Raw genomic sequence first — 70,759 nt, forward strand, 5'->3', positions numbered from 1 at the left:
GGGAGATGGTATGATCACCCCCCACCTAACCTATGGGTATAAGGCAGCCTGATCAAAAACAAGCACCACTTCTGTTTTGACCTGGGGCTGGGCTCTAGATTCCTGTTCCAAAACCACATAAGTGTACTTGCCAGGGTCCCCTGACTACAGGCACCCCCAGGCTCTAGAGAAATTATGTGGAGAACACCCACCCCCCAATAAAGCATGGCTTAAACTAAACTGATGCTGTACTCCCCAAATGATAAGACTCTGCTGTCTCCCTCCCTTCCCTCCCTCATCCCTGTGCAAGCTTCTTGCAGAACCCAGATCCCCGGCCTACAGTGGAAGGCAGGTTTAGTGAACCCTGCAGACAATGTCTGGCCTCTGTGGAGTGGCTCTGAGGCAGGAGGGAGCACCCCCTCCCTCTGCTACCACATCAGTGCAAAACTAGAACTAACTGGAAGAAGAGCTAATCACTTCTCCAAGGAACTGGAAGAATCCAACTGGATCCAAGATGGCAACTAAAATGTCCCCTACTTGACCCTGAGCCTCATTACACCCTCCTTAGAATAAATCTCCATCCCTGTTGGGATGGGCCCCATCATATACCTGAAGCTATGACAGTTCTAAAAGAGACAAATACAGTCAGAAAAGAAAAGGACCCCGAAATCTGAGAATATGCCACCCCTTCTAGGAAATCCGTTCCTATACCAGTCCCCTAACAATACATATATGAATAATAATTAGCCCACCTTTGCCATATAGTCTGGAACCCCCAACCTGATTTTCAACCTGGCATCTGCCCATACTCCCTCTGAGCATGCCCCCTCACTGTCTCCCTTTCAATGACTTTTTGTTCTCCTCCCCACCCTCCACTCCTGCTTTCCAATAAATCTGACCAGTGAAATCCACTCCCAAATCTGCCTAAACCATCCTCTGAATGTCTGTGTTCACCTTTATCCCCCACCATCTCCATCTGTTGCTTACTGATGTCTTTGTCCCTAAATTCTTTCTGGACTCTGAAAAGAGGCTGCTCCTAGGTTTGAGATACACTTACTCTCAACTCCCCATGCCCCACCCCCATCATCTCTTACTGCAAGCCTACCTGAAACCCTACCCCTCTACCAACAGCTTTGCTGGAGGAGGGGGCAGCAGAGGGAGGAGATTGGATCCTTAGCCCCTCATGTGTTATTTCAGAACAAGAAAATATCCTCACATTCAATGTTATTAATAAATAATAATAGATGATCAGGTGGTGGTGCACCTGGCAGAGACACATGTGACCATGCTTGATTATGCAGGTTCACTGCCCCCTCCCCCTGCATCCTTACCTCCTTCCTCTCCATCTATAGGGGGGAAGCTTCATGAGCTATAAGGTAGTGCTGCCAGTGTGTTTCCCTCTTTCTCTCTCTATCATTCCTCTGTAATTATATCACACACATACACACACACACATACACACACACACACACACACACACGTATGGGTAAAAGAGGGGAAGGAGAAGCAGGCGAAGGGGGGTTGGGGGCAGGTGGGACTGGCCACCAGGAGCAGTGGATTCCTCATGTAGGCACTGAACCCCAACAATAATCGTGGTGGCAGCAAATAAATAAGTAAATATGGGGACTGAGCAGTGGCACACTGGGTTAAGCACACATAGTACAAAGTACAAGGATCCACACAAGGATCTCAAATCAAGCCCTGAGCTCCCCACCTGCAGGAGGGTCGCTTCACAAGCAGTGAAGCAGGCCTTCAGGCATCTATCTTTCTCTCTCCCTCTCTATCTGCCCCTCTTCTCTCAATTTCTGTCTGTCTTATCAAAAGAGAGAGAGAGAGAAGATGGCCACAGGAGCAGTGGATTTGTAGTGCAGGCCCTGAGCTCCAGCGATAACCCTGGAGGCAATACAATAAAATAAGTAAATGTTACCTTTTAATTAAGCACTTAACCACTGTTAGGAATCACCAATTCCTTATACCAAATTTATGAAACCAGTATTATTATAACCACTTTTTACTAACATTCAAAAAGATTAAATAACATTGCCCAGACCTCACAACCAGTCAGATGGATTTGCATCTGCATCTGTCAGATTCCAGAGCAGGGACTTGAAAATCAACAGCAGGCTGTAGGACTCACAGCTCTGGAGGAAGGGATGCAGGAGCTGTTGCTCTTCTCCAGCAGGAAAACCAAAGCAAAAAGGGGGTGCTGAACTCTCTCTTAGCCCACAGATCTGGGCCAGGGGAGGGGAAGGAGCAGTTAGTAAACAGAGGAGCCCACAGAACTAGTGTAGGCTGAAAGGGGCTGATCCTGTCTGTAGGAGCTGCGTGACCAGTGATTAAGAGTTAGTGAGAGCCAAGGAGGTATCATGGGGTAGAGTTCAAACCTACCTGCATTAAAACAAGAAAAAGAAGAAATACATAGAATATTATAAAAGGCCTTCACAAAGATTTCACCACTTTCTGGAGTTGGTTTGCTCCTCTGGGAGATACTTATTAGGGTGCAGGTGCTAGCCAAAGTCCTTGCCAAATAAATTGTTGCAGGAGTCACTGGTGTCATGATGGTGTCACTGAAAAAGACTGTCTTAAATTTTAGGTGAGTCTATGTAAAAATCAGACTGAGAACCTAAACCCTGAAGGGACTCAAAACATGGTTTCTCTGAGGGAACTAACTGGTCCAAAAATTGGATCCTGAGATAGAGATTTTATACTCAGTATATACATGACGGGAGGTTACAATGACTTTTATTTATTTTTTTTAAATTCTACAAAGTTTGGGGGTAGATAGCATAATGCTTATGCAAAGAGACTCTAATTCCTGAGGCTCCAAAGTCCTAGGTTCAATTCCCTGCATTACCATAAGCCAGAGTTGAAGAGTTGAGCAGTGCTCTGGTTAAAAGAAAGAAAGAGAGAAAGAAAGAAAGAAAGAAAGAAAGAAAGTCCTACAAAGCAAACAATAATTATCTTTTATCTCAGCAGCAGCAGCAACAACAACAATGGAAAAAAGATGGCCACCAGGAGCAGGGGATTCATAGTGCTGGCACCAAGCCCCAGCAATAGCCTTAGAGGCAAAAAAAAAAGTCAGTAGCTTGAAGTCAAATAAGAGCACTTTAACACCAGTCATTTAAATGTCATTTAATCCTCAAAACAATTCTGAAGATCTAAATTCCCACATTCCTATTTTACAGAAAAGAAAAATGAAGACTCAGAGAAGTTGTAGCATTTCCCCCAAGGTCGCAAAGCTCATTCTGGACTCTGGTAGTGGGCACAGTGTGGAGTTTTACCCTTGTAATCTTATAATATTGTAAGCCATTATGATATGTATCTATTTGCCTCCAGACTTATCACTGGGGCTCGGTGCCTGCACTATGAATCCACTGCTCCTGGCCGCCATCTTTTTTCCATTGTTGTTGGATAGGACAGAAAAAAATTGAGAGAGGAGGAGAAGACAGAGTAGGAGAGAGAAAGATAGACACATGCGAAGCAATCCCTGGGCAGATGGGGAGCCAAGGGCTTGAACTGAAATCCTTGTGCTTCACACTATGTGTGCTTAACCTGGTGCACTACCACCCAGCTCCCACTAATAATATATTTTTAAGTTTTTTTCTGGTATCCAATCCAAACAGCAATATTCTAGAGTGTGTGCTCTTAGTTCCACCTGACTGTCCTGCTTTCCTGAAGAAGCACACACAACACAGACCCAGACACTTTGGTGAACTCAGCCTAGGCCTCTCGTTTGATAGGAAAAAAAAATAATAATAATGGGGATTGTGCACAGGTCTGAAAGCTGGTATTCTGTGACTTCTATATACTTGTCTGTTCTTGCAATTCAAAATACATTTGCTGGGTGGGCAGGGGTGGAGGGGGCTGGTGAAACTACTGGTTGGAAGTCCATTTCAAGCACACTCTGAATGTGTTCCTTTAAAGAATACATACCCCAACCACCACCACCACCACCCCCACTACCACCAGCTTTCCTCTTTCCTTGGCGACCTTCTTTAGATTCTCACCTCCTTCCCTTTTGCTCTCCCTTTAGAAGGCTGCTCAGCTCACATTCATTAGCACATGTTAATGAACATCAATTCATTTCTCAGTCACTCAGTGGGGTGGGGGAGCTGGGAGGGACTTAGCTGTCACCCAGGGGGTAACAGGTATAGAGCCAGAGCAGTCCCTAGACACACACACACACAGTAGGATTCAAGACACTGGAGAGAAAGGGGAAGGAGCTCAGTTGATGGCTGAGCGAGTCTTGTCTGTGGTTAGTATGGTTCTCAGTAGCTGCTTTCACTATCTGGAGGACCAGTGATCAGCAGCCTCAAGTCAGAGCAGAACCTTCTTGGCCCACTGAGCCAGGCATATTCCCATGCATATACCAAGGAGGGTGTGGTTAAGATTCAGTCCCAGGGAGAGATAGCATAATAGTTAAGACTCTCATGCCTGAGACTCCAAAGTCCCAGGTTCAGTCCCCAATGCAGTATTCTTGGGGGTATGGGTGGGGTGGATCCAGTACAAAAGGATCTAGTTCTCTTCCTCCCTGGACATCCATACACACACACACACACACACACACACACACACACACACACACACACACTCAGCACCAGTTCAGGTACTGGTGAGGCAGGGACCAAGGGTGGAGGCCAGATACAAACCCCAGGGCACAAAAGAAGTCCCTCCTCCAATCTTTCTGCATCCAACATGGGTGCCCCTGGTTCCAGAGCCTCTTGAGATGCCTGGCTTCTTCCCAAAACTAGACCCAAGAACGAACTAAGAGGCTGTGAAAAACAGAACTGGGTTCATGTTTTCCTTTGTCTCCTTATTTGCTAAGAAAATCATTAACTCATTTCAACAGTCCTCTCAAACAAAAATGTGGTCCCTGGAAGCCCATGAAGTGGCACAGTGGATAAAACATGGGATTCATAAGCTTGAGGCCCCAGTTTGATTCCCGGCATGGCATGTGTCTAAGTGATGCTCTGGCTCTCGTCCACACCCTCGATCACTCAATAAATTAAAAAATATTGAAAGAAAAAGAAAAGTGGTCCCTTCCTTTTCCTGCCATAGGAGGGTCTGTCGACAGCCAACATGAGAAGGGGCTAGTGAAACCCAAAGCCCAGGAGCTATCAATAAATACTTGTCAAACTTCTATTATTATTACTATTGGTGGATGTTGTCGTTTCATCTGCTCTTATCTTCACTGAAAGCCAGTGTATCTGGTGGTTAGCGAGAGAGGGAAGGTAAGGGCAGCGTCTCTAGCTTTTGCACTAAGGAGCCACAGGTATCTCAAATCGCGTGGTCTCAGCACCTGGCCTGGACCCTTAGCAGAGCTCAGTCAGGGGCGGCCGCCGCCCCTCCGCGGCCCGCCGATTCTCTGAGCGCGCGCGCCCTCTGCTGGCTAAAAGGCGCAGGCGCAGCCTCCGCCCACTATAAAAGCAGAGTGGCGCTCAAGACCCGCACAGTCCGGGAGCAGCAGAGCCCGCGCGTGGGGACTGAGCTGTGCCGCCTGAAGTCTTCTTGCCGCTCGCCATGGCTGGCCCGCAGCAACAGCCCCCTTACCTGCACTTGGCTGAGCTGACAGCAAGCCAGTTCCTGGAAATCTGGAAGCACTTTGATGCAGACGGTCAGTACATCTCCCAACTTCTGTGTCCTTGCCCATTCTCTCCCCAGGGTCTCGCAGAGGGTGGGAAGGGGCACGCTCTGTGTTCACTCCCCCGGAATGCTTTGGCTGCAGAGCCTGCAGAGCCCAGGGTCTATAGCTTGGGAGACAGCTAGCTGCTTTGGTGACACCTGTCAGTAACTTTTCTTCCCTGAAATTTGCAGCAGATAACCCACCATCATTTGTAGCCCCCTCATTCCAGGCAAGCTGGTGCTTTCTCAAAGACAAGGCCTGCGCTGACTAGGCACCGCATCCCTGTCCTGCTTTCTTCCCCACCTTTGTCTCCAGGGCAAATTCCTGCCTTTCAGCTGATGCAGCCACAGGTCTCAGAAACCCACTGAGTTTTCTCCCCCAAGTTCCCCTATGTTGAATATCATAGATCACTGCCCTGGAGTTGGAACACATTGGGGTATTGGAAAAGGGAGCTCCTGCACATACACACACACACACACACACACACACACACACCAGTTGGCTGGGAGCAGGAGTGGGGAGTGGAAAATAGCATCTGGAGGGGCTCAGAGTACCCCTGCCCTCCTGCTCATTTCCACTTCCCCTCCACCACACACACACTCCCCTGAGCATGCAGATTTCATTCACATTAGCTGTGGGTGTGTGGGAGTGGGGTTGGGGTGCAACCTGACATAACCCCCATGGTGGTAATCCTGGGTGTTTGGGGTGACACCATCTCAGGGTGAGGGAGGCACAACCATAAATACTTCGGTGGCCAGCCCTCTGCTCTGTGTAGTGTTAAGCCTAATTCACCTCAAAAGTTAGAACTGCACTGAATGACCTTTAGAGATGGCCCTGAGTCTCTGGTGGTCTGAGGCAGACATAAAGGAACCACCACCACCCCTAACTCACAACACACACATGCACACGCACACACACACACACACACACACACACACACACACCCCTCCTTGAGAAACTTCTGATATGGTTAGATACTTATTCTCAACCATTCCAATAATAATAAGTGGTTTGATATTTGTATGTTGGGCTGGGCATCCAAAGTGGGCTGGCAGCTCAGGCCCATGGCAGCACAGCACGGTGGTGCTTGCTGTTTACCCCCAAGACTGAAAGGGGGGGATGGGGTCCAGGGGAGTGTCCTGTAGCATAGTGGTTTATCAGTTCTCCCCTCCTCCCTTTCTGACACCAGCAGGGCTGAAGGTAAGTAATCTGGGGTCCTGTGCCTTCTCTGGTGCTGGAGGAGACAGCAGTTAACACCTGGAGAACCTAATAAATGAAGTTTAGATCCCTTGGAATTGGAGAGTTGCAGGTAGCAAAGGACTGTGGTACCCAGGTTAGAACCCAGATTAGTGTATGGGATTGAGGGCAGTGGGTAGTTTATTGAATCTGTGTGAAATTGGGTGAAGAAGGGGTTGTAGTCCCAATCTCCTGCTCAGTGCCATAAATCTCTCTTGGTGCAAGGGTTGTAAGGAGACCGCAGCCTCTCTGTATTCCACTGATATGCACATTACCTAAGGATGCTCCTGCCAGTTTATCTGCTCCATAGACTTGCACAGTTCAAGGAAAGTTACCAAGTGGCCAAGGTTATACCTCCAGTCTCCTGCCAGATGAGTCAGCTATAAACAGAAGACTCTGCAGCCTTGCTTTCCTGGTTCTAGCAGGAATGACCAATCAAGATCTAGATAATTGTATGGATCCTTACACTTATCTGAGACTTTTGCACCTTTCATGAGTCCCACACTGTGAGGCTGCTGGGCATATTGTGGTTTTCCTTATACACATAAAAAAACAGACCACCACCACCCCCAGAGTAACTTCTAGAACAGTTTTCCTGAGTGGTTCTAATTTCCTACTAAGGTTTCTAGACACCTGCTTAGGTCGAAAGAGGGGACTTTTCACAATGAAAAGTCTGGGGCAGGAGCCAGGCATTGGCACATCTGGTTGAGTGCTCACATTACAGTGCACAAGGGTTCAAGTCCCTGATACCCACCTGCAGATGAAAAGCTTCACAAGTGATGAATCAGGGCTGCAGGTGTCTCTCTGTCTCTTTCCCTATTTATCTCTCCTTCCCTCTCAATTTCTCTGTCTCTGTCTAATAATAAAAACAAATTTAAAAAAAGTCCAAGGCTCCTTCCCAGTTTCCTATAGAAAAGACTATGACCAAGAGATGACGGGTTATTTCTTTAATCCCAGAAAGTGGTCTTTGGCTTGAAGCAAAAATAAGCTAGAACTAGGTCTGGGAGTCTAAAGATCTCCAAAGCCACACTGTACCTCAGACTTCCCCTAGCTCCTCTGTCACCTCCCTACAGAAGTCCCAAGGAGGAGGCAAGGGTCTAATAGAGAGAAAATGTGAAGGGGCTTAAAGTGCCAGCAAAGGCACAATGTGATCTAGGAAAATGAGGACTGGATCCAGAATTGGGCAGTGGATCACCTATCTCTGTGATTTCATGTGAAACTTCCTCCATCCCCACCTTTCCCTTTCTGAACCCCCAAAGGCTGTGTCATGCCCACAGCACCATGCTACCCCACCCACAGTCTCTCTATATCCCCCTTCTTATTCTCTAGGGCTTCTTTTTGCATCTGGGAGTTTCTGTCCAACTCTGAGAGGCCTCCTGCCACTCAAAACTTTAAAGAGCTCTGGGAGAATGCACCTTTGTAGCTCACTGGGTCCCTGGAGTGAACTCCTGGAGCCCAATTAACCAGAGCTGCGGGAAGAGAGAATACTCACCCCCACTCCCAGGCTCTGTAGTAAACAGAGACCTGTGACCACAGGAGCAACTGCATCCTAAGGACAGTGGAACAGGGTAGGATTTCTGACCCTCTCCCAACCCATTCCTAGATAGGAGGATGAATCACCATCCCCATACCTTTGCCCAAAGACTAAAATTATTTTCAAAATTATTATAAGTCTTGCAGTAAAATAAGGAAGGCACTGGTTTTTAGGGATGAGAAAGTCAGGACTCAAAAGAACCAGTGTTCTTTTCACAAGATTGCACCATAAAGCTGGAGGCTGAGAGGACCCAGGAAACCTATGTCCTGGTCCCTGTAGTGCCACCAGACTCATCCTTGCTGGCCAACCAAGGGCCCCCATTTGGGGTCAAAGATGATCTCTCAGAGGCAGCAGCAAGGAGATGCCCACTCTATGAGCTGGGAGGGAGGTGAAGCATATAGTACCCCTAGGCCCTGTGTGACCTCTCTGTAGCCTCCCATGTTGAGGGCTACAATTTCTTTTAATTGCATGGAGATAGAAATTGAGAGGGAAAGGAGAGGGAGAGAGAGAGAGAGAGAACCTTCAGCAGTGCTTCACCATTTGTGAAGCTTGCCTCCTGCAGGTGAAGACCAGGAGCTTGAACCTAGGTCAGTGTGCATGGTAATGTATGCACTCTACCAGGTGCACTGGCATCTGAGGGCCACCATTCTGCTGTTTCCCAGCCACTTACTTATCAGGAGCTGTCTCACTCTGCCAGCTGCAGGGTCCAAGGGATCTAGGCTCTTTGCTCACAGCTGCCTCTCTGTGTGGTTCTGACCCCACTGACTTGAGCTGATAACCAGTGGGAGGTCCTTGAGGAGCCCAAGTTGTGGTCTGAGCCTTTGCTACCTGCTTTGGAAATCACTGAAAGTGTAAGGAGATGAGTTCTCTCCCCAAGGTCAGTAGACACTCTTGGGGCCAAGTAGAAAAGCCCAAATCAGACTGAGAATCTGCAAGACACGGCTCCAGGTAGTTCTGCAGTACATTCTTTACAAGCAACATTATCACTACATAATGAATTAGCCAAAGGGAAATTTTGCTGTCAGAGATAAAATTACTGACTGGCAAATCTGTTGTATTTGCACATATATTGGAGAAAGTGACGGCCCTTCTTTTTTTTTTCAAGGTAAATAATCTAGATTTCAGGATCTAGTATCTGATGTAAGTTCTGTAGAATTAAAAAAAAAATCTGTGTGTGTCTCCATATTTGCCTGGAAATAAAATGAACAGACAAAAAATAATCTGATATTTCTTATCACACACACACACACACACACACACACACACACACACACACACATACACATATTCTTATCTGGCCACACATCTTCAAACTATATGTAAATCTTCTAGCACATATCTGGTCTTTCCATTTTACCACATAATCTATTCAGATTCTGAGCCAAATACCAAAATTTTGTCTACTCTATGTCCTCTACCACCAAATAGCAAAAAGAGAGTAAAAAAAATATATATATATCACCATTTTCAAGAATTTTATGCTCACCAGGAATCACATAATCACATTTCTTTGCAGGCACATAAGAAAAGCTTGATTTTTCCTTTGCCTCCAGCTTCTAGTATTTTATGGTAAACTCTGTACAGGAAAGCACAATCTGTTGTCTCCTAAGCAAATAAAGAGGTCCTAGGGAGATAACTCAACATTAGAGCACAGAATGTACATGCCTGGAGCTCCAGAGGCCTTAGGTTCAATCTCTGGAACTCATCATTTTCAGTGCACCAGAGGTCAGTGGTGCACTGATCTTCCTTTCTTTCTTGAATTCTCTTGTAAAATAAGTAAATGCAGTAGCTAAAGAATAAATTATTAATGCTCTCAAAGGCTGTTGTGAATAACTGGCCACTTCTTTCCTTTTTTTGCTGCAGTTGGGTAAACTTTGGGTTTTGACAGGTAAGAGGGAAGATGATGCTTCATTTTCTAATATACTATGTGTCAGTTGAAAGCAAACTTGAAATTGAAATGCATGGGCCTGGTACTGGTGCATTTAGCTGAGAGCACATGCTACCATGCACAAGGACCCAGATTCAAGCTCCCAGCCTCCACTTACAGCGGGCTCCCACCACATTTCTCTCTCTCTTTCCTCTTTCTCTCTTCCTTTCTCTCTCCTATATAAAAAAGGAAAAAAGGTAGGTAGGTAGGAAAGAAGGAAGGGAGGGAGGAGAAAGGAAGAAATGAAGGAACGAACAAATGAACAAACAAACAAACAAACCACAGTGCCAAAGCTTCTGTCATGCAATGGGAGCCAGGCTCAGACCTAGTTATACACATGGCAAAGCAGCATATGATCCAAGTGAGCTATTTTGCCAGCCCTAGATTCACTTCTCCCTAGCATGAGAATTTGCTCTAATTCTTCTGGTCTTGTGTCTTTTTCTTGATGATCCTGGTGACACAAGGACTCTCAGAACTCAAATGGATCAAGTCTTGTCCCTAATCTATTTAGGCCTCAGGGACTTTGAAAATAGTAAAAGGCAGGACCACACATGACTAAGACCCAGCCCTGTCCTCCCTGCTATGTCCTCCTACACCTGAGGTTAACAACAGATGTGTCTTCCACTCACCACAGAGGACCCCTGCCAGACCTGGAGTGGCCGGCCCTGCAGGCTTTCCCAGATCTGCTGGAACTGCTAACTTGGTGTGTCTGGTGAAGGCAGGAAAGGAAAGCTTAACAGTGCCTCCTGGAGGTGAAGAAAGGGATGGTTGGTTTGTACTGGAATACTTAAAGGGGAACTTTTGGAACATTAACAAAAAGGCATACCCAGAGGTGTTACAAAATATTTGTTATAGGGGCCAGTCAGTGGTACACCTGGTTGAGTGCACATGTTACAGTGCACAAGGACCCACATTCAAGCCTCTGGTCCCCACCTGCAGGGAGAAAGCTTCACGAGTGGTAAAGCAGGGTTGCAGGTGTCTCTCTGTCTCTCTCACTCTCTACTACCCCCTCCCCTCTAAATTTTAAGCTGTCTCTATCCAATAAATAAATAATTAACAACAAATTAAAATATAAAAATAATAATATAAAACATTTGGTATATAGTATTATAATAGATACATATACATAAATATTTACATAAATATCCAAACTTCAAAATGCAATGTAACTGCACTATTCATAAGGTAAGTATAGTATTTATAAAAGTGATTGTTCCGTGATTCATTGTGGTCAGAGGGGCCTGATACCAGGAAACAAGATCAAGGTTGTCTGTGGGAAGATTTTATTTTATTTTATTTTTTATTGCCACCAGAGATAGCACTGAGCTTGGTGTCTGCACAATGAATCCATCACTCCCTGTAACCATTTTTGCCTTTTTTCTTTTTTCTTTGATAGGACAAAGAGAAATTGAGAGGGGAGAGAGAGAGAGAGAGAGAGAGAGAGAGAGAGAGAAAGAGAGAGAGAGAGAAGGGGACTGCTTTACCATTCAAGAAGTTTCCCCCTGCAGGTGGGCTTGAACCAGGGGCTTGAACCTGGGTCCTCGAACATGGTAACATGTGCACTCAAGCAGATACACCACTGCATGGGCCCTACTTCTTTATATATTTAAAGTATCTCTTTGTTTTTATTAGATCAGTGCTGTCCCCAAACCTTTGGAGGGTTGGTGTGTTTCATTTGTATATGATGCCAGGATTTCTGACTCATTGGAAGCATCCTTTTTGACCCTCCTGGAACAAATTCTAGGAATAAGCCCCCATCTCGCCCTTTCTATACCCTCTTCTCCCGCCTGCTTAAGTACCCCCTTTGGTGGGAGATGTCCATGGCCACCAGCTCCGTGCTGTGTGCCCTCCATAAGATGTCTTTTCTCACCCTCCTGCCTCTTGGAGTGTGATTGCACCAGCCACAGCGAGGCAGCTGTGTCTGAGAAGACCTGGGACTCTCCTGGGGTGGGGGGTGGGGGTGGGGGAGATGCAGCTGGGAAACATTTTCACAAACAGCCATCAGCCCAGCCATCCAGCTTCCCTGCCACACCTGACTTGTTTATCCCCTACCAGACTTGGGTGGTTTTACTAGCTGAGCCCCTGGGGGAGGTTTCCAGGGCTAAGGAGACCCCACAGGGAAATCTCTGCCAGTACCCAGGGAAGCAGAATTAATAGAGCAGGTGCAAGGCTCTCCAAGAACAGCATCTCTCCATATCTGGCCACCCTGGCCAGATTACATCATGCACCCTCCTCTGCCCAGCTGTCCCATCTGGGGCCTATGGCTTTGGCTCTCCCTCTATCTCCCTCTCCTCTTGGGCTCACTGCTGTCTCCCTCCTCTCTCGCCCAATCTGCCCCATCTTTTTGGCTTCCCCTGTGCCCAGGAACTGGCCCAGCTCTGGACTGCCAGATGTCCACAGGTTTGGGGGGATTCTAGAAGTAAATCAGCCCAGAGACATGACTGATAATTGGGTGTCTCAACATCCAAGCTGTTCCCACCAGGTTTTTAGTTTTGTTCTCAGGAGCCACTGGGAGAAGCAGTGTGTGTGTGTGTGTGTGTGTGTGTGTGTGTGTGTGTGTGTGTGTGTGTGTGTGTGTGAGAGAGAGAGAGAGAGAGAGAAAGGAGCCAAGACAAATACAGATGAAGACAATTGTCCCTGAGATGAATAGCAGAAAGCCAGGCTCGTACAGTTCTCTGCAAGCCCCTCACATTACTGTTCTCTAAGACTGTGTCCATAATGTCCATCTGTTTGCCTGGCAAAGCCCAGAAGACTAGCTGGGGGGAGAGAGAAGACTTGTGAAGAGTATGTGCACCAGACAAAGTGAGCATGAATATGGGGGCAGGAACTGGGGAAGCCAGTTTCTGGTCCCAAAGGGTAATGCCAGTTCCCAGAATATGCTCAGCTGTGGGGGGGGAGGGGAGGGGGGAGGGTCAGGGCCAGGGGTAGTTCTTCCTTTCCAGAAACTGGAATTCTCAGACTGAGCAAGCCAAGTGGCCTAGTTCCATGAACACTTTCTTATTCAACTCAGTGAGGACATCTGAAACTATATTCCCTCGATTTTTGTCTAAACCCTACATCCTAATGGAGCACAGACTGGTGAGGATTGCACCAGCATAGCACAGAAGCTCAGGTGCGTAGGAAACTTGTTAACACATAGGTTGGGAAGCCTTGCTTCCTCAGATTCTGATTCAGTGGTGGTGCCTGAAAATTTACATTTCTATCAAGTTCCCAGGTGCTACTGATGATAGCCGTATGGGGGTTCAGGCCAGCCCCCCCACCTCCAATCTCAACTTTCAATGTCTAAAATCAAAGGTACAGTCTTTCTAAAAAGGCACTAATCTGGGGGGGGTGGTGGTGCACATTGTCATGCATGAGGATGTGGGTTCAAGCCCCTAGTCTGGGGGGGGGGGGGAGTGAGGCTTCATGTGTGGGGAAGGAGTGCTACAGATGTCTCTCTCCCTCTCTATCTCCTATTCCCCTCTCAATTTCTTTCTGTTCTAATAAATTAATTAATAAAAAGTATTAAGACACTAACCTTACTAGATTTAAGCTTACTGTCTTTAAGCCACTTCTGGACTTTATTTTTAATCAACTTTAAATTAAAAATAAAAATGAATATGGCTGGGGAGAGAGCATGATGGTTATGCAAAGAACCTTTCATGCCTGAGTCACCAAAGGTCCCAGGTTCAGTCCCTATCACTACCATAACCTAGAACTGAGCAGTGCTCTGGGGCAAGAAAAAAAAAATAGCCTTCACTTTTCAGAAAGGCTTATATTTATTGAAAATTTAGAAATGCCCTATACATTGTCTCCTGACTTGGTTTCCCCTATTGTTAACTTTCTGCATTCGTTATAACATCTTTGGTTTGGTTTTGTTTTATTTCCTTTTTTGAATTGCAGTTGGTGAACCACTGTTGACACATTCTTCTTAACTAAATTTATCTTAAATTTCATCATTGACATTGGAGCTCATTTTTCATACACTACAGCTTTGTGATCTTGGCAAATGCTTAATATCATGTACCCACCTTGATAATATCATACATAATAGTTTCACCACCCTAAAACTCACCTGAGTTCCTCTATCCCCCAACTCCAACTCCTGGAAACTTCTGACTGAAAATCAAAATGGACAAAGGTTTATAATTCTTAGGATTGGGTGTTAATCCTTAATTCCTTCATTCCAATATTCATTCATCTGAATCTAAACACCTCCGCATTTCTTCTCTAGGAAACATTCAATTCTTAAATATTTATAGCCTGACATTGTTCAGATACAAATGCTGGTTCAGCCAATGTGGGGTAAGACCTGGGAGTTCATATTTCTTTTTATTTTTTTATTTTTATTTATAAAAAAAAGGAAATACTGACAAAAACCATAGGAGAAGAGGGGTGCAACTCCACACAATTCCCCCCACCAGAGGGAGTTCACGTTTCTAACAGGCTCCTGGTAATTCCGTGCTACTGTGCAATACATGTCACTTTGAACAGCATGTCCTGAAACTCCAGATCTATGAAATTAGTCTCCCAAGTGTAATACACTCCTCTAGGCAATGCTCACACATCTTAAAATTTGTTAAAGCAGTTCTTTTATTTTTTCCCCAAATATTTTTTTTCCAATTCCAGTGTCAATTGTTTAAAGAAATGTTGATTTGTAGGATGTTTTTTCAGAAGGGTACAATTCTGCATTTCCCCAAGTCTAAAGCAGTTGTTAACTCCAAATACACATTAGAATTACCTATAGAGGGGCAAAAGAGACAGCATAATGGTTATACAAAAGACTTTTTATGCCTGAGGCTCTGAAGGCCCAGGTTCAATCACCAGCTCCACCATAAGTCAGAGCTGAAGAATGTTCTTTACCCCCCCCTCTCTCTCTCACTCGCTCTCTCTCTCTCTCTGTCTCTCTCTCCCTCTCTCCTCTCTCTCTCTTCTCTCTTTCTCTCTCATTACAAAGAAAATAAATAAAATGTCAAAAAAATTACATAGACTGTGAGTAATGGTGCAGCCAGCTGAGTGCACATGTAATCCACCATGCACAAGGATCCAAGTTCAAGCCCCAAGTCCCCAACTATCGTGGGAAAACTTTACAAGCAGTGATTCTGTGTCTATCTCCTGTTCCCTCTCAATTTCTCTGTTTCTATCAAAAAAAAAAAAATTTAGGAGAATAATGCCCATCAGCAGCAATGGATTTGTAATACAGGCATCAAGCCCCAGGGGTAACCCTGGTGGCAATGAAAAATAATATTAATAACAACAACAACAAAAGAACCACCTGGAGAGCTATGACAACTTGCCCAGAAAGTGTCCCCCCTCACCAATTAAAGTAGAAGCCCTGCGGGATGGAGAACCAGACAGAGGTGTTGTAAAGAACCTTTCAATTGAGTCTAACATACAGACCAGACTGAGTACCAATGATCTAAGCAAATAGTGCTGAAACTGTAAACTAAATAGTTCAGTTTTCGGCAAGGAACTGCTCAGATCTTATAAGGACCAAGAGTAAGAATGATGATTTCTGTAGCCCCCAAGAAGTAGCACAGTGGCTAGAGTACTGGACAAAAAAAAATTTTTTTTTTAAGCAAAAGCCTTTTCTGTCAATGACAAGTATGCCTCATTTTGGTGTGTGAGGGGGAGTGCAAAGCTGGTCTAGTCAGCTGCCCTCCAAACTCATTGCAGCCACTTCCCAATTCAAAAAACAGACATTCACTCTCTCAATACTCAGCTGGTACAGGAACCATCTCTGAGGTCTCTGCTTCATCAAAGCCCACTTTGTTTTCACAGTGCCAGGTTCAACCACCACCTCCACCTCCATCTCCATCCCCAGCCTCAGGCTTCTAAAAACTGCACCTGAGCCCAGAGCCAAGCTCAGTATTCTACCTCTGAAATGGAACAAGTAGCCAGATCACTGCAGGAAGTGGCCAGGGAGAGAAACACAGCTCATTCCTCCAACTCAGAGGCATCATCAATTAGACCACTCCCTTTTTGCCTCCGGAGGTCTCCCTTTCTCTTCCTCCCTCTCTTCCACCCCCTCTCCAGCTGGCTTTCCAGGTGGTAAGCACACACTCTTCAAATTCCAAGAAGCTGCTCTCAAGCTTCTCCCAAGAAGCTTTTCAGAACATCCTAGAAGAAAGATGACCACTTTAACAAAAGAGGTGGAAAGAATTCAAGTTTCCTTCCTCCATATGCCATAATAAATTCTTTTCCCTGCATACCAAAACCTATCATTCACCTCATTTTGTCCCCCACACAATATGCAGTGTAGTTCCTACTCTACTAGAGGGCACCTCTAAAGGTCACTGATTGGGAATCTAAATTCTCAGAGAGTACTAGATGGGGACAGAGGTTGGGAAGACAACAAGACTTTCATGCCTGAGGCTCTGAGGTCCCAAGTTCAATCCCAAACACCACCATAAACCAGAGCTGAGAAGTGCTTTAGTGTCTTTCTCTCTCCATCCTTTCATCTCTAACAGTAAAATAAATTGATAGTTATTTTAAATATATATATATATATATATATATATATATATATGTATCCCATTGCTGTGCTCAAATACCCTCTGTCTCCCTCTATACTTCCCTCCAAGGGTAAATGAATCTTTTATTATTATTTCCTGTGTTTAGTTTTTAACTCCCTCTGCCCTTAAACTACCACCACTACCTATTCAAGCTGAATATTCTCTGTGGGAATCTAGCTGAACAACTTCAGATCAAATTCAATTTTAGATAGGAGGTTTCCAAATCTTTCTGCATATGAAAATCACCTGTGAAACTTAAGGGAAAAAATCATGGGGCCAGGGAGAGCAGAGCAGTTTATGTAACAGATTTCCATACCTGAGGCACTGGCATCCTAGGTTTAACCCCTATAAACCAAAGATGAGCAGCACTCTACTTTTAAATTAAAAAAAAAAATTCTTGGAACAACTGGGAATTGAGAACCAGGCACCTATGCTTTTTAATATTTATTTATTTATAAGAGCACTACTCAGCTCTGGCTTATATTGGTGCTGGGGATTGAACCTGGGACTACTGGTTCTCAAGAATGAAAGTCTTTTTGCATAACCATTATGCTGCCTCCCTGTTTATTGATTTATTTGGAGAGGCAGAGGATGAGGATCTGGGACTTTAGAGTGCCAAGCATTAAAGGTTTTTGCATAACCTATGTTGTTTCCCCAGCACCATCCATACCTCTCTCTCTCTCTCTCTCTCTCTCTCTCTCTCTCTCTCTCTCTTTCTCTTAATCGTCATTATCAGGGCTTCACTGCTCCAGGATGACTTTCTTTCCAGACAGAAAGACAGACAGACAGAGAGAGAGAGAGAGAGAGAGAGAGAGACCGACCACAATGCCAAAGCTTCCTCCGGTATAGTAGGGGCAGGAGTCAAACCTGAGTTAAGCACATAGCAAAGCATCACACTATCCAGTTTTTGCCAGCTCCATATATATATTCAAATCCCAGAAAATTCCCATTCTCAGCAGTCTGGGAAGCACTGCCTAAGGGCTGTCTGATTTCCCTCCCACAAATGCCTCCTCTCCATCACAGCGGAGACCAGTGACCTTAGCCGTGGTCTCTAGGTTACCTGGATTCAAGAGTTGAGAACCTATAGGCCCTCTCACTATTCATGTTATCTTACAGGTCAGACACTGACCTTGGGACCTGGTCCTGAGAGCTGCTTTGTACCCAGATTCATTCCCACCTTATACACAGGTTTTAGCCACTGACTTCAGATTCATAGTGTGCTTGCAGTAGCCTGGTGTCAGACATTCCATATATAAACCCTAATTATGATAGCCCATTTTTCAGATATTACAGATTTTAAATAACTTTCCCAAAGTCATGTACCTTAAGTACAGCAGAGTCTGGGTTTGAATATGGCTTCACGAATCCAAGAGTCCTCTGTCTGTTGCTTGGATGATAGTGGGTTACCTCCCATCTACATGCTCTCTGTGACCCCTTTTCTCTTGTGTCTCCAATCCCAGAAGACAGACACCTTGCCTCTTTCCTCTCTGTTAGCTTCCTAGAGCTATTGTAACCAACCATTGTCAACTGGTTGATTTAAAACAACAGAAATGTATTCTATCACTTTTGGGGCCAGAATCCAACATCAGGTGTCAGCAGGTCACTCCCCTCTGAAGAATCTGAAGGACCATCTATTCCATGCACTTCTCCACTTCTGTAGTTGACAGTAGCCCACAGCACTCCCTAGCATGGAGAAGTATTGCTATAGTCTGCTGTGTCTTAGCACAACCTTCTTAGAAAGACACCAATCATTTGATTCAAGGTCTTCACTAGTATGATTTCACCTTTACTAATTACATTTGCCAAGACCCTATTTGCAAATGAGACCACATTCTGGACTTGCAGGTGGATGTAGACTTGGAAAGTGTCTCTTCAACCTCCTCACCCCAAAGACCCAAGTTCTACCCCTTCACCCTGGATCAGTCTGCTATCTGCTAACAAGCCTCCATGCTGATGGGGCCAGGTAGTGGTGCACCTGGTTGAGCACACATGTTACAATGTGCAAAGACCCAGGTTTGAGTCCCCAGTCCCCACCTGCAGGGGGAAATATTTACAAGTGGTGAAGCAGTGATGCAGGTGTCTTTCTGTCTTTCTTCCCTTCTATCTCACCCCTTCCCTTGATTTCTGGCTGTCTCAAATAAATAGAATAATAATTAAAAATAAAAAAAGACCTTCATGCTGATGACCTCCTGGCCTCCATCAGATTTGCTGCTTGTCCCATGACTAGGGACACTCCTGTCTCCTATCAGATGGGCCCAGCTTCTGTTGCTTCCAGTATGCTTTGGCTACTGAACACATATTTCCAAAGACACATGGTTATTCATCTTGCATCTGAAGTCTTGCAATCTGCAGAACTCACTTCCCAGCTGCACCAGCCAGGGGCAAGTTCTTGATGAGACACCCTACACACACACACACACACACACACACACATTGTCACACCTTCCCCATCAAGTCTTACTATTTTATTCTGAAGCTAATTGTTTTTCTCCCCACCCCCACCCCATCTTCACAGGAAATGGCTATATTGAAGGTAAAGAGCTAGAAAACTTTTTCCAAGAGCTGGAGAAAGCAAGAAAAGGCTCTGGCATGGTAAGCTCACACCCCTCCCTCTCCCACTGTGTGGGAATTCCTGTCATCCCAACCGTGGCTTGGAATCTTATCTCAAGTTATATATTCTATCAGCTGGACTGATTCAACCCCTTACCTTCATACTTAGTTTTTCTTTCGTGTATAAGGTTATTAGTTTCTAGCAAGAGAGAGAGACCAAGAGGGGAGGGGGGAGGGAGGGGCCAAAGCACTGCTTCACTGTTTCTTATGATGTTCTTTATTCTGGTCTCTCTCCCATTGATCTGTGGTGCCATATGCATTCACTCAAGCACAACATTCACTCAACCACAGCACCACCTCCTGCTGGGGCCTCATATGTGCATGATTCCACCGCCCAGGACAACTTTCTTATTCTCTTTATTTCAGCAAGAGAGAAGAAAGCTACCACAGCACTATTCTACTATGCTTAAAGTTCCCCCTGGTACCATAGGTTTCCCATTTGATGCCAGGATTTGAATCTGGGGCCTTGAGCAGCGTAAGGTGGGCATTCTACATTCCACCTAGTGAACTAAGGGCCTTTTCTTCCTTTTTTTTTTTTTCTTTTCATTGTCACTAGGGTTTCTGCTGGGGCTTGGTGCCTGCTCACCACTCCTAGTGACCGTTTTGTTTTTTTTTTTAGTTTTTTGCTTTTTGTTAAATAGGACACAGATAAATTATGAGGGGAGGGGGAGATAGAGAAGAAGAGAGACACTTGCAGACCTGCTTTACCACTCATGAAGCTTCTCCCCTGCAGGTATGGACCAGGGGCTTGAACCTGGGTCCTTGAGTATGGTAATATGTGCACTCAATGAGATGCACCAATACCTGGCCTCCTAGTAAGGATTTTTAAATTTAGGATACTCCAGGGCTGGGGAGACAGTACAGTGATGGCATATAGAATTTTCATGCAAGAGGTTTGATCCCTGACACTATCAATAGTCAGAGCTGAGACTGTTTGTTAAACTCTGGTTTAAAAAAATGAGATTATGCCTAGAGTTGGTGAAATAGCTCACTCAGACAGCATGCTGCTTTGTTACGTGTAAAACCCAGGTTCAAGCCTGGCGCCACTACACTGAAGGAATCTTTAGTGCTGTAGTCTCTCTCTCTCTCTCTCTCTCTCCCTCCCTCCCTCCCTCCCTCCCTCCCTCTGAGTTTTTACTTCTTTATCTCTATATAAAAAAAAGAAGAAGAAGAAGAAGGGACAGGGGTAAATAGCATAATGGTTATGCAAACAGACTGTCATGCCTGAGGTTCCAAAGTCTCAGGTTCAATCCCCCACACCACCATAAGCCAGAGTTGATCAGTGCTGTGGTAAAAAAAAAAAAAAAAAAAAAAAAGAGGGGAGGAGAGAAATTATTATAAAAAGTGTTTTACCTGGATATTCTTGGATGTCTGGGATTAAGGGGTCAATGAAGGGATTGCAAGGGGGGCAGTGGGGAACGTGGAGGGAGGCATCTGAAAAATCAATAAGCTAAGGTAATTGGAGCTACTCTTATCTTTTGTACTAAGTATTGCTGATTCCCCCAAACCTACAAAGCTTTGGGTCAGTGTATGTGGGTATAAAAACTATTTTTCCGGGAGTGGGGCAGTGGTGCAGCAGGTTAAGCGCATGTGGCACAAAGCGCAAGGACCTGCATAAGTATCCTGGTTCAAGCCCCCGGCTCCCCACCTGCAGGGGAGTCGCTTCACAGGTGGTGAATCAGGTCTGCAGGTGTCTGTCTTTCTCTCCCCCCTCTGTCTTCCCCACCTCTCTCCATTTCTCTCTGTCCTATCCAACAACAACAACATCAATAACCACAACAATGTTAAACAAGGGCAACAAAAGGGAAAATAAATTTTAAAAAGAAAAAACTATTTCTCCCCTAAGGAAGAGTCTACAATCTATCTCAATTGCTCAAAGGGGTCACTGCTCGAGACTGGATCCCCAGGAGTGTTGAGTGTCCTTCATCTGAACCCAAGTCTCTCATCTCAGCACTGAAGCATCTGGATCTGTGTTACTCTTCATCCTGGGGGTGGTCCTGTGCCCTGCAGCATGACTCTCAGTGTCCCTGAATCTCCTCCCTTGAGATGCCAGTAGTGTCCCCTGTGAATTATGGCAATAAAGTATCTCCAGATGTTGCCAAATGTCCCCTGTGGGGATGTGCAGAATGGTCCCCACTGTTCTGGACAACAAATACAGCAAGGACTTAGAGGAAAACCGAGGATTGCTCCAAACCAGTATCCAAAGCAGATGGTATTGGCTGGCCTCATCGCTGGGGGGCAGAATGCCCTTCTTAGCCTACTTGAAGTGACTCCAGATCATGTCCCAGCCTCTCAGTAGCAGGGACACTATTTCCCCCAGTGCCAACTGGGCACTACTGAATTCACTATTGCAAGGGGGGACCGTGGGGGACGTGGAGGGAGGCATCTGAAAAATAAATGCGCTAAGGCAATTGGAGCTACTCTTATTATCATCTCCCTGTCTGGTTCTTGAATATACAGAGTCATTTACCATTCCCTCCCTCAGCTCCCGCAGGGCAGTTTTGGGGCAGGAGGTAGAAGTGGGGGTGCGGGAGGGGGTGGGAAAGGGTGTCTCTCTACTCACCCTTGGTATTGGCAATTAACTGCTTATCTGCAAGTCTCCAGGAAGTAATGTGGGAGGTGAATCCACTTAGGAGCTCCTGGTTCAAAGCTCAGCTGAGTGTCCCAATGAGGGAAAGTTCAGAGCCATGGGATTAAGGGGCTAGAGGTGACCTAAGGGTTTGTTTATCAACATTTTCCCCATGAATCCCCCCACCCCATTACTAAGGTAATAAAGCCTGGGCTTCAAAACTGATTCTGGCTTTATGTGGGAAGCCAAGGAATGTGAAACACTTCATGTGAAGTGTTTCAAATCTGAAATGTTTCTCTAAGTCCTGCCTTTCCTCAGATGGCATCGGGGTGATTTTCTTGTCTGTCAGCAACTCTCTCAACTGAGATCATCTGGGACTGGTTCTCAAAGCAGCTGTTACGTGGTTCAAAGAATACTGGCCTGGAAAGCAGAAACCATGAGTTCAGATTCCAGTTCAGACTACACTCACTGGGAATTCTTGGGAGGAGTCATTTATCTGAGCATCCATTTGTGAAAAATATTCCTGCAGGAACTGTTTTCACAAGTCAGTAGGAGGACCACATTTTCACTAAGGTTCAAGGATCAATCCACACACCTTAGGAAATGTAAAGCAACAATCATTAAATTAGCAAATCAATACTGACAAAAAGAGAGCAGTTCTACAGGTGAAAAGTAATAGGGAGACACCAGAGAAGTTTTTAGGAATTGGTAGGCTTCTCCTTGGCCTAGGGGGTGGTACAATGGTAGAGACAGGACGGCATGTATGAAGTCCTAAATTCAGTCCTGACACCATATATGCTAGAGTGGAGCGCTTTCATTATTAAACAAATAAAACTTATTTAAAAGGGGCTGGGGAGATAGAATATAGCATAATGGTTATGTAAATGGGTTTCATGCCTCAGGCTCTGAGGCTCCAGGTTCCATCCCTAACACCACCATAAACTAGAGTTGAGCAGTGCTGCTCTGAAGAGAGAGAGAGAGAGAGATTTCTCTGTGTCCCAATCCTTAAAAGCACACAATTCACCTGAAGTCGTCAGATAAGCAGAGGCATCAGCTGCCAGTGGAAGAGTCAGTATTGATTAGGGATGAAAATGAATTCATTAATGCAAATAAATAACCAGCACCCGAAACCAAGAGAATTTCTCCAGAACCACCGAGAACTTCTCCAGAAGCTTCAATTTAAATAGTAACAATGGGACGAGGGTGTGGTTCAGTGGCAGAGCCCATTTTTACATGTCTGAGGCCCTGAATTTGATCTCTGGCACCAAAAAACTGAGTAAATGAAACAGGCAACAATGTGCTAAAGGAATGGGAATTTTTTAATCCCTTTGCCTTCTAATCATCATAATAATCTAGTGGATTTGTTTAAATTAACCCTTCGGAGACTGGGAGACGGCTCAACCAGGCAGACTGCATATGCTTTACCGCGCACAGGTACCTGGGTTCAAAGCCCAGCAGTACAACGTGGGGGCAACATGAGTGACATCAGGGGAACTCCACAGATGGTGGAGCAGTGCTATGGTGTCTTCTCTCTCTCTCTCTCTCTCTCTCTCTCTCTCTCTTTCTCTCTCTCTCTGCCCTTTTTACATTAAAAAAGATTAGTGACCCAGGAGGTAGCTCAGTGGCTAGAGTACTGGGCTCTCAAACATGAGGTCCCAACTTCAACCCTCTGCATCAAATGTATCAATGATGTTCTGGCTCTCTCTCTCTCTCTCCCTCCCTCTCTCCTCTTATCATAAACAAATAAACAAATTACCTCTTCACTACATGGAGGCTTTTTCCTCACAGTTCTTCCACTATAAAGTCAAAGTGAAGGCGACAGTAAAATTGCCAGTTTGTATGTATTACTTTTTCTACAAGAGTGCTGATAACTCTGGCTTGTGGTGGTGCTGGAGATTGAACCTGGGACTCTATCTCAGGCATGAAAGTCTTTCCACAATAACTATTATACTATCTTCCCAGTCTTACCAGTCTATCTTTAAAGAAGGACAAGAGCACTTCACCTCACTCATTGTTGGTGGTATGCTTGGATGCTTCCAGCCTCTTGGGAATCACTAGATTAAGCTCATTTATTTTTTACAAGCTAACTCAATAAAATGTCGAGACCTCAATTCTCACATTGGTGTGATGAGGATAAATTGTTAGCTTTCAGATGGAGTCTTGATCAAACCCATCCCCAAATGAGGAGACATGTTTAATTCCATGGCACATAGCAATCTGTCTGTCCTGTTCCCCTATGTTATGACTGAGATCTGAGAAGAGATTTGGGGGGAATAATGAAAAGGAAAAAGCACAGCTCTGATCACTCATACCTTGGGCTCAATACGGTTCTGTGTCTGTCTGTTTGGGATACAAAATGATCACCACTGACTCAAGAGGGTATGAGATGGGTGAGTAGTTCACAGGGGACCCACTTGCCAATCAGTCCCCCTCTGTCTTTCCACAGATGTCAAAGAGTGACAACTTCGGGGAGAAGATGAAGGAGTTCATGCAGAAGTACGACAAGAACTCAGATGGGAAAATTGAGATGGCAGAGGTGAGGTTTCCTACTCCGATTACATCCATCACCTGTGTCACTCCCATGCACAAGTGGCCTTCTAGATCTAATGAGGTGGTGGCCTTAAGGCCCCCACCCCTGCCCCAAGACCAGGGAGGTGGCTGGTCAGGGGAGTGCCTGCCACAGCACATGGGAAAAGCAAGGAAGTAGATCGCCACATGTGGAGGAGTGGTGCTTTGTGATCTTTCTTTCTCACTATCTCATTCGAAAGATAGAAGAAAAATCTGGGTGGGGATGTAGTGCACATATCTGAGGACCTGGGGCCTCTCTCCAGTACCACATCAACAATTAAAGTTGATCAGTGAGAGCAGGCTGGGCTTGTTCTGTGCTTCACAAAAAAAGAGACAACCACAATCATGAACCCAAAACAGGACCGGAGACCCTGAATGCCCTCAGGGTCTCCTAGATATTATCTTGTGTGTCCTGCACTTAGGAGAGGAAGGAGAGGAAGCATAAGGCAGTTGGAGAGTTCATCCCACCTTGAAGCATCCTAAGGTTACATAACAATGTATATAGAGTGATGTGAAATATGTGTGTATTGGAAGTGATAAACTGAGAGGAGATAGCTCGGCTTGTAGAGTGCATGCCTGAGGCTCCCAGCTCCTTCTCCTGCCTTACATGTTCTAGAGTGGTTGCTCTAGCTCCCCTCTTCTCGCACCCCATACAAAACTCTCTGTTTCACATGGAATAAAAACTAATCTTCATTCTTCTTTTTTTTTTTTTTAAGAAATAAGGTAAGGCTTATGAGAAACATAGAGTTTATTTGAGCAAAAATCAGCTCAAATCTATCTAGTAGTAAAAAAAAAAAAAAAAAAAACAGCTCAAATCTGGAGTGCCTGAAAGCAAAGAACCCAGGAAAGACATTCCTACAGAGGAGGTAGAAGCAAAGCAAGTAAATGGCCTAACTGGCAGTAGAGAGCTAATGTTACTGTCCTCTATGGTTCCCACAGCTGGCACAGATCCTGCCAACCGAGGAGAACTTCCTCCTGTGCTTCCGGCAGCACGTGGGCTCCAGCACCGAGTTCATGGAGGTGAGGCCGGGATGCTGCCTTCTCTCTACTCACTGGGACCCGCCTTCCCCATGCTCAGGGTCAGGCCCACTCGGGAAATTCTTCCCCTGAGAGCTGCTCAGGCCCCTTAAAGCTGCTACTCAAAGTGTAGTCCAAGGACCAGCAGCATCAGTGCTACCCCTACCACCTCGGTGCTTAGTTAGAAGGTGCAGAGTCCTTGGTGCACTGAGTTGAAATATCACAAGTAGATCTGCCAGGTGTGCACACTCAAGGGCAGGGCTGAGGTGAGGAGCCATCCTGGGTGGAGTACACTTGGGGTGCACTGCATATATGTGCACTCTCCTCTTCGGACATCTGTCATAGACTTGAGGCTTTTGCATGCTTGGAGGGATTCTGTTGTAAGAGGCATTTCCCTCCATTTCCCCCATTTTGCCCTCACTCAATGGCATTAGTGTTCCTGGAAGTCAAGTTCCCAAGGAACATCCTGGAGAATGATGGCTCTAGGTATCACCTCAAAACTGGAAAAGCCTGGTGAGAATTCCACTTTCCAGAAGCTCTCCAGGTTTATCTTGATAGTCTGGGCTTCACTGATTCCCCTTTAAAAATTGGCATTGCTGTCTTCACAAGAGAAATTCTCTGAGCTCCTTCTATGAAGCAGAACAATGGCATACAAGTATCTTTTGGGTGATGTTCAACTGACAGATTGAACCATTTGAAATTGCTGACATTCCACTATTTTCAATTTCTTCTTTTTTTTTATGTCACATGACAGAAATAAGTTGAGAGGGGAAGGCGGGGAGAAAGAGGGAGAGAGACGCCTGCAGCACTGCTTCACCATTCATGGAGCTTCCCACCTTCAGGCAGAGACTGGGGGTTTGAGCCTGGATTCCTGTGCTGAATAACATGTGTGCCACTACCTGGATCTCCATTTTTTTATTCTGCCCCACTAGGGAAAGAGAGGCAGGCTGAGAGTATGGATCAACCTGTCAGTGCCCATGTTCACTTGTGGAAGCAATTACAGAAGTCAGACCTTCCACCTTCTGCATCCTACAATGACCTTGGGTCCATACTCCCAGAGGAATAAAGAATAGGAAAGCTATCAGGGGAGGGGATAGGATACGGAGTTCTGGTGGTGGGAATTGTGTGGTGTTGTACCCCTCTTATCCTATGGTTTTTGTCAGTGTTTCCTTTTTATAAATAATTAAAAAGAAAAATAATAAGTAAATTAAATTAAATCTAAGCATCAGTACCAAAAAAAAGAAAAGAAAAAGAAAATTTCAATCAAACATATTACTATTGCTGGTGTTCAGCAAGCTGTGTTATTTCTTGCATTTTTTTTGGGCTCTGCACCCCTAGGCATTCAAACATAAGTATCCCTCAGGGTGAAATTTGGCCCATCCCACACGTACTCTGCCTGCTATGATAAACAGCTATTGGCCATCAGCATGACTCTAGTTGCCAGTTGTGGAGTCTAGTCCATTTCTAGCCACCGGTAATCCCTTCTGCGTGATTCACTGTCTAAAAGAACTGAAGAAAGATCCAGTCCTGAAATCCACATGGCAATGTGTTCCCCATACAGATGGAAAGAGAAGAGTGGCGATCATGGGTTCTCAGGGCAGAAAAGTCTTTTTTTTTTTTTTTTTTGCCTCCAGGGTTATTGCTGGGGCTTAGTGCCTGCACCATGAATCCACTGCTCCTGGAGGCCATTTTTTCCCCTTTTGTTGCCCTTGTTGTTGTAGCCTTGTTGTGATTATTATTATTTTTTATGTTGTTCATTGTTGGATAGGACAGAGAGAAATGGAGAGAGGAGGGGAAGACAGAAAGGGGGAGAGAAAGATAGACACCTGGAGACTTGCTTCAACGCCTATAAAGTGACTCCCCTGCAAGTGGGGAGCCTGGGGCTCAAACCAGGATCCTTACGCTGGTCCTTGCACTTTGCACCATGTGCGCTTAACCCACTGAGCCACTGCACAGCCCCCAGAAAAGTCATTTTTTAAGTGGCAGCTTGCCTAAGTGTCAGATGTGGGTTTAATTTTGTGGTGCTTCAAAGGATTTTCTCTAATTTTTTCAAGAAGTCAAGTTTCCATCAATGGTAACAGACATTTTCAATTCTGTTCTAGGCCATTCTCTTTCCTATCTGGAAAGAAAGCCCTGCATGGACTTAGAATTCATCAGGGTGTACCTTTTGTGAATGTCAGTTTTTCTGTCTTTAGAAAGCATATATCTGTCTTCTCCTTTCCTGGTTAAGTGGCAACCAAAGATTAGCCTCTGTTCCACTTCTGGTCTGAAAAAATGGGGTGACAAGAGCTTGAAGGGAGTAGAGATGCTGAAAGAGGAGTTACATCACCTCTCCCCCACCCCCTTGATGGTTTCTCTGTAGTTGACATGACTCCACATTCGTGCTTGCTTTTCCCTTGAAGCACCAGCATAACTGCAGAGACAGTGCTCCCCCTCCCCACCAAGTTTCCTGGGACCCCCCCCCAACCTACAGCACCACTCCCTCCTGGGGCTGTTCACTTGTTCTGTTTTTACCTGCTGCCAACATGACATGGTCCCTCAGTTGCCCTGAAAGGCTTTGCTGCCATTTAGCTCCCACCCCAATGCTCAGAACCACATTTTAACTTCTAATTTTAGTGACGCCTCAGGATTTCTTTGAGATCTCACAAAACCCAGTTCTCTTGAGTCCTCTTCCTTGTAGAAGAAGAGAGTAATGACTGTCCGGTGGGTGAGCAAAATGCTGAGAGGAACCTAGCTGGGATGTCAGTACAGCAGGGCAGAGGTGGGAAGGAGGTCAGTCTTCTGGGGATAGTCTGACTCTAGAAGTGGCCAAGTGCTTTGCTCTGTGTGTAGATGGAGGTCCCCTCAGGCTACTCTTTATACAACATAGCAACATGTCTGCCTTTTTTTTCTCCTAGTCAAGCCTCAGCTTACTTGAACTAAGTTTTAAGGTGCTAAATATATGCAGGTGGTTGGTAAAGTCATATGTGGAACATCCACATATCAGTTAGTCTTCACACTTCTTCATGAGTGGGTTTTCTGGAGTTGGGAAGGAATATTTTGATGGAATCCAGATACCACCTCCAGCCCCTGAGAAAAGACGCTCACTTAATCCAGTACCATCTAGCCAAATTGTCAGTAATTTAAGTTTACTCTTTTGTTGTTCATCACCGAAATACATAAATAAGAGCCAGACAGCAACAACAAAGTGGCCAGAGAGGTGGCCCAACAGTAGAACTCAGGGCTGGTGTAAGCAAGGTCTCAGGTTCCATCCCCAGCCTTGCATGTGGCAGAGTGCTGGACACATTCCCTTTCTCCCTCCCTCCCCCTCTTTCAGTAAAGAAATTTAAAAAATTAAATGAGAATCTGATTTCCTGAATTACTACTATATCATGAGAATTACACAGCCTAGTTTGCTGAAATGGAAGAAGTCAGTCTCTCTCTCTCTCTCTCTCTCTCTCTCTCTCTCTCTCTCTCTTTCTCTCTCTCTGCCAGTGCACTGATCAGCTCTGATTTACAGTGGTTCAAGAGACTGAACCTGGGACTTCAGAGCTCAGGCAGGAGAGAGTCTCTTTGCATAACCATTATGCTATCTACCACTGCCCAAAGAAAATTCTTCATATCTATAAACTCTCATACTGATAACAAAAAGGAATGGGGCTGGGGGGATAATTCGCTAGTTATGCAAAAAGACTTTCATGTCTAAGGCTCTGAGATACCCAGCACTACCATAAGCTAGAGCTGAGTAGTACTCTGGTGAAATAAATAAGAAAAAAAAAAAAGTATTATGTGGATAAGTGGAGGAGGCTAGACATTTTAAAGAATTAGTGCTTGCTAATTCTCCAGAAATCACAGCACTGTAGCTGTGTCTAAGAATGCAGTTCAAAGCTAAGAGAAAAGGAAACAAAAAATGTGTGTGGGGGGTGGAATCTAGCAAATATGACCCACCAAATAGTGCTCTGGTTAAGAAAAAAAAAAAGTCAAATTTTTAGGACCTAGTCCTAGAAGTCACCTTGGGCTGAGAGGTAGGTAACTCACCAGATAGAGTGCACATCTTACCACGCAGGCCCCAAGTTTGAACCCCAACACTACATAGAAGCACCATGGCAGCAGGGGAAGCTCCATGGGGACATGGTAGAGTGATACTGTGACGTTCCTTCTCTCTGCCTCATTCTCTATCACATTTAAAAAAGAATGGCTAGTCCAGCTTGGTGTTCCCATCCCAGAGTCTGTTGGAGGGAAGTGGGGGAAGGCTTCACAGATGCTGCTGGTCTTTGCAAATAAATGGGTGTTCCCACTGCAGGCTTGGCGGAAGTATGACACAGACAGAAGTGGCTACATCGAAGCCAATGAGCTCAAGGTAGGATGCGAATGGGGTAGTGTGTGAAGAAAGAGACAAAGGCTGGAGTAGTGGTGGGTGTAAGGCATCAGGGGAGGGAGGAGATGGTGGCTAAGGACTTGGGTTTGTGGTCTGCTTAGGACCATTGGCCTGGATGGGTATCCTCAAAGCAATTCCAGCAGATTGTTTTTTGTTTTTTTCTGCTTCCAGAGTTATTGCTGGGGTTCAGTGCTGCCAGTACTACACAAATATACCACTCCTGGTGGCATATATATATATATATATATATATATATATATATATATATATATATATGACAGAGAAATTGAGAAGGGGAGGGAGAGAGAAAAAGATAGATAGCTGCTGACCCGCTTTGCCACTTCTGAAGATCCCTGCTGCAGGTGGGAAATGGGGGCTCAAGCCTGGGTCCTTGAGCAGAGCATTATGTGCGCTTAACAGGGTACACTACTGCAGACTGGTTTTCTAGGTCATTCTCATACCCCTAAATGTCTCTGGAACCAGGGATCATCAGGCACTGATTAGCCCTGTACATCCTCTGGGGCCACTTCCAAATCTTCAAGGTCACCCCCTCAAAAATGGGGTTAGGGAGCCAATGAGGAATGTAAATAACAGAAATTAGACCTTCAAGAGCAAGCTGTCTGTCTGGGTGATCCGCTAAGAGGAAGACGAACTGACTGGGTGAGTTGCCCATCTTCTAGGGGTTCCTGTCTGACCTGCTGAAGAAGGCAAACCGGCCACATGATGAACCCAAGCTCCAAGAGTACACCCAAACCATCGTGAGTGAACACAAGGGTGCCTCACTGGGGGTACAGGGCTTGTCTACCTCACTACCCCTCTCTCTGCTCTCCCCCCCCACCCACACACACACACACTGGTGGGATTCTGAGTTTACAGGATCTGGCTTAACTGATTCTTTAGCTCTGAGCAAAGTGACTCCCAGTGCAGCTGGCAAAGAAAAGCCTGCTTCATGGATCTACACATCCCTGTCTAAGATCCCCACTGAGACAGGAGCATGTTTCCATGGCAACCCTACAGCTCCAGGAGAGGATAAACTGGGTGCAGGTGGGCCTTTGGTGATGTCTTTTTGTGGAGAAGAGAAAGAAGATCAGGCCCATGTAGGTCAGGCTGATGTTGGTTTACAGGAGACCTCAGAGGAGGCTCCATCTGTCTTACACTCCTCTTCAGGGGAATGAGGGTCAGGGCCCCACAGGAGAGAAGGTCAAAGTAAATAACTCAAAACACTGCTTTCTGTTTCAATAGCTACGGATGTTTGACTTGAACGGAGATGGCAAACTGGGCCTCTCAGAGATGTCCCGGTAAGCGCTTTCAGCAAAACCCCTGCAGACTGTGCCTTGCTCCTATCCCTTGACTAAAAGCCATCAATTGATAGGCCAGGTATCCCAAAGCTCTAGACAAAACTAGACAGGATGGTGAATGTCTCCCTGTTTCTAGAGCTTTCCACTAACTCCTGCATACAGGTCATTTCTGTGACTACAGATACTGCCATCTCCCAGGACTGAGTCATTCTTGCTTCTGCTTTGTTCCCTAATCTCTGCTCTGACACTTTCTTTCCAGACTCTTGCCTGTACAGGAAAACTTCCTGCTTAAATTTCAGGTAAAAGAGCTACATTGTCTTCCTTCACTTCCTTCCTTCCCCTCATCCCCTTGCCCATTGCTTCCTCTCAATCCACCACATGCTGGAAAACACACATACTCTAGGGCTTCTATTTCTCCTTTAATTCATTAATCTCGCAGGGCATGAAGCTGACCTCAGAGGAGTTCAATGCCATCTTCACATTCTACGACAAGGTAAAAGAAAATACTGTGTGAGGTGGAAAAGCTGGCGGTTGGGAGGTTGGGGCCGGGAGCACAGGCGGTGGCACACCTGATTGAGTACACATGTTACAGTGCACAAGGATCTGGGTTTGAGCCCCCAATCTCCACCTGTGAGGGAAAGCTTTGCAAGTGGTAAAACAGTATTGCAGGTGTCTCTCTGTCTCTCCCCCTCTATATCACCCACTTCCCTCTCAATTTCTGGCTGTCTCCATCTAACAAATAAGTAGAACTAATTAAAAAAAAATTTTAAGACAAAGAAAAGCTAGAGTCCTCGTCTTTAGCAACTGAATAATTGTCAGAGGGGCAGCATGGAAAAAATAGTTTCTTCCTATCCCTTTGACTCACTACAGAATTATCTGTCTTGTAAGAAAAACAAAACAGCCACTTACATTCCATGGCCTGTGCAGTCCAAACTTTGGTCCTTAAAAACATAGTATATAAGGACTAGGGAGAGAGCAAAAATACTTCCATGTTTGAGACTCCAAAGTTCCAGATTCAATCCCTAGCACTACATAAGCCAGAGCTGAATTAGTACTCCAGTAAGGGGGAAAAAACAAAAACAGTAGAAGACCAGTGAAATGGCTGACTTGGATAGTATACTGTTTTGCCATGTGCATGACCCAAGTTGAGCCTGGCCCCCACCACATTGAATGAAGCTTTGGTGCCCTGATCTCTTTCACTTTGTCTCAAAAAGAAAAGAAAAGAAAAACAGTAAAGACTGGGAATGTAACTCAGTGACAGAGGAACAGGGCACATGCTTTGCATGTATGAATCCCAGAGTTCAATCTTTGACACTCTTACCCCCCCAAAAAAAAATGCAGAAGAGAACAACTGGTAGAAGAGGATTATGCTCAGCTAGAGTATAACCATATTGTTGGGGGCCAAAGAGAAGAGGCAGTCAGTGCTGCCCTCTGGTGCCAGGTTGTGGTTTTGCACTAGACCTGGTACTTTTTCTAGGAAGGTAGGGCCCAAAGTCATTCCTTCCCTAAATGGTCTTAGAACCTGTGATGTTCCTGTGTTCATCCTGCCACCTTACTATGGGATGTGATACTCTGGGACTTAAGCAAATGCTTCTCAACCATCATTTATATTTTCAATACAATTGGAAAACACCAAAATGAAATCACCCAAAATTTGCTCTGAAATGTTCCATTCCCACATTGAATAGTAAAGTCGGAATGACATGGTATTTCTTTTCTCTTTTTTTGGGGGGTGGTGGTGAGAGGAGTTGGCATTTCAAGGCTTAAAGACATTTTGAACAAAGCAAATGAAAGCCTGAGCTCTCAGAGCTCCCTGGAGTGGGTGTGTATGGGGAAGTAAGAAACAAGACACCTGGTCAGAGATGGTTGGGGCCTGAGTGCCAGCAGCCCAGGCTGACACCTGTTTCCATCACCAGGATGGAAGTGGCTACATTGATGAGAATGAGCTGGATGCCCTCCTGAAGGACCTGTATGAGAAAAACAAGAAGGTGAGCAACTGAGCCAGTGGATAGGAATAGGGCTTCTGGGGGAGGGAAAGAAATGTATTCATGTTCATTTTATTCCATGATGAATAGCTGCAGCAGGGTAATGGTAGTTCTTTGATTTTGCTAGCTGTTTGTTCATTTTCCTGGTTGGTTGGCTGATTTAAAAACTATGCTAAATAGATATAATGTTGTTTATCACTTTAACCATTTTTCAGTGGTACTGAGTATATTCGTAAGTCTGTGCAGTCATCACCACCATCCAATTCCAGAACTTTTTATCTTTCCCAAAAGACATTGTCACCATTAAACAACTAATAGCCATCCCACCACCACACCTATTACTCTACTTTCTATGAATTTGATAGTTCTAGGTGCCTCCGATAAGTGGAATCACACGGGGGCGGGGGTTGTAACTGGCTTACTTCATTTAACAAAAAGCCCTCAAAGTTCAACCATATTGTGGCAGGTGGTCGAAGTCCTTTTTTCCCAGTCCTTTCCAAGTTTCCATTGTATGTCTGCATCATCTCTATGACAACATCTGGGTGACTTCCATCTGATGACCGTCTTGAATGATGCTAGAATGAGACAGTGGCAGCTTGAGCTGGCCCATCTCATGGAATCATCAGCTATATTGTCAACCAAAAACACTCAACACATGAAAAAAAATTCTATAGAACAAGAGGTTCTGGAATGAGCAGACTATTCTGAACCAATTAACTGCAGAATCTGGGACCAAAAGAGCCACAAAAGTGTTTGAGGAAAAGTCTGAGAATTCAACTCAAGTTGCTTTTCTTGGTCATTTTTCCTCATGGGCAGACTTAGGAGTCTCTCTGTGGAATCTTCTTGGTGTCCAGAAGGGCTGAGTTAGTTACGTGGATGGGTCTCGGGAACCAGGAAATCACTTTTTTATTATTTATTAATGAGAAAGATAGGAGGAGAGAAAGAACCAGACATCATTCTGGTACATGTGCTGCCAGGGATCAAACTCAGGACCTCATACTTGAGAGTCCAGTGCTTTATCCAGTGCACTACCTCCTGACTATGGAAATCATCTTTTTTTTTTTTTTTTTAAGCTGTCTTCCTTCACCTCCTGGTCTTTCTCTGATAAAAAAAGTAATATTGCTTCTAATTAGATGATGAAAACTTTATAATTATTTGCCTTGACCTTCAGGGAAGAGCTAAATTTACTGCTCTGAATTACTCAGGAGTAATTCATTACAGCCTTAGGCTGTCTCCTTTTCCAATCACTTTCTGATTTCTTCTAATCTATCTTATCATCCTTCATTTCTTTCATGCTAAATGTAATTTTTAAATTTTTATTCATAAAGAGGAAACACTGACAAAAAACATAGGATAAGAGGGGTACAACGCCACACACTTCCCACCACCAGAACTCCGGATCCCATCCCCTCCCCTGATAGCTTTCCTATTCTTTATCCCTCTGGGAGTATGGACCCAAGATCATTATGGGGTGCAGAAGGTAGAAGGTCTGGCTTCTTTAATTGCTTCCCTGCTGAACATGGTGCTAAATATATTTTTACATTAACTTACATTTATTTGTATTTTGGAAGAGGTGAGAAATAAATTTGAATTCAACAGATATCTCCTAGGAAAAAGGAAATACCCAAGTGTTTGAACTCGGCAAACTTTTTTCTGGCATCAAATTTTTAAAGGAAATTATTTAAACAGTGTTTTGTGCCCAAGAACTGTTGGGCATCATGATGGAAACCATCTTTAATGTAATTGTATTAATGAGACATAATTATTCTCTATGAAGTTCTGTCCTAAGCAGCCAATCTTGGGAGTCACCAAGATTGGGAATTTCCCAATCTTCTCCTAACTAGGTTCTGTCTTATATAGCTATAAGACAACTCATAAGACTGAAAAAACAAAATGCAAAAAAGAATCAGGTGTTGGAGCTAGGGAGCAACTCAAGAAGATGAGAGAACAGGGTCATCACTAAAATGGCTTACCTGGGTGACATCCACCTGCTTCAGATTTGACACCTGGGAGACAAAGAAAATGCATCAGTAGAAGGGGCTGCCTGATTGTAAAGATCGACTCCTGAGAAGGGTCATTTCTGGTGACTCCCTATAGCTTGTGGACGCTTCTTTGGATGGTGTCAAACCATCCCCTGAGCCTGACGGAGGGGCTTTCTCTCTCTCTCCCCCACTCTGCCTCCTAGGAAATGAATATCCAACAACTCACCAACTACAGAAAGAGCGTCATGTCCTTGGCTGAGGCGGGGAAGCTCTACCGCAAGGATCTGGAGATCGTCCTCTGCAGCGAGCCCCCTGTGTAAAGCAGAGGCATCAGGGCTGCCTCTCCACCACCACCCCCCAGACCCCAGTCTTGCTATCATGCCACTTCTACCTGGACCTGGAGATCACAAGCCCCCTCCTCCCGCCCCTGCCACCTGCACACAGCAGCCTGCAGAGCACAGGAGAGATGAAGGATGGCCAACCCCCAGAGCCTCCTGCAGTCCCCTACCCCAAGGGGCACACAGTTCTGCCTAGGGGTTAGTGGGGGTTGCCAAAGCTTGGAAGGTGGGCAGGGGCACGGGTTGGTGGAGGAGTCCCTGATTCTCTTCGCTGTGACGATGCATGAGCTCGTTCGCTATATGATTTATGCTTCTGTGTCCTACGGAGTGGACTCTTTCCTCTCGCTCCCCTTGACCTCTCTCCCAGGTCACCGCCTCCCCCAAAATTCCAAGTCCCACCCTGCTAACTTGTGTAGTTGTCTTCGCAGACTTCCTGTTAGTGGAGGGCGCCTGCCCTGTGCGTGTCTTGGAGACTCGGCGCGCTCCTTCCTTTTCTCCGTGGGTTTCTTGTCTTCTTGTTTACCAAAGAAGGGTTTACCGACAATAAAATGGAAATGTCCCGCTGTGAAACTCAACCGGTTCAGTTCTCTGCACTTGGTTGCTTTGAGTGGTAGAGTGGGCCGGTCCCCAGAGGGGCGGGGGCACCCTCAGGTGGGTGGGGTCTGACCTCATGTGGGCGGGGTCTGTCACAAGAATGGAGTGAGGTGACCCACCACCTTCCTGGGGCAGAATCATGAGAAGCTGAGGCAGCTGACTCTAGCTTTTACTTGCCCTTCTCCTCCAGTCTCTTCATCACCCCGTTGCCTCTTGGCTCAGTGGTTATTCTGACTCCAAGGCTGTAGCAGCAGCTTTCAGTTCCTGGAAAGCTGCCTGAGCACAATTATCATGCTAAGCAGTTGATCTGGGGTATCTCTCTTAACCTTCTGAGAGAGGTGGTATGACAGGCCTCGCTATAGGCAAGGAAAGTCAAGGTTAAGGAGCTCCACGTGGCATGGCCAGCTGGGGGCAGAGTCGGGGTATGGAGTAGGGATGTGGCAGTGGGGTGTGGTACTAGGTGGACTAGGAAATCGCCACCTAGCAGGAGGACCTCCAACCAGGAGTTGTAGACCACCAACAACTAAACTTCTTTCCATAACTCATTCGACTGTCCCTTAGTATAGGGCCAGTTTGGCCTTTGGGTTCAAGGGGTTGGAAATGTAGCTTTGTGATAAAGTACAGACTTTGCCTGTGTGGAGGCCTTTGGTTCTATTCCTGGGGCTAAAAGGAAACACAGAGAGATCCTAGAATAGAGAATTTTGAATTTATTTATTGACTATCTACAAGAAGCATTCTGACATTACTTCCTTTGATCCCACAACAATCCTGTGAGATGGATATTCTTTTCAGATGAAAGTAAAGTTTGGAGACATTAAAAGCTTTTCAAGGTGTGAGTGAGCAGAATAGTTCGTTGGCTAGTGCACTGCTTTGCCATGCACATGACCCAGGTTCAATCTTGGTAGCCCCCAACCCTAGCACATGCATAAGTATCCGGGTTCGAGCCCCGGCTCTCCACCTACAGGGGAGTTGCTTCACAAGCAGTGAAGCAGGTCTGTAGGTGTCTTTCTCTCCCCCTCTCTGTCTTCCCCTCCTCTCTCCATTTCTCTCTGTCCTATCCAACAATGACGACAACAACAGCAGCAATAATAACTACAACAATAAAAACAACAAGAGCAACAAAAGGTAAAATAAATAATAAATAAATATAAATAAAATAAAATAAAAAAGAAAAGGTAGAAGAAAGGAAAAGAGGATGAAGATGAGAGGAAGAGAAATAGGAGAAGAAATAAAAGTAAGACAGGGGCCAGGAGATAGCTCAGTGGCTATAGAGTATGCCTTATCATGTGTGAGATCCTGGGTTCAACCCCAGCACCACATGAGTCACACCAAAGGAGTTCCATGGATGGTGGAGCAGCACTTTAGTGCCTTTCCCTCTCTAATTAAATGGGAAAAAATGAGTGGGCAGGGAGCCACTTGGTGGTATTACACATGTGAGAGACCCTGGGTTCATTCCTTGGCATCACATAAAAAATATTTGTATATTAAAAGAAAAGGATCATAGAATCAGCAAGATAGCTCACCTGGGAAGGTACCTACTTTCCCAAACTTACAGCACTGGTGCTGTGGTATCTCTCCCCACCACACACACACACCACCTGAAAAAGTTGACATTGAATCAGTGAAGCCCTGACAATAACAACAACAAAAAGAAGGAAAGTAAGAAACACAGCTTGGTGGGTACTGTATGTGATTTCCATGTGTGAGACCTTGGCCTCAGTCTCAACAGCCACATCAACAAGAGAAAACAAACAAGGCATCATTTATTATGGCAGGACAACAAACAGTAGCTGGAGAGGTGTCTGGGCAGTGACCATGGGCCTTCCACAAGTGAGGTCTGATTGCTGGTCTCCCCAGCAATGTAGATGCTGAAGTGGTATCCTCTTGACTTCTACTTTTCATTTAATATACGTGCCATAAAATACGTAAGTCTTAAAACACACATACACATACACACACACATACACACACACACACACGCACAGACACACAAAACAAGATACTACTGCATATCAGCAAAAATTGAACATCCTTAAGCATTTTATTTCCATTTACAAAAGCAGAGGATACACCAATTGCTGTGGGTTCCAGACAACTGGAGGCCACACTGAGACAAAAGCAGCAGCAATAAAACTTGATCATTAGTTTAAACAAATAACCATAGAGATTCCCACATTCCTCACAGCCCTATGTCATTTGTTCCCAACTACTGAATTTAGATTTGCTGTCTGCTTTCACTAAATTGTCTGCCTCCGGGCTAAAGAGAGCCATGAATGTCCTGACTTAGTGTCCAGGCACAGTCTGAATTACCTCAAGTGAGATCAGCTCACAAGATTCCATTCCTCAAAGTACAGACAGTTTGAAGTCCCTGGTACAGTCATTTACCAGGAGGCACTATGTCTGTCCCTTCTCATGGAAGACACCCCCTACAGCCACAACTGAGGGCACAGCCTTCAGACAAGCATCAGAATAAACAAAGCCCCTCTGCCCTTAACAGATATTCCTTAGCTGTGGGATTTTATTATTCTAACCAGTCATATCAGAATGAAGGAAAGTATGTTTATCTATGAGGGCACAGAACAAAGCTACATCATAAGACTTGAGTAGAGCATTTCCCCTGAGGATAAAACTGAGTAGTGAAGACACTGCTGATAAACCTGTAGGGACTCCCCTACCCATGAAGTGTACAAACTTCTAAAATACACATTATTAATATTGTGTCCACTAAACTCAAAACCTCAGGAAGGCTGAGCATGTCTTCTGATTGACAACTTTTCCCCTGCAAGTCTTACAGTAGTAACATGCTAAATAAACTTAATCGTTCCTAGCACCTCTCTTTTTAATAAGGGGCAAAAACAAGTCTTTGTGACTTTCCAGAGCTCCTTTGGAAAATGTCTAAGACCCCAGTAGGTGTAAAAGATCCTGAAAGTTCCCTTTCATTGTTTTCCTGTTAAATAACTGAGAAGACAATATTTTAAAAGTTCTTGGAGGAGATTTGGACACTAGAAATATGATCAGGGGTGCCCAAGAAACACTCGTGGGTTGCCTGTTTCATTAGCTGGTAAAAAGACATGTAAAAATAAACAGACCCAAGAGTATGGAAGACACATGCACATATAAAGCCTGCATACCAATGTTCAGAGCAGCATTCTTCATATTATCTAAAGAAGTAGAAATAATCCAAGTGTCCACCAACTGATGAATGGATAAATAAAATGTGGCATATCCACACATGGGATGTTTGTCACCCATGGAACAGATTGAGCTACTGATACTGGCTCACAGATTAACTCCACATTTCACTAAAATAAATTAAGCCAGACCCCCCCCCCAAAAAAAAAAGGTTACATGTTGTGCAATTTCACTTCTATGACAACCTAAAGAGGCAAATCCAAGCCAGTAGTGGGGCCCAGGGAGGGTCATGTGGAGTGGCATGGAAAAGCACTGCATGTGGAAGATATCCTGGAACAAGAATTAGCTAGTGGGGTGATGGTTACAAAACCTATAAATACAAAAAGGTTTTTTATTTTTTTAAATGCTTATTCTGAAATAGATTGTCGAAGAAATTACATATATATATGTGCGTATATATACATATATATATGGCTTGCTCATAAGTGAGTCATTGTTCTTTAAAATGATCTTTTCTGTGAAATGACACATTCAATGTAAAGCACTGAAAAATGTTCTGTTAAAATACACTCTGCAACTTCTAGGTGGCAGGCAATGGTACTTACCAGTGAACTTGGAGACAAGCCCATCAAAGCTGAACAAGCCTGACTAGGATGTAGTATAATTAATACTTTCTGTTTAGTCACAAGCATTATAAAGTTACACTTTCCCAAGTTTTCCTTCCTGGTGTCCTTTCATGTGCTAGAACAAACTGACGACAATATACTCTAAGGCAGGGAGTATGTAGGGCCAAAACCACTTTCATAAAAATCTTGAAATGTCATATAGGTTAACATGCAGTGTTTCCATCATTTGGCATTTTTAAAATTAGTGAGTAAATAGTATTTTAAATGGTTTTAATTTTGATGTCTAATGTAGCTAAATATCAATGCAGTTAACCCACAGAAACAAAAGCTTTTGGGGTCATTCCAATCATTTTAAGAATACAGAGAGGAAAATCACATTTTATAAAACAGTATTGCATGAGAAAGGGAATAAGGAATGGCTTAATGATACTGTCTAGGTGAACCAAAAGCTTACATATAAAACAGTGACAACACTTTATGTCAGAACACAAAAATACAAGTTTCCATTGAGTGAAACTGAATGGAATGGGAAATCTCTTCCTAAGGGACTGAAACACCAAAAGGGACCTTGCATAGATCGCTGATAATGTACCAAGGTATGTGTCCCACAGGAAGACCCATCAGCCTCTTATTCCAGCTGCAGGTGTAGCTGCCACCAGTACTGATCCTTTCTTGGGCGCCTGGCACCTCAGCCTTATTTAGAGGAAAACTTTCTGTAGACAGAAAGTGACAGAAGTGGGACCAACCACTCAGTCAGTTATCCTGTGACATGTAGAGGTTTTTTACGTTGGGGTGGCAGTGCCTCAGGCGTGGCCTGTAGGGGAGGAGCCCACCAGAGTGACAGTGCAGGACTACATAGTGAGTATCACAGCTAAAAGAAAAAAAGGTCTTCAAAAGGCACAGAGGTCATCCATGGGGTCAGCGTGCAATGTCCTCCCCGACATACACCAAGGGGCAGGTGATCAACCGTCTTAAGACAAGAGCAAAAATATCAGTGATCGTTATCCAGGGTCCTGACAGAAGTCACGGCCTGTCACAGAAATACATTCCACCAGAATACAGCTCAGCTATGAGGTCTGACACTGACAACCATTATTGAGGCATAAGACACAAGCAGGACATTAGGCCACACTCTGGCCTTCTAGAGTCCCGTGCAAGATGCCACATCTATCCTCCCTTTTCATCCCATTGATTGTGAGAGGATGCCTTTCTCTTTGTACCCCCTGCCCTCAACTCTCCTCAACACACTCTCTTTATATAACTTTCTTCAACAGGCTGTTCCCTCTTCCCTGGAGTCCTTGGTAATCTTTACAGCCACAAACAAGACTTTAGGGTCAATAAGATAAATAACTGTAGAGCTCAGAGCTGAAAGGAAGATATGGGGCCTGCTCCCCCACTTCCCACTTGAGAATTCCAAGACAATAACCCCTCACAGTGAAGACAGAAATTAGCTTAATGACCATCAGCCCAGGACACAGCAGGCTTATGGACTGTCTGCACTGCCCAGCATGTGACCTGGCAGCCTGTTGTGAGCTGGGCATAAACTCTCACTACCATGTGCTCCCAGCAGGGCCCACAAGCTTTCCAACTCTCCCTGAAAAGGGATCATTACAATTTGGTCGAGCAAAAATGGCAGAGGAAAAGCAAGGTTTCTGAATGTTCATTTAAACAACAACAACAACAAAAGGTCAAATTTTAAAGAGTGCTTCCTGATCAGGACACTATGCTTTAAGCTGCACCCCCGCCCCAGCTCCAAGCCTTCATGGAGAGGGCAGCATCCTGGGGTTACTGCCAGTTCACAGTAAGAAGAGCCCACAGGAGGGGGCCCCAGAGTAATGGTTTAGGGAGAAGCACCTGTCTTGCCTCAAGGTAATTTAAGTGCTGAAGGAAGGGGCTGTTGCTCCAGTGGCCCTTCCCAATGTCAGTTTCCTCGGAACATTTTCCTGAAAATCACTCAAGTCAGGAGATACTCCTCAGCAGATAGGGTGTTTCACTCCAGACTGGACAGCTGGAACCACAGCAGGGGTCACTGGTAAGCAGTTGAAGGGTGCCAGGCAAAAGTATAAGGGGATGAAGAGATTCTAATCACAATCAGGTGATCAAGACTAGGCATAAGCAGAGCCTTGAGGATTAGACAAGTTCATCCAGTACTGAAAACCCTGGTTGAGAAACCGTATAGCTGCTTGGAAATTAGAGCGACACTAAAGAGGCCCTCAAGATCATGGTGGATAGACTCTTGCCATATTTATGCTGAGTCTATTCAGTTTGGTTTGATGCCTGTCGATGTGTCTCATATTGAACTGCACCAACTGAGCTATTACCCTTGAACTGTGTGCTCATTATTTAATGGGAAACAAACATATAGAGAGAAGGGAAAATCCTGACTCCATAAGTCAAGGAGGTCACAGCTTCTGGAGCATCTAACACCGTCAGAGCATTCCTCAACTAGGGAGAGGCTGGAGTCATGGGTAAAAAGCCCAACTTTCCAATACCTAGTGTGCTGAAAGTCAGAAAGCAAATGATATTCAGGGTGAGAAAGTTGGGCCAGTCAAATCAGGTGCTATCCATAATGTGTTCTCTCCCACACAGAGGGTGGAGGTCTCACTGGGCCACAGCCAGGACAACAATGTGGGTGCACAGCCCATACCCTCCTGGGAAACCAAGAGCCAGCCACACAAGTACCACAGAAGTCTTCAGAAGGTCATCAGCAGCAAGTCATGGCCTTGCAACACAAAGAAAGCCAGAGGGAAAAAGAGTGGTTTGAAAAAAAAAAAAAAAAAGTTGCAGCCTTATGCCCCTGAGTGAGAGGACTCACTCCTAGTGGGCAAGAGAGGAAAAAGAAAGATTTAAGGGGTCATGTGAGTTCCCTGCACAAGGTCAAGGTTCACCTAGAACATGAAGGCAAAACCACTGGCTGTAGGTCACGTTGGTGCACAATAGCCAATCAGGATGGAGAAAGAGCAGAAGCTGCTTGAGGAAGTGAAAATGAACGGGGGAGTGGGATGGGGTGAATCTCAGACCCCAAGTTCACATTTGAAAACAAAACCATGCATTTGCACTCCAAACAGGAAATCCAACAATGCCCATAGAATCCATGAAGGAGCAAATGGAAACTGCCAAGTGGAGACAGGGTTTAGGACAAACCAAGAAAGAGGAGAGACTCTTTAACAAACCAAATTTCTCATAATGGCTCCAAGAAGCAAGCAGCCACCAGAAACTTCTAGGGAAATCTATGCCAGGACCAGAGAGTTCCTGGGATGGCCAACAGGACTGGTGGGATCTTGCTTCCAACATCAATAATGAGTCAATTGAAGGAGTTGCTCGAGAAGCCTGACCCAACACCAGCTGCTGCTGGTGTTATGGGCCACTTGTTTTTTCCACGACTTTCATGATCACACCAGAGCCAAGATGCCCATCCCACACTGATGCGCCTGTGCTCCCTACCCCACACACATATATACAAACCTTCCACATAGGCCTCCTCTCAGACCCTGCTGATAAAATATAGTCTGTTCTCCCCAAGTAAGAACTTCTTTGCCCAAGAGGGTATACGTAAACAATGACCTAAAATAGGTTTAAAAATTTGTTTGTTTTGACCATGAAGGATCCTGAATCACTAACCCAGTTGTTTCTTCCCACCATCAAGCAGTGAGTCCACCTGCAGGCCCTCTTCACCATCCACTGCTGGAAGGAGCTCAGCCTAGACCAATGTCTATGCCCATCTGCAAACACTCCAGAGCCCATGTTTGTGCCTTGCTTTAAAAAACAAAACAAACAAACTAACAAACAAAGAAACCTTCCACTTCTATTACTCTATTGCTTCCAAGATGGCCCTTGCAAGGCCAACCCTGACATCATCATCTTCCTTAGCAATTCTCTCTGGCTATTCCAAGTGCCCTGCCTCCCCCTGGCTCTGTGGAGACCAGGCACACTCACTCCAGCATCAGCTCTGCCATCTATGTAGATGAGGTGATTCCACACTGCTTTCCTTTTCTTTAAGACTCTAATCTGGCCTCTCCCTAAAAAAGGAAGTACCAATTCTGAAATCTGATTTTTTTTTTTTTAGTGTTTCTACTTAAAAAGAAGATTACCTCAAGAAGCAACCAATAGCACAGCTATACACAAGATACTGGGTACTGTACAGCAAACCCTAACAAAAGGACCTTTCAAAGTTAACCCAATTACCAAATAATGTGATGATAAGATTAACTATCGATTGTCTTTTTGAACCCTAAGACAGCAGGAACCTCACATCTCCACTATAGAGCTTCTACTTCCCCCAGTCCTGGAACCCTTGGATAGGGCCCACTTTCCTGTATGCCTCTCCCAATCCATATCAAATAATATTGCACCTGCCGATCACAACCTAACCAAAGCAACGATTGCCACCTCAACATGCTTCACTTCAGACTGTGTCCAGAGACTACACGTGTGGAATGACAACCCTTCAGCTTCATTACTCGGGTGAGACCTTCCCTTTTATAGTATACTCTAATTCCATCTCAGGTGGTTCACTTTCTAACAAAGTCCCAAAACCTAGATATACACCAGTTTCTGTGAGAGAGAGAGCATATGTTCACACGTATCCGTAAACTACTGCAAAATATATACCTGAAAGCAGAAGTACACTAGAGTTTGCAGTGAGTATCCCCCTAACACTTCCTCTCCACTATTCCAAGCTTTGGGTCCATGATTGCTCAACAACTTGTTTGGCTTCGTATGTTAACTCTCTTTTCAGTCACCAGGTTCCAAATGTCATCAGGATGCTGGCCAGGCTTCCCCGGACTGAAGACCCCACCAATGTGTCCTGGAGCTCTGCTTCCCCAGAGACCCACCTTACTAGGGAGAGAGAGAGGCAGACTGGGAGTATGGACCGACCAGTCAACGCCCATGTTCAGCGGGGAAGCAATTACAGAAGCCAGACCTTCTACCTTCTGCAACCCACAATGACCCTGGGTCCATGCTCCCAGAGGGATAGAGAATGGGAAAGCTATCAGGGAAGGGGGTGGGATATGGAGATTGGGTGGTGGGAATTGTGTGGAATTATACCCCTCCTACCCTATGGTTTTGTTAATTAATACTTTCTTAAATAAAAAAAAAAAAAGAAGAAGAAGAAGATTACCTCAAGACCTAGTTCTCCAGAGAAGTAACTGTTTGTAGCTCATATTTTAGTAACTAGTTAGTAAAGGATTTATACTAAACTTAATGCTCTAAGAATCCTCTAAGCTTGCATGGAATGTAGATTAAAAGAACAGGTAGAATTGATCCAACTGTCAGATTTAGGAACCAGTCTTTTATATCAAATGGGGCTTGGATTTGCAACCTATGGGTTCTCCAAGTTTGAAAACCCCTCTACCATGACATCCTGGGCCTTCCAGACTTTTAGCAAAGTGACCTTTCTGTACTTTAGCCAGCAAATAATCAGACCTGCCAAGAACTCATTATGTAGGTAATGTTACAAAGTAGTATTTGTCAACCAGAGGTAACTTCTCTTTCCACTGCATGGGAGATAGTAATATCTGGAGACATTTTGTCACTGTCAAAATTGGTGGTGGGATATGGGGATGAGATATGAGGGTAGAGGGTTTCCTAGCATCTCAGAGGGTGAGCCACAGAGCCCATATATGTCTTTTAATTCCCATGACAAAGATAATACCAAGACCCAAATGTCAACAGAGCTGGAGCTGAGAAACTCAGATCTAAAATAAAGACATCTGAAGCCCCACAGAAATCCAAGCTTGACTTCTGGACCCTCCTTAGAGTCTTAAGTCTGCTGACTTTCCTATGAGGGGGAAGTATTTCTACTCTCTTCCTCCCTCTCTCTCTCTCTCTCTCTCTCTCTCTCTCTCTCTCTCCAAATACCAAGTCCCAAGGATACTGAGACCAGGTACTCTTTTTAGGGACATTCCAATTTTTTTTAACTTAAAAGAAACTCTGATGAAAAGAACCTTTTGAACATTTGCTTCACTGAAACCTCATAACCACCTAATCAGACTAGAACTGCTATAATCGCCATGTAAGAGAGGAGACTGGGTTACCAAAAGTTTTAGATCACTTTTCCAAAATGGTATCCCCCCCCCCAAGTGTCAGAGCTGTCAGTCCAGGGCCTTCTAGGTCCTTCAGTTTGATTTGGAGACACCCCACCCCGTCCCAGTGAGAGCATTCAACTCTGTTATGATTTTTCCATCTGTTTCACACCATCTCTGGGGCTATCCGCTCCTACTGGGAGAAGTCACTAGAGGTGCCTGGCCAACCTGATCCTGCAGTCTCTTCTGTGGTCCTTTCCACAGACTCTTTCATGGTCCCTTCCATGGATAGCAGCTCTCCCTGCAGACTCAAGGATGTGGACAGGAGCATGAGATGTAACACAGGGCTCCATAGGTGCTGCTCCAACAGAGGAATGACAGAACAGAGGAAAGTCTATGTCACAGTTCACCTGTGAGCATGAGCTGATGCCTGGGGTGCTCAAGTCAACTCCAAAGCCCAGTCCTTCTCTCTGCCCTACAGTCACCGACTCTGCCCAAACAGAGGGTCTTCAGGGCCCCCCTCTTTGAGCAACCAGCCAAAGGGGGGAAAAAAGGTGAGTCCCTGGGGTTTCTTTGTTTCCTTCATTAAACCACTGCTGGCTTCTCTCAACATCTGCTTTTAGTTCAAAACAAGTGGCTTCTCGTGGACCTAGTGGGCAAGAGGTCCTGACAGGACCACCAACTTTACGCTCTTCCTTAGCCAGGAATGACACTGGGTGGAACATTCCACTCGCAGCCCTGGGGCTTGTCCTTTGTCTTCCATTCCTGATGGTCACCTTCAAGTCTGGTCACTAAGCGTCTGTTGAAAACTTCCCAGCATAGCACCATGGCATCCCTGGAAGCCTGTGACAATCAAGAAACTGCATTCGAATGGTGTCAGAGGTATACTTATTCTTATGGCTTGCAAATATGTGTATTCAAATATAAAATTTGTTTCAGAAAATAGCCAAGTAGTGATTTAGAGATGGATCGGCAGGTAGAGTACATACCTTGCAGCAAATGAAGCCCCTGAGTTCCATCCCTAGCACTATGGAAGCTCCATGGGTGGTGGAACAGTCCTCTGCATTCTCATTCTCTCTCTCTCTCTCTCTCTCTCTCTCTCTCTCAAAAAAGAAAGAGAAAAAAGAAAGGAAAAAAATGGGCCAGGGAAATTGCTGATTGGTATCATGTATGTGCTAGGAGCCTCTGGTTCATTCCCCAGCAAACTTGAAAAATGGTGGAGGGAAGTAAACAGCTAAATATATGCCATCTATGCACCAGGCCAACATTATTCAGTTGTTAATATAATTCAGAAGCTGAGCTCCCAAGCATTCTGTGGTACCCTCCTCTCTGGGACAAGTATTCTCTGAGTCACCAGCCATATGTCTTCCCTTTGGATACTCCCTTCTGGCACAGGACACTGGCTAGCAACAATAGGTCACAATGGGTGGTATGTTTGACAACTCTGGTAGCTGTTACTGTTTCTTCCAGTAGTGGTAGTGGTAGTGGTAGTAGTAGTAGTATTGATTTAACAGTGGTAGTATTGATTTAATAATGATTGACAAGATTGTGGGATAAGAGGGATACCATTCCATAAAATTCAACTCCCACCACTAAAGTTTCATATCCCTTCCTCCCTATTAGAAGTCTCCCTATTCTTTATCCCTCTAGGAGTAAAGATTTCTGATAGTCTTCCATGTATTAGGAGTTCCCCAGGCGAAATCTGACTGTGTGGACACAAGAAGATCACCAGGGGGCAGCAGAGGACCAAAGTTCATTAGTCTACCCTCTGCCCAAGCGACAGACTAGGGATTCTTTTATTATTATTATTATTGTTGTAGTTATGATCGATGTCGTTGTTGTTGGATAGGACAGAGAGAAAATGGAGAGAAGAGGAGAGAAAGATAGACACCTGCAGATCTGCTTCACCGCTTGTGAAGCGGCTCCCATGTAGGTGGGGAGCTGAGGGCTGGAACTAGGATCCTTATGCCAGTCCTTAGGCTTTGCACCACCTGCACTTAACCCACTGCACTACCGCCCGACCACCCAGACTAGGGATCCTCCACTTGCTTCACTCTGCATTTAATTATCACTGATAACAGGTCCCTACCCTTCTAAAAAAAATTTTTTAAGTGGCCTGAGGAGCCCTAGAACCAGACTTTTTGTTTATAATCTCACCAAGGGGAAGGGGGATTAGGAGGAAGGAGGTAGAGGAAGTGAAACAGCAGCTTTACTCTCTTCTTCCAGGGCTAAAGAACCATCAAAACATTTGTAATCCAAAATGTGGTTCAGGGGCCACTAATATCAATTCACCCTCAACAAGGTAACAAAGCAAACTCTCTGGGCCCATCCCAAAACCTCTTTGCCTCAGACTCTGCAATTTTTATTTTTATTCTTGTTGTTATTGTTTTAATTTTTATTTATAAAAAGAAAACACCAACAAAAACCATAGGATAAGAGGGGCACAACTCCACACAATCCCCACCACTAGAACTCCACATCCTCCCCAGAGAGCCCCCCCATTCTCCATCCCTCTGGGAGCATGGACCCAGAGTCACCATGAGGTGCAGAAGGTGGAAGGTCCAGCCCCTGCAACTACCTCCCCACTGAACATGGGTGCCAGCAGGTCGATCCACACTCCCAGTCTGTCTCCCTCCTTCCCCAGTGGGGCAGGGCTCCAGGAAATGGGGCTCCAGGACATTGGTGGGTCATCTGCCCAGGGAAGTCCAGTTGGCACCATGGCCGGTGAATCTGCATTTTAGCAAGATCTCCAGGGGATTCCTGGAGGCATGAAGGACCTGGTCCTAGAATTAAGAAAGCTCCTTAGGGAGAGTCCAATCTGGTGCTTTGTCTACAGTTTGTAGATACAGAGAGTGAAAGCCGGAGGGAAACATTCATTTGATCAAAGCCCTTCACCAAGCACTGGGTAGGAGCCCCAAACCTTGACTCCAAGCACAATAATCCTGGCAGCATTTTTCATAAAAACATTAAGTGCTAACTTTTAAGTTGATAGTTTTGTATGGTTCACAAATGATGTTGCAAATAATAAAATGGCCCTTGGCAGAGAAAAACTTCCCTCCACCTCTGAACTAAAGGAACGCTCCCACTGAGAGATCACTGAGGTTGTGGTCCAAGGTGGATTCATCATAATGTCACCAGCCTTCATTCCCAGAAGACATCCTTCAAATAACCACTTCCAAGGAGATCCAGTCTTTATTATTATTTTAGATAGAGACAGAGAAAGTGAAAAAGACCACAGCACCGAAATTTCTTTCAGTGCAGTGGGAGCCAGGCTTGAACCAGGGTCATGTGCATGGCAAAGCAGCACACTATCCAACTGAGCTATTCATTAGGTCCTAGGAACCTAGTCTCTAGCCCAGGGTCATTTAATACCCCAGGTTCAGATCAGAACAGGCAATGTTAAGTTATATTCTCGTAACCTTCAGCTTGTTAGAGTGGGAGGCTCACAGGTTAAGGTGAGAGTGATCTGTGCTTATAATGCAACATACCTGGCCTCTAACTGGTGCTTGGCATCGTTGACAACTCGATTCCACTTCTTAAAACCTACTATTTTCAGGAGTGCAATGATGTGGCACTATCTTGGTGTTCTATGCAGTCCCACCAGCTGCTTCTTCAATTTCTTCTTGACTGCTAATGAATGGGAGCATTTGTTAAGCCCTTCAAATATCTGAAAGTTTTTTTTACATATATGAGCTCATTTAATCCTATAACAATGCTTTTAGATCAGTTTTATCCCTCCCCTATTTAAAGACAAAAACAATCCTGAGACAAAGTGCTCACCAAGTGCACAAAAGAAGTTTGAATGAGATTCTTAGGTCAAGCGCCCTTGACACTGTCACATAGTCTCCAGGTTGAACACTTCCCCCTTCCCCCTAGGTTCTTCTAGGATCCTCAGTCACATTTACCTTTTAACATTTAACAGCTCTCCTGACAGCTGTGGGGCAAATTTCAAAACTGTTCGCAAGCTTCCTCTTTGACTCAGATTCATTCCCTCATTCCCCAAATGCAGTAAGTTATCCCCAGACTGTGAGTGTCTGTCCCTGAAATGCAGCCAGTCCAGAGGCGCATCCTCTAGTCTCAGCCCTGAGCATCTGCCCCCCCCCCGCCCCCACCTGCACGGAAGCAGATCTCGCTGAGCCTGGTGCTAAGTCTTCTCACAGACCACGCACAGTGGATGCAACCAGCGCCTCCCCAGCACCTCTCAGCACGGGGAGCCCCTAAGATCCGAAACTTTGCCCCCTACCCATCTCCATCCTCCTTTCTCATCCCAACGGTCCACTCAACCGCCTCCCAGATTGTTCATTCCCTCTGCGTTCCCCAGGCCAACCGCACAGCCTCCGCCGCCAGCCAGCCCGGGGCCAATGTAACCCCAAGACGGGGTTTCCAGGGCGCCTCCCCTCAAACGACCATGGAACCCTGGTGGGAGGCAGGAGCTGTTTATTGCCCATCCCTGTGGCACTCAACCGGCACACAAATCATTAGCACACATATTTTGTGTATATAAATGGAAATGGGAGGTGTAAAGCAAAAAAAAAAAAGTGATTCATAGAAAATATCTGATTCAGGGGACGGACGATAGCGCAGTGAGTTAAGCGCGCATGGCGTAAAGCCTGAGGATCCCTGGTTCGAGCCCCCGGCTCTCCACCTGCAGAGGGGTCGCTTCACAAGGGGTGAAGCAGGTCTGCAGGTGTTTTATCTTTCTTTCCCCCTCTCTGTCTTCTCCTCCTCTTTCGATTTCTCTCCTATCCAACAACAACAATAACAACAAGAGCAACAAAAATGGGGGAAATGACCTCCTGGAGCGATGGCTTCTTAGCGCAGGCACCGAGCCCCAGCGATAACCCTGCAGGCAAAAAAAGAAAAAGAAAAAGCATCTGATTAAAAAATATATATCCAAGAGTCTCTCTAGGAATCTTCCTTCTCTTCTACCTCACCCCACGCCCAAACCCAGAACCAATTCCTGGAGATTTGCGTACCTCCACCTGAAGCTCACACCCCCCTCCTACCCCCCTTCTCCAGTCCCAGGCTCCCAGTGGCTGCGCCTGCTCAGGGGCGCCCTCTGCCGCCCAGCTACAGCCGCAGCGGCCACTTCCAGCCACGCGGGCCGGAGCCGGGTACCCGCAACCTGGACTGGCGGCCTGAGCTCGGCCCGCCCCTTGCAGAGCCCCGCCCCCACCCCTGCCCCGCGCGCGCTCCCGGTCCTCGACACCCTCGGGCTTGCAGCCGTGTCATCCCCGGGCACGCCCGCCCCCACCTGGGTCCCGGCGGCCTGCAGCTCAGCCGGTCCCAGCTGCCCGTCGCGCTCAACATCTCCGGGGGCACGCCCTCTCTGCCCCGAGGCCACCGAGCCGGGTCTGGGGAGCGACGCAGGCAAAGCCCAGGGGACCCCCGGAGCCGCTGCACTGAAGATCAGCGGCCCTGTGATGGGGGCGTGGCAGCCGGAAGTGGCTGTGAATGTTCTCCTTTAATCGATTGGGCAGTCTTCTTCCCCACCAGCCCTCTTAGCGCAGTAGGCAGCGCGTCAGTCTCATAATCTGAAGGTCCTGAGTTCGAGCCTCAGAGAGGGCACAACCCTTTTGAAGCTTTGCTTTCTTCAGTACCAAAATAAGACAGAAAAAAATGGAAATGAAGTGCAAGTTACCACCAAAGGTGCTATTATGAAAATTTACCATTACTAGGGAATGACTTATAAGACCTAAGAAAATTCAGTGTGGAGGCAGGGCGGTGGCACACCTGCTTGAGTGCATATAATGTCTCAGGAGGAAAGCTTTGAGTAGTGAAGCAGGACTGCAGGTGTCTCTCTCTCTCCTCCTATCTCCCCCTTCCCTCTCTATTTCTGACAGGCTCTATCAAATAAATGCTACTTAAAAAGAAAAAGAAAAATCAGTCTGGACACCACCTTGGTAGTCAGGGTGGGCATCCAGGAGAGCCAGTAGGTGATCTTGAGATGACCAAACTCTCTGATGTAATCAAAAACTTTGATGTAATTCTTGCTGTTTTTATTATGACAGTTAACATTAATTTCCAATTAGCTGATTTCACCTTGTTTGTTTCCCCCTGCCCCTATATATATTTCTTTTTAAATTTTTATTAGTGATTTAATGATTTATAAGATTATAGGAGTGTAGTTCCACAACCACAGGTGTCCTCCCTCCAACCTCCAATTCCCTCCCTCTCCCCAAGGATAATCAGTTTTTGCAAAACCTTAGTGACAGTTTGACTACCTTTCCCCCATAAATTCATGTTTCAATTCTTTATATTGCATATATGAACAAAACCACACCATAGCTATCTTTCAGTGAAATGCAAGTCATAGTATTTAACAGATATAAACTACAGGAATAAGAGATGTTGAACACACACACAGGGAGAAAGGGAGAGAGAGAGAGAGAAAGAGAGAGGGAGAGAGAGAGAGAGGGGAAGGAGAGGGAGAGGGAGAGGGAGAGAGAGAGAGAGAGAGAGAGACTACTAGACTTTACTTCTCCCTTTTTTTTTTTAATGCAGATCCTGGGAGTGGGAGGCAGCACCATCATTATGTAAAATCATGCTTGAGACTCCAGGGTTTCAGATTCAAAACCTAGCACCACCATAAACCAGAGCTGAAAAGTACTCTAGTGAAAACGAACAGGAGAGAATAGAAGAGGGAGAGGCAAAGTGGCACATATCCAAGTGAGCTATTCTACTGGCCCTAGAAATGTATTTCTGAATTTTCAAAATACCAGGAAATTTTCTAGTTACTATACACTTCAATTTTTATTACATTGTAGTCATGGAATTGATTTTATAGGAATTAACTCCTCTGAAGTCAATGAAAGAACTTAGCCCATCAGTGACCATTTTGCATGTCTGAGGCCCCAGAAATAGAAATTTTAATGTCTGGTCTCATTTATCTCTTATGCCAAAGTTGAGTAGTACTTTGGACCTTTATCTCTCTTCTCTAATAATAAATAACTTTCTAGTGACCCAAGAGGTGGTTCAGTGGATAAAGAGCTGTTCTCCCAAGCATGAGTTTATGAGTTTGATTTTTTTGGCATTGCATGTGCCAGAGTTATGTTCAGATTCTCTCTGACCCTTAATAAATTTTTAAAAATATTTGTTTAAAACTAGAATTAAAAAATCTGGAGGTGCAGGGCCAGGCAGTGGTGCATCTGGTTAAGAGAACACATTATAGTACACAGGATGCAGGTTCAAGCCCCTGGTGCTCATCTACAGGGAGAAGCTTCATGAATAGTGAAAGTGTTGCATGTCTCTCCCTCGCCCTCTCTATCTCCCCTTGTCCTCTCAATTTCTGTCTCTATCCAATAAATGTAAAAAATGTAAATGCAAATATCGTGTATATGGACATGTATGTGTATCCATCACTGAAGGACACCTGCAATAAAATGTTAAAGTCAGCATCACATTTTTTAAATGGATGTTACTTATATTATTTAGTGGCACACTGAGTACAGCAGAGGTTGGCAAGGTCCAGCTTGCAGACCAAGTCCAGCGTATGCCTCTTCCTATACAGGTTTACACAGCTGGCCCACTTGTTTGCTCACAAGTGGTCTATCTGCATCCACGCCACAGCAAGGGGTTGAGGAGTTGCTGTTAACAGACTCCATATGGAAAATCCTGAAGTAATCCTTATATGAAATGTTAAAAAAAAAAAAAAAAAAGTTTGCAGGCAGCTTGAAAGATGACTCATGACTCAAAGGTTACATTTTGAGAACCTGGAGTCCCAGTTTTTTCACTGTGTGGTTTTAAAATTTACTTGGTGTGGGAGGGAAGATGGGGAGAGACAGAGAGAGAAAATGAATATATGTGAACCAGAGCATCATTCTGGCACATGTAGTGTCAGGGATTAAACTTGAAATCTCATGCTTGAGAATCCTCTGTGCCAACTCCTAGGCCACATGATCTCTTTCCTAAGTAAATATTAAAACAAACAAACAACAGACAAAGCTTGCTGTTTTCATGGTTATCTTAATAAACAGACTCCAAAATTGATCACAGTTCAAATACACATCTATTTCTCTTCCAGGTAATCATCCAAATTGAGTAGCTTTGTTTCACTTTCACATGAGGTGGTGTTTTGTTGTTGTTTGTTTGGTGCCTTTTGTTTTTTGTTTGTTTTACCTCACTTCATGGTCTATAATCCCTAGAACCTCCATACTCACCTTGAGCACCCCTAGTCCTTCAGCCTTGACCAAAGAAACACACCATTAACTTATTTTTTTAATTTTTTAATATTTATTTATTTATTTTACCTTTTGTTGTCCTTTTTTATTACTGTAATTATTATTGTTGTTAGATAGGAAAGAGAGAAATCAAGACGGGGGAGACAGAAAGGGGGAGAGAAAGATACCTGCAGACCTGCTTCACCGCCTGTGAAGCAACTCCCCTGCAGGTGGGGAGCTGGGGGCTTGAACCGGGATCCTTTATGACAGTCCTTGTGCTTCGGGCCACGTGTGCTTAACCCACTACACTATTGCCTGACTCCCTCACACCATTAATTTATAACCCAGTGGTGGATAATCAACAATCTCTAGATGAAAAGGGTATCACCAACAGCCTCCTTCTACTGACAGGTCTAAGCTACCCATTTCAGAGGGTAGCCAGCTGTCTCAACCATGTCAACATCAATCAAGGAGGCAAAAGGAAGAAGCATATATAGTTACAATAAAGGTGGACTATGTCTTGCTATGAACTGGCCACTTCTGGAGTAAGCAACCTATGTATTGGGACATTCAAATTTGTTTTGCTGTACTAGGAACAGTCAGCTGAGGTAAAGAACAAACACCTCATCACAGACCCCTGCAAGCGTCAACCCGGCTTTGACCTAGCACGTTATGATTGGGCCCTCCTCAATCGCTATCGAACAGGCCATGGCCGGTGCGCCGCTATGTTCCATCGCTGGGGAGCCAGAGACGACCCGAACTGTCCCTGCGGCTACAGACAGACTATGACCCACATAGTCAACGACTGCCACCTCTCCAGATTCAAAGGAAGTCTCGAAACTTTACATCAGGCTCAACCTGATGCTGTTGACTGGCTACGGAAGAAGGGCAAACACTAGAAGAAGAAGAAGGAACAGGTAAATGGTTACCCTGGGAGGGGGGCTGCCCTCCTCTGTTCCTACCATCAAGGTACTATTTTCTCCTGAACATGGCTGTTCCAGGTACAGCCTGGCCCTCTGGCCCCAGAACTGCAGGTAAGGTGAAGAACAACTGACAGTTATTTTATTCATTAACTTTAAGGAAAAGCTGATCCTTTGGGTGGGGTGGGGGAAGGAACATGTCAAAGCAACAAACTAAACACAAGACTATTTACTTATGTCTATAAATTGACTATTCAGGATGTGAGGCTGGGACTCTCCACCAGATACTGCTTTGATACTGGGTTTCCCAGCTAATAACAGTGGGTGTTTGTTGTAAGGAACCCAGTTTGATGTTTGGCTGCTTGTGTATTTTGCTGCTTCCTACTCGTATAAACTATATTTGTTTTTTATATTTATTTATTTCATGGGAGAGAAATTGAGAGGGGGAGAAAAAGAGGGGAGAGAGAGGATGAGAAACCTGCAACCCTACTTCACCACCCCTGAAGCTTCTCCACCCCACCCCACCTACCCACCCCCTGCAGGTGGGGACCAGAGGCTTGAATCTGGGTGCTTTCTTATGCTTGGTAAAGGGTGTACTCAACCAGCTGGGCCCCTATAAGCTATACTTCTATACATTTTTTCTTTGATCCCTTAAAACTTATCTATATTAAGAGTCAGGCGGTAGCGCAGCAGTTAAGTGTAGGTGGCGCCAAGTGCAAGGACCGGCTTAAGGATCCTAGTTGGAGCTTTTGGCTCCCCACCTGCAGGGGAGTTCCTTCACAAGCGGTGAAGCAGGTCTGCAGGTGTCTATCTTTCTTTCCCCCTCTCTCCATTTTTCTCTGTCCCATCTAACAATGATGATATCAATAACAACAATAATAACTACAACAACAATAAGAACACAAGGGCAATAAAAGGAAAAATAAATATTAAAATTTTTTTTTAATTTAAAAAATAAATATTAAAAAATTTTTAAAAACCTTTTCTATATTAATGAATAACTCTCAAAACTATGACTGTCGTGTCCTTATTTCTGTACCTGAACAATATACTAGTTTGAATTTGGGAGCTTGGCTTTTGAATCTAGAGGTGTAACAAAATATAACTTCAGTGGCCAGGGATGTCACATAATGGAAGAGTACAGGATTAGCTAATGTAAGACCCCAAGTTTGATTCCTGGCACTGCATGTACCGAAGTGGCTCTGTTCTCTCTCTCTCTCTCTCTCTCTCTCTCTCTCTCTCACACACACACACACACACACACACTCTCTCTCTCAAATAAAAAAACAAATATTGTGTGTATTTGGGGTCTCACATATGTGCAACTTCATCACTCCAGGACCCTTTCCACACAGAAAAAAATATATACTTAAAGAAGGATAAAGGGTGGGGGTAGATAGCATAATGGTTATGCAGAGACTCTCATGCCTATGGCTCTGAAGGCCCAGGTTCAATCCCCCACACCACTATAAACCAGAGCTAGGCAGTGCTCTGGTTAAAAAAAAAAAAAAAAAAAAGGATAAATACCATAGTAACAAAACTATGTGGTACCAGTACTCAAATTCAAGCCATAGGCATAGCAAGGCATATGCCCTACCAATGATAAACCTTAAACAAAAGTATCATATCATACAACTCTCAAACATGAAGAAGCCATGGAGTTTGCACCTGGATCAAGAACTAAGCAGTGTGGGTTTACCAATGTCCTAATACAATCAGAAAAACTTGTACAAGCACATACTTATAGTCTAGAGCTTTCTTATGGCCCCAGAATTCCCTGACTCCTAAAAACATTACAATCAAAACTAAGGCAACCTGGGAAGTGGCTCAGATTTGGAATATTGGACTTAGAAGCATGAGGTCCTTAGTTTTATCCCCAGCACTACATGTGCCAAAGGGATATCTTAGTGTGTTCTTTCTCTCTCTCTCTCTCTCTCTCTCTCTCTCTCTCCCTCTCCCTCTCCCTCTCCCTCTCCCTCTCCCCCTCTCTCCCTCTCTAACAAATAAGTAAAATTTTTAAAAATTAATAAACTACATCTGGTTCCAAATTCCTTCCCTGTCCCAGAATTTGCCAAACAGGGACAAAAACAATCTAGCAGGATGGGTTTGCTTTTTTTAAGAACTGACCACATATCCCAACCATTTGGGTTTTTGCTTTTATATTTTATTCACTACAAAGGTAAAGTCTCCCATCCAAATCCAGAAGTGAGTGAAAGGAAAATGATAAAGGGAAAAATCTCCAAGTCATGGAATATAAACTGGGGAATCTGGGCTGGGTTGAGGGGCAAGACTTGAGCAGGCAGCCAGTCACTGATGACCAGGTGGACGAACGGGCACACTGGCCCTCAGGGGTCTCCACCCGCAGGACCACAGAACGTGACTTTCAGTACAAGAGCTGGTAAACCGTGGCACTGTTCTTATTGCCTGTGACCAGATACTGGTTGTCGGAGGACACATCACAGCACATGATTTCCTCGGTTTCCTCTGCCTAGAGGGGCCAAAGAGGGACCATCTTCAGGGGCAAAGCTTAGGCCAGAGGTAGAGAATTCATTTAGAACAGTTTCATGGCTCAGCATAGATTGAAGTTCAGTCTAGAGACAGGGCAGTAAGTGCCTACTTCCCCAACTGAATAGCCCTGGATGCCACCTCCCGGGTACTCCCCAGGATCATCTCTGGTACATGACTAACAGAGATTTGAGACTATAAGCTTTGAGTACCCGACTTTTTCCAGACCTCTTTCCAGTACCTTAAATAACCTTTGTAGAGATGGTGTGGCTAAGCAGTGCAGAAATTCATCCTGAGCAGTCACAAAATAGCTCCCTAGAAAATGAGAGACAGTTGGGGGATTGTGCCCATGGAGGTGGCTCTGTGGTACAGTCCATCAGGCTGCCCAAGCTATTCCATCTTCTGCCCCATTCTCATGCCCCACTATGAAACACTGCATCACTGAACAAAAGGTTGATCAAAGGGGATTTGGTGTCTCTTCTGATTGCTTGTATTCACAGGCTGCTGGTCCCAGAAAGTTCCCATCAGAGTCAGAAAGAGGGGATGAGCAGACAAGCACCTTGAGGGGAAAAGAAGCTGATATAGAGCGGGGAGCAGTGTGATTATGGGATCTTGGGGCTGAAGAGGGAGGGATAAAGAGTGTGAAATAAGGTGGGGCCCAGGCTCTTGGGGGATTAGACACTTATTGTGTGAGAGGGCATCCAGGTTCTCACTCACCACAGGAGGCAAACTTGAGGCTGTGGTGGTGGAGGTACCTCTCTAGATCAGCCTTAAACGTTTCCATCCGATGTGTGTGTAAGATATTGACCTCGCTCATTTTCGAGCCTACCAGCAGCCACTCCTCACTGGGGTCATGGGTGATGCTGAGGATCTGTGTGGGAGAAGGGTGGGACTTGGTGCTTGGAGCTGCCACCCTCCATGACCACCCACCTCTCTTAACTTACACCTGCTCCCACAGGCATCCACAACTCCATTACCAGAGCTGGGTTCCAGCCCAGAAGAGATCACCCAGGTACCTCGTGCTTTATTTCATGTTCCTGCAGCCTGTGGTAGTTCCTCAGGTCCCAGGAATATAGTATAGTGTCTTCCCCTCCTGTCCAAAACTTACTGCCTGCGATGTCCACACACCGGGACCCATACTTGGGGACTTGGTGCTTTCTGGTAGGAGAATGATGCCTAAGTTCATGTGTTAGTTGGGCCCCTGGCAGACTCAAGCCCAGAAAGCGCAGAGGAATCTCCCGGATCCATTCTTCACACAAATTCACCTAAGCCCATCTTATAAGAGTGGGGAGGTGTGTCTGGGAAGGTAACTAATTCCAAGGTCCCAAGTTCAATCCCCAGCCCCAACATAAGCCAGAGCTGAGCAGTGCTCTGGTCTTTTTCGTCCATCTCTCTCACGTTATAATCAAATCAAATACATCTCACAGTAGCAGGGAATGAAGTGCCTCCCCCAACCCATGTCATACACACCTGATCAAGATTTGGTTTGGAACATCCCAAATCTCCACAAATCCTTTGAAACAAGCCACACAGATCCGAGCATCAGAAGAAAGAGCCAGGGAATAGCACAAGGGGCCAGTGGAGGCCAGCTGGGCCCTTATGCGGGGAGTGGGTGCCAGGTCCCAAAGAGTCAGGGTCTGAGATAGCCCCCCGGTGACCAGGCTCTGCTCATCTGGAAACAGTTTGCAGGTAAGGACGCAATTCTGGTGGTCCTGTTGGAATGGTTCCTGTTCTTAATCTCCTCCAAGCATAGCTCCCTGACTCCCAAGAGAGGACAAGAGTGGGTTCCTCCAGCCCTCCCAGGATGCCCCTCACCTGAAAGTTCAGTTTGGCCTTTGGGACCTTGTTCCAGGCGTGCAGGGCACTCTCATCCCACACATTGATATAGCCAAGGCCACACGTGTACACATGATGAGTGGAGCCACTCATGGCCACGGCGTAGACCTTCTTTCTATGAGGGAGTGTGCCAATCTTCAGGGAACCATGCGGAGACCTGGGTCTGACCACCACATTGACTGGAACTGGAGGCTGTAGAGTGGGGAGCACAAGTGGTGTGAAGGGATCCCAGACCCAACCTGCCATCATCCACAGGGACAGTCTCAATTCCTAAACAGTTCCACCGACTCCCACCAGAGTTCCTAGAACATGAAGCAGTCTGCTGAACTGGAACAGAGGGTGCCGAGAGTCCTCTATTCCATCAACAGGACCACATTCTGACAGGATTAGAGTCCCAGCAGTGAGCACAGAGGCCAGCTCAGAGTCCCTCTAGGACACAGCTCCAGAAGGAGTGCCACTGTGAGCCAAAAGTCCTAAACACTGGCAGTGGGAGGGGAAGATGATGTTGGGTCCTAATTCAGGTTACCACAGGATGTGCTTAAGTAGCATATTGATTTTTTTCCAATTTAAAAACAGGAGGCTAGGGAGGTAACTCAGCAGTAGAGTGAATGTCTTACATCTCTGTGAGGACCTGGGTTTGATCCCAGCACCTCCTAAGGGCATTTAAGGCAAAACAAGTAGAACTCCATGGATGTTGGGAGAAGAGTTTTACACATTCCTATTCACTAACTTAAAAAAAGGGGGGGACATAATTTTATATATATATGTATATCCACCTGCCACATAAACATAACACTTGTCTTACCATGCATCATTTCTGTCAGTTTATTTGGAGGACAATCAAATAAACCAAAGGAAATAAAAGAACCCCCCTCATTTCTTCTACACAGTCTTGTTCACCAACAGTGGGAAGCAGCTCAGAAACTATCTCTGTAGGCAGTACATAGGGCTCACAAGTGTCAGGTCCCCTACTCAAACCCCAGAGTGATAGTGTCTGCCTCTCTCTTTCCCTCTCTGCCCTCCCTCTCCATAAGTAAGTAAATAAATAAATATTTTAAAAAAGCAACCAGTGGAGTGGGATTGGAGGTGGTTCAGTGGGTAGGGAATTTTCCCTACAAATGTGTGGCCTGGGGTTCACTCTCCAGCACTGCACAAGATAATGGGGCAGTTTTCTGGTCCCTCCCTCTCCCTTGCTCACAAAATTAAACATTTTTAAAGTTGCTTGGTAAGAAATATAGTATTCATCACTGAGGGTTGGGAAGCACAATTTTGGTGGTGTGTATGTGGTGTGCAGCAATATCCCTGTTATTTTATAATCTTGTAAATCATAAATGAAAAAAAAAAGTGACCCAGAAGGTGACTCTGAGGTGTAGGACAAAGGACTTGCAATCATTAAGTCCTACATTTGAGTCCCAGCACCACACGTAACAGTAGTGCTCTGGTTCTCTCTCAAGTTCTCTGTGCCTTGTAAATAAATAAATAAAATCAGGACCAATAAGATAGTACACCTTGGGAGGTGCCTGCTTTGCCATGTGTGTGGCCCAGGACAGAGCCTGCCCTCACCCAACTGTGAGAAGCATTGAGGCTGTGGTGTCTCTGTTTTTCTATCTGAAAAGTGGTGAAGCCCCAGTGACAACAAAACACAAAATTTTTAAAATAATAAATAGGGTAGGGGAGATAGCATAATAGTTATGTAAAGAGACTCTCATATCTGAGGGTCCCAAGTCCCAGGTTCAATCCCCAGCACTACCATAAGCCAGAGATGAACAGTGTTCTGGTAGGAAAAAATAATAATCATTATATAAAATCTAAAAAGTTGAAATAAAATAAATTTTTTAAAGTTCAAAAGCAGTGGGGAACTCCCAACATCCACCACCTTTAAGAGAAAGAATGAATAGGGTCTGAAGGTAGGTAATAAGGAAGAAACAGATCCCAAACTCTACCAAACGTTGACACTATGACACTTACAATAGCTCTGAGGAAGGACCTGACTTGGTCACAGGGTGGAGGCACAGGTTCCCAGCTGGCAGGGACAGCTTGATGCTGATCACCCTCAGAGACAGTGTCTGGCAACAAGCGAACCACAAGATTCAGAAAGAAGGATGCTGGCTGTGCCCACACCAGATTCCTGTTCCCAGGCCCTATGGGGTAACAGTCTCAGGCGACCCACTCACCACCTCCCAATCATGACCTCCACCTCCACCCCAACCCCATCCACACCATGCCAAGTGGGTCTCACCGAGCTCGGGTCCTGGTAGGGAGCCATGTCTAGTGGAGAGAGAGAGAGGGAGGTAGCTGAGCATGAGAAGGACAGTGCTGTCCCTGGGCAGGAGGTCTGTCCGCTCCCACACACACATCCGTCTTGACCTACCTGGGATTGAACTCCACCTCAGAGCTGTTGGGGGCCCCTACAGCACACTGTGGGGGGGTGCCGGTGCTTTCATAACCTGCTCCCCACCGCTCAGGGGAGCCTGGGGGCACACCACATGGCGGGACCTGTGCTTGGTGCTCAGTCAGACAGAAGGTGCTAGAGCTTTCTGGCACAATCCTTTGTTCCTCTGGTTCATCATAAATTCTGAGAATCCTGAACGCGGCCTCTTCGTCCTCACCACTCATGTCCGTGATCACTGAGCGAAAAGACCCTGGAAGCACCAGCGACTGGGCCCCTGGAAGGTTCCAGCCCAGGAAACCCCTAGCCCGCCCCCCCTCCCCCCAATACATACTGTCCACACTGACTTACCTAGTCCTGCTGCTGCGAGAGTGGAAGTGAGGTGCAGAAAGGCTTCCCTGTGCAGCTGCCTGCTTCAAGGGTTCGAGAAATAAATGGGTCCGTCCTGTAGGACGTCCTGTGGGGTCTCCCTGTCCGTCCTGTGGGGTCTCCCTGAAGGGTCAAGTCCCCACCCAAACACCCACACATCTCTCTCTCCTCTCCCTCTCGCTCTCCCTCCCCCCCCCAAAAGAACCGGAAGACAAGAGGCCCTGTAAATTGTTGGGCCAAACATGGGGCGACCACAGTTTCACAAAGATCCTTTGGTACCAAGTTTTTTTGTTTGTTTGCTTTATGTTTTCCCTGTAGACACAAGAACTGTTTTAAATTGTTTGTTTTTAATTGAACTCACCCTTTAATCTGGGCCACAAACTTTGCAAAGGAGGGCTCTTCCTCAGAGTGGCTGAAACATGGGGCCACAGGAAGCTCCACCCCCTCCACGGGGGTCCCTCGCCCCCTAGAGGGGATCGAGTGGAAGGATCTAGGAGGCTATGCGGGGGCTGTGCCTTTTGCGGCAAGAGAGGCTGCAAGATAAATGTTGGCTGGTGGTAACATTCTCTTTCCTCCCCTGCAGGACAGTCCTGAGAACTGAATGGACTCACAGGGTTGAAAATTCAGAACAGGAACATGTCCCCACCCACAGGAGGTAAGCTTCACAAAGGGTGAAGCAGTGCTGCGGGTTTCTCTCCACCCCACCCCCAGTCTCCTCTTTCCTTCTAAAATTTTCTCTATCCAAAAATAAATAAATAAAACAGCAAAAGAAAGAAATAGAGAAAGAAGAAGGAAAATTGAGGACTATGCTAGACTAGTGGACAACTGGTAACAGGGGTAATGTTTTACTGTGGACTGTGCCAGGAACCAGAGCTTAGAGAATCAAAGGCAGAACAGATGCTTCCTGCGAGAAGTTTCCATTACAGGCTGCCCAATCACTACTCCAAAAATGTCCTGGGGGAGCCCAAGAGTCCCATTAAACTGAACAGATTAGGAGGCAGGAAGTAGTTCACCCAGTAGAGAGCACACTTCACCAGGCTCAAGGACCCAGCTACCACATAGGAGCACCTGGGGGGGGGGGGACTTCACATGCAGAACAGTGCTGTGACATCTCTCTTTCACCATCCCACTCTGCTTCTTACTCTCTAAAAAAAATAATAATTAAAGAAATAAATATCCACTGGGAGCTGTGGAATCTTACAGGCACAACTAAAATCCTGGCAGGAAAACACAAATTAAAAAAATATATATAGGGGAGTCAGGCTGTAGCGCAGCGGGTTAAGCGCAGGTGGCGCAAAGCACAAGGACGGCATAAGGATCCCGGTTTGAACCCCGGCTCCCCACCTGCAGGGGAGTCGCTTCACAGGCGGTGAAGCAGGTCTGCAGGTATCTGTCTTTCTCTCCTCCTCTCTGTCTTGCCCTCCTCTCTCCATTTCTCTCTGTCCTATCCAACAATGACAACAACAATAATAACTACAACAATAAAACAACAAGGGCAACAAAAGGGAATAAATAAATAAAATAAATATAAATATATATATATATATATATATATATATATATATATATATATATATAGCAGAATGGTCAAAATTTCAGCAGCAAAATGATGGTGGAACCAATGCTAGCCAGGCTCTCAAACACCCCCCTCTGTCCACAGTTGCACCACAGACATGAGAGAACCTGGTGCTGCCACTGGGAAGATATACAAGTTGGTCATATCACCTGACGACCACTACATTTCACCTTCTTTCTCCAGGGTTATAACTGGGACTCAGTGTCTCACAACTCCATGTTCCCAGTGGCCATTCCCCCCTACTACCCCTCTCTTTTCCTTTTGATAGAGGGTAAGAGAGAGAAATAAAAAGAGAGAGAGAAGGAAAGACATCTGCAGCACTGTTCCACCATTCCTGAAACGTTCCCACTGCAGGTGAGGTCCAGGGGTACTTGAACATGGTTACTTACACATGGTAAGCCACTACCTGGATCATGACCTTTGACTTTTTGAATTCCCCATGTGCTTGTCCCTGAACTAAATACTTCATAAGGTTGGCCTGTTTTATATTCCCAACAGGGTGGACATTTCTTAACTCTAAAAGACTAAGACTCTTTTTTCTATTTTTTTAATTACTGGGACAATTTACAGTACAGTCACTGAAAATAACTTTACAAAGAGAAGGAAATCCAACTATCAATTCTAAATGACTATTTTCCTAGAATGAATAAATATGACTGTCAAGAAATCTAATTTCTTTTTTTTTTTTTTTTTTTACCAGAGCACTGCTCAGCTCTCATTTATGATGGTGCTGGGGACTGAACCTAAGACCTAGGTGCTTCAGGAATGGAAGTTTTTTTGCATAAATACTGTGCTATTTCTCCAGCCCAGGAATATGAATACTAAACAAAAAAAATCACACTAGACACAACAGGTATATAGCATCATACATCTTGAAAGCTCATGAACGTGTGTGAAATGCCCATTCAATATTTGTGCAAGACCCTCTTTATGTTTTTTCAAAAATACCTATGTACAAAGAGAAGATAAATTTAAAGTTCAGATTGGGAGGGGGTGGCAATTGCTGAGAGACAGATAAAATGTTAGAATCCTGTCCTGCCCTGCTCCAAGTGTGCTGCCTCCCATCAAAGCAAAGCAGGATGCTTACAGTGCAGCTCCCCTCTGATCTAACACCTCTGCCTTTACAGTTTACCCTAAAGCTGCACTTGAATACATGTAAAATCATCATTATTTAAGTTGACAGTTTGTAGCAGGTCTTTGAGAGCAAGTGTTTGAACAAAACCCAATGACCATAGGAAGAAAATGATGAAATAAATCACAGCATAGCCATTAGTGGAATACTACACAGCTGTTATCAATAACAAGGACCCTTGTGCATAGATACTAAGGAGTATTACTAAGGGGGAGAGAACTATTCAAGAACAATTGCTCAGGAAGCAGCTTTTGTGTAAAGGTGGGAATTAGAATGTATCTTTCCATATGTGTGTATGGACATAAAATAAGAGTAGTTCCCTTTAGGGAGTGGAAATTGGCAAAGTGTTCATCAGAGCAGGAAGGAAACAAATCAGAGCTATGCTCAAGAATAGTTTGCATATTTGTGGTTATCTGAACCCACGTTTAAAACTGCTGAGGCCCACTTTTTTTTTTTTTTGAGGCTCACATTTTCTCAGTCAAGATTCTTTCTTTAGTCTCTTCCCCCTACACTATCAGGTGGTGTCCTCACTGTTCTTGATTAGTTGGTTGAATAAATTAACAACCTCACCCTGACAAGCATCAGGTTCCTTTTTCTGGAAACACTCAGATTGACCTGGTGAGATGAGAGTGTGCAGCACAGGTGTTCCCAGCCCAAGGTGAGGAATCGGAGGAGAGGTATGAACCTTATACCATCCCACTGCAGGGGGGTGCAAGTCAGGGGTGGGGAACAAAACTTAAAGGCAATGAAGCCATTTCACCAGAATTTTACCTGGTAAATAAGGAAAAGCTGTCTAGAAAGAGGGAAGGAAGTCATTATCAAGATCTCTTTCACTATCTAGATATCCCTTTCTCGGTGAAAGACAACTACTGGATGGTTTCAGTCATATGCAGAAGGTAGAGAACTGAAACACATGAAATTGCAACAACAACAACAACAAGAAAACAGGAGTGAACAAACTGTCTCTAGGACTTTGGTGAGAACTATGGTGGTTATCATCAGGAGGGTGGGGACACAGAACTTTGGTGGCAGGTGTATGTGGAACTATATCTGTACTCTTACAATCTTGTAAACCACTATTAATCACACATTTAAAAAAGGCTTGGGGGACAGGAAGATAGAATAATGGTTATGCAAACAGAGTCTCATGCCTAAGGCTCCAAAGTCCCAGGTTCAATCCCTTATACCACCAGAGGCCAGAGCTAGGCAATGTTCTGGAAAGAAAGAAAGAAAGAAAGAAAGAGAAAGAGAGAGGAAGGCAAAATCTGGATTTGATTCCCAGCATTTCATGTTCTAGAATAATTCTTTACCCACCCCCACTTCTTTAGTAAATAATAAATATCTTTAAAAATATTGGCAAAATAGCTCACTTGGGTAGTGTGTTGCGCACTTAGGTATTCAGTTGCACGACCTAGGTTCTAGCTCAGCCCTCACTGAATTGAAGGAAGCTTTTGTGTTTTTGTTCTTCTCTCTCTCTCTCTCTCCTCTCTCTCCTCTCTCTCCTCTCTCCCTCCTACCCTCCCTCTCTCAGCCTCAGACCTGGGACACAAACACCCCTTCCCTAACTGGGAAACTCCTTTTCCAAAGATTCAACACCAAATTGCGCGGTAGAAACAGATGGGGTCTTTCCCGAAGGCAAACAAGCCCTCTATGAATCTACATGGCAGGAAACTCACCTATTAAGGCAGGAACTCCAACCCTGGCGATAGGAGTGACAGATAAGAGACCAGGCTCACTGTGTGCACCTTCCTCCCCAGGAACTGCCCTTTCTGGGCAGTGCAGCCAGTTTTCAGCTTGAGCCTAATTGATAACCCAGCCCAGGTTGAGAAGCTGAATCAGGTGACTGGGCGTGGCCACAGCCCACCAGGAGCCCCAGTGGAGCTGCCATTCCCCTTGGACCCTGAGTCCTTGGATGAGGGATCTGCCAAGTACTTGGCAGCAAGAGGTTAAGATTGTCCCTGTGCTGGAATCCTTAAATTTCCTACTCAGGAAGCAGCAAAAGCAGCAGGCTAGACCAGCAAAGGTGTGTGTGTGTGTGTGTGTGTGTGTGTGTGTGTGTTTAAAAACAGTCCATTTTAAAAAGGAAAGTTAAGGAGGGCCATCAAAATAGCTCACCTGGATAGTGTGCCTGCTTTATCATGTTCTTGACCCAGGTTCAAGCCTGGCCTTACTACATTAAAGGAAGCTTCAATGCTGTGGTGTCTATTCTCACCACCTCTCTCTGAAAAAGTCCTTTGTAGACTGGCCCAGTCTTCGATCAGGTGAGGTCACCATGGTCAGCAGGTGATTGATTTTGTTCATTCCTTAAGGTTGTCAGATCTTGGCATGGTCAAGAGCAGAGAACCACTGAGCCATTGGTTTCAAGGTAGTGTTGTCCTTTCAGTTACTATTATAGTTTTGCTCTTTTATAGTGAAGGGAGAAACTGTTCTCAAAGTTGTGTAACTTCAGTAACTTTCCAGTGTATGTAGGCCTGCAATCTCAGTACCCTTCCCTACTTAGTTTTCCCAACCAACCTCGTGAGGCCAATGTCCCTGTCCTACCTACACCCAAATATCTAGACCCTGGTGAAATGGTGTGAGACCATTTTAGGAGCAGTTTTTGGGCAACTCCATAGAAAGCCAGTGCTTGAGCAAAGACGGAGAGTGGGATTGGTTTGCAATTCTCATTTCCAAGTGAATTCCCTTTGCTGGGGGCAAGCTGCCTTGGGTGGCACCCATATTGGTGACTAGGGAAGTGGGTAGGGGACACTTCCTTTTCTTCATCCCAGTTCTGGTTTGAACTAACATGGCACTTGGAGCTTTCATCTTTGATCTGTGGCTCAGAAAGACTTAGCTGATTTTTCTTTGGCTGTCCCACTCAACCTTAAATTTGAGCCAGCAGCAGAATCCTCTGGAGGGTTTATTCAAAGAGTACTGAGCCCATCCTGAGAGGGTCTGATTCTGTAGGTTAGGGGTGGGACAGAAACTTTATGCAGCCTATAAATTCAAGTTCCTGATGGACATTAAATTTCAATCCAATCAGAACAATTGTAAGGTTCTGGGGCTGGCAGCCCAATGCCCTGGTTGCCTGTATTCCTATACTGCTCCCCCACCTAGGGAATGTCTTGTTCCCCACTGGAGTTCTGGGGTAAATCACTTGGATGCCTTTTGTTGATCAAAATATATAAACCATATGTAAACATGGCTAGTCAACTACATTGGGTACTGGCCACCCCGTAAGAACCAGTGTTTAAGCAAAGATGAAGAGTAGGTTGAATTGTTCCCAAGACCTTGGTTCCAATTCTCATTTCCTGGTGGAGGAAAGTCTCACTTTCTGGGTGATACCAATATGCATGGTTATACAAAGGGAAGAGGAAAGACTTTTCCTTTTCTTGCCTTTGTTTCAGTTTGAAAAAGTCTTAAAAAAAAGTCTTGGGTGTTGGGCCGTAGGCAGCGGATTAAGCGCACGTGGGGCAAAGCGCAAGGATCGGGGCAAAGCGCAAGGATCGGGGCAAAGCGCAAGGATCCGCGCAAAGCGCAAGGGCTATGGCAAAGTGCAAGGACGGGCTTAAGGATCCAGGTTCGAGCCCCAAGCTCCCCACCTGCAGGAGAGTCGCTTCACAAGTGGTGAAGCAGTTCTGCAGGTGTCTATCTCTTGCCCTCTGTCTTACCCTCCGCTCTTCATTTCTGTCTTGTTTAACAACAACAGCAATAATAACTACAACAGCAATAAAAAGGGCAACAAAAGAGAAAAATAAATATATATTAAAATTAAAAAGTCTTGTTTACAATCCAGTGGGGAGCCTGAAACCCTTAATCACTCTCACCTGTGCATAAGAAATAATTCCCAGGGAGTTGGGCGGTAGTGCAGTGGGTTAAGCGCACGTGTCAGCGCACGTGTTGCGAATTGCAAGGACAGGCATAAGGATCACAGTTTGAGCCTCCCCCCTCCCCACCTGCAGGGGAGTCGCTTCACGGATGGTGAAGCAGGTCTGCATGTGTCTTTCTCTCCCACTCTGTCTCCCCTCCTCTCTAGATTTCTCTCTGTCCTGTCCAATAACAGCAGCAACAACAACAATAATAACCATAACAATGATGCAACAACATGGGCAACAAAAGGGGGAAAAGTGGTCTCCAGGAGCAGTGGATTCGTGGTGCAGGCACTGAGCCCAGCAATAACCCTGGTGGCCAAAAAAAAAAAAAAAATCCCAAGCAAGGTCCTGCAAGGGCTGCCTCCTCCCCCATAGGCATGTGGTCTAGAGAGTAAAACAGAAAACTTCCAAGGAGTGGAAGAGTGGTATAGATTAGAGAAAGGTGAGGGCAGCTCAGCTGCTGGGAATGCAAATACAGACTAAGGAAACCAGGAAAGCCAGCAGGGGGAGGTGACCTTGGGCTCAACTCAGCATGGTTATGTGTAAGAATGCTCCAGGGAGAAGGGTCCACTTGGCCAGCCCCCTTCCCCATCATGGGAACCTCCAACTCACTATTCCTTATCATGTGTCCTTCCCAGTAGAGCAAAGTGGCAGGGCCATCTCTATACCTTCTATTGTGCTTCCTCCCAACCCTACACCCAAAGTGCTGGAATTCTGAATCCTACACATCCATTCCTGTCCTTTGGTCTCCCCAAGGACTTTCATTAAAGCCCTCTGCTGTAGCTTATATAAGCTGACAATATGGACCTCTGGGTAAGGTTTATTATGGGGGGGGGGGGAGAAAGAGGGGTGTGTTTGCTTTAGACAGAGGCAGAGGAGCAGAGTGAGAAAGAGATCATAGCACCAAACCTTCCTTCAATCCAGCATGGGCCAAATTCAAACCTGGGTTGTGCACATGACTCAGCAACACACATCCAAGTGAGCTATTTCATTATGTGTCTTTTAAGTTTCTAATGTGCTAGATTAACCATTCTGGAGAACTTTCCAACTCTGGTCTGAAGGTACCTTCCTGCTCCAGTCCAGCTTTGCCTGACCTGAGACCCCGGAAAGTCTTTCAGATCAAGTTCACACAGCACCCACCCAGCAACCACAGATCCATGGTAGATTTTTCCATCAAGAGCTCAGACCTGGCTGCTCCTGGACTCTGTCTAAAGTTATTGCTCAAGGGATACTTGTCAGAATCATGCAACAGTCAACCAGAGGACACCAAGCCAAAAATGGGTAACTGTTCTTCCCCTGCAGGAAAATAGAGCATCCTGTGTTGCAATAAGAAAAGTGGCCAGCAAGGGCAGGAGGAAGCCTAGACTGGCTGCCAGCAACTCCTTATGGCTTCTGAGTACCTATGCTGTAAGCCTCAGAACCTGGATGTGCAGAAGGCTAGAAGTGGACTTACCTTAAGACCTGCAGTTTATGGGGCTAGGCGGTAGCGCAGCAGGTTAAGCACACATGGCACAAAGAGCGCCAAGGACCAGCTCAAGGATCCCAGTTCAAGCCCCTGGCTCCCTACCTGCAGGGGGGGTCGCTTCACAGGCAGTGAAGCAGGTCTGCAGGTATCTTTCTCTCCCCCTCTCTTGATTTCTCTGTCCTATCCAGCAACAGTAATGATAACAATAACAATCACAACAACAACAATAAACAAGGGCAACAAAAGGAAAAAAATAGCCTCTAGGAGCAGTAGATTCATGATGCAGACACTGAGCCCCAGCAATAACCCTGGAGGAAAAAAAAAAAAAAAACCTGCAGTTTCTCTTCTGGGGATATATTATGAGGAACCAAACACACCCATCCAAAAATATCTGTGTATACCTATGGTCAGATCAACACAATTTGTAATAGCCAAAAGCTGGTAACCACCCAGGTGTGTAACAGAAGAGTGGTTGAGTAAGTTGTCGAGTATATATACACAAATGGAATACTACTCAGCTATTTAAAATGGTGAATTCACTTTCTTTACCACCTCTTGGATGGAGCTTGAAGGAATCATATTAAGTTAGATAAGCCAGAAAGAGAATGAATACGGCATGATCCCACTCATAGAAGTTGAAAAATAAGAACAGAAGGGAAAAC

General features: G+C 45.3%; 2 protein-coding genes, 1 long non-coding RNA gene and 1 other non-coding gene across 7 annotated transcripts; 2 read left to right on the forward strand and 2 right to left on the reverse strand.

The window, feature by feature from the left end:
• Window positions 1-5,432: 5,432 nt before the first annotated feature.
• CALB2 (calbindin 2) lies at window positions 5,433-36,092 on the forward strand. Its single transcript, XM_007526658.3, has 11 exons — window positions 5,433-5,593; window positions 19,309-19,385; window positions 24,419-24,508; window positions 25,480-25,560; window positions 29,840-29,896; window positions 30,595-30,672; window positions 31,157-31,212; window positions 31,472-31,511; window positions 31,652-31,705; window positions 33,129-33,200; window positions 35,383-36,092. Exons 1-11 carry the CDS (start codon window positions 5,500-5,502, stop codon window positions 35,497-35,499), a joined length of 816 nt encoding a protein of 271 aa, XP_007526720.1. The 5' UTR covers window positions 5,433-5,499; the 3' UTR covers window positions 35,500-36,092.
• A 5,514-nt stretch (window positions 36,093-41,606) lies between these two features.
• On the reverse strand, window positions 41,607-51,214 carry LOC107522714 (uncharacterized). Of its 3 annotated transcripts, none has more exons than XR_009548267.1 (4): window positions 51,150-51,214; window positions 49,384-49,525; window positions 44,992-46,738; window positions 41,607-43,960 (listed from the first exon to the last, which is right to left on the reverse strand). It is a non-coding gene; the product is annotated as an uncharacterized LOC107522714 (long non-coding RNA). The 3 variants fall into 3 exon arrangements; XR_009548266.1 differs by lacking the exon at window positions 51,150-51,214 and adding an exon at window positions 49,801-49,998; XR_009548265.1 differs by lacking the exons at window positions 41,607-43,960; window positions 44,992-46,738; window positions 51,150-51,214 and adding exons at window positions 48,405-48,678; window positions 49,801-49,998.
• A 176-nt stretch (window positions 51,215-51,390) lies between these two features.
• On the forward strand, window positions 51,391-51,463 carry TRNAM-CAU (transfer RNA methionine (anticodon CAU)). The gene has a single exon. It is a non-coding gene; the product is annotated as a tRNA-Met (tRNA).
• Window positions 51,464-57,126: 5,663 nt separating this feature from the next.
• On the reverse strand, window positions 57,127-63,594 carry TLE7 (TLE family member 7). Of its 2 annotated transcripts, none has more exons than XM_060185212.1 (11): window positions 62,435-63,594; window positions 62,056-62,149; window positions 61,687-61,942; window positions 61,555-61,583; window positions 61,284-61,381; window positions 59,295-59,507; window positions 58,950-59,191; window positions 58,496-58,637; window positions 58,197-58,350; window positions 57,721-57,794; window positions 57,127-57,462 (listed from the first exon to the last, which is right to left on the reverse strand). In XM_060185212.1, the coding sequence occupies exons 3-11, from the start codon at window positions 61,929-61,931 to the stop codon at window positions 57,358-57,360; spliced, it is 1,302 nt and encodes a 433-aa protein (XP_060041195.1). In that variant the 5' UTR covers window positions 61,932-61,942; window positions 62,056-62,149; window positions 62,435-63,594; the 3' UTR covers window positions 57,127-57,357. The 2 variants fall into 2 exon arrangements, with proteins under 2 accessions (XP_060041195.1, XP_060041194.1); XM_060185211.1 differs by having other exon boundaries at window positions 61,687-61,957.
• Window positions 63,595-70,759: the final 7,165 nt, after the last annotated feature.

This window comes from Erinaceus europaeus, chromosome 2, assembly GCF_950295315.1.
Source record: "Erinaceus europaeus chromosome 2, mEriEur2.1, whole genome shotgun sequence".
Lineage (NCBI taxonomy): Eukaryota > Metazoa > Chordata > Mammalia > Eulipotyphla > Erinaceidae > Erinaceus > Erinaceus europaeus.

Bases quoted from the DNA above. Each gene is read 5' to 3' on its own strand.
- CALB2 (XM_007526658.3), top strand. From the start codon at position 5,500: ATGGCTGGCCCGCAGCAACAGCCCCCTTACCTGCACTTGGCTGAGCTG. The intron at 25,561-29,839 runs GTGAGGCCGGGA...TTCCCACTGCAG, and splicing joins CCAGCACCGAGTTCATGGAG to GCTTGGCGGAAGTATGACAC. The intron at 31,706-33,128 runs GTAAAAGAAAAT...TTCCATCACCAG, and splicing joins TCTTCACATTCTACGACAAG to GATGGAAGTGGCTACATTGA.
- TLE7 (XM_060185212.1), bottom strand. From the start codon at position 61,931: ATGAGTGGTGAGGACGAAGAGGCCGCGTTCAGGATTCTCAGAATTTAT. The intron at 59,508-61,283 runs GTAAGTGTCATA...CCCACTCTACAG, and splicing joins GGTCCTTCCTCAGAGCTATT to CCTCCAGTTCCAGTCAATGT. The intron at 58,638-58,949 runs GTGTGTATGACA...TTCTCCTACCAG, and splicing joins CCAAACCAAATCTTGATCAG to AAAGCACCAAGTCCCCAAGT.